At 34.9% G+C, this 72,089-nt stretch overlaps 6 protein-coding genes and 1 long non-coding RNA gene across 8 annotated transcripts in view; 4 read left to right on the forward strand and 3 right to left on the reverse strand.

Annotated features, from left to right (window-relative positions):
- The first annotated feature begins 13,561 nt into the window (after positions 1-13,561).
- On the forward strand, positions 13,562-20,991 carry LOC110868799. 2 transcript variants are annotated; one of them, XR_002552767.2, is made up of 5 exons: positions 13,562-13,858; positions 15,054-15,124; positions 15,482-15,587; positions 15,713-15,844; positions 20,670-20,991. It is a non-coding gene; the product is annotated as an uncharacterized LOC110868799 (long non-coding RNA). The 2 variants fall into 2 exon arrangements; XR_002552766.2 differs by having other exon boundaries at positions 15,482-15,844.
- Positions 20,992-27,145: 6,154 nt separating this feature from the next.
- Positions 27,146-31,700, forward strand: LOC110868798 (probable pectate lyase 4). Its single transcript, XM_022118055.2, has 5 exons — positions 27,146-27,328; positions 28,572-28,923; positions 29,464-29,674; positions 30,678-30,746; positions 31,395-31,700. The coding sequence occupies exons 1-5, from the start codon at positions 27,199-27,201 to the stop codon at positions 31,620-31,622; spliced, it is 990 nt and encodes a 329-aa protein (XP_021973747.1). The 5' UTR covers positions 27,146-27,198; the 3' UTR covers positions 31,623-31,700.
- Positions 31,701-32,977: 1,277 nt separating this feature from the next.
- LOC110867026 (exocyst complex component EXO70H1) lies at positions 32,978-35,119 on the reverse strand. Its single transcript, XM_022116173.2, has one exon. The coding sequence runs from the start codon at positions 35,020-35,022 to the stop codon at positions 33,094-33,096; it is 1,929 nt and encodes a 642-aa protein (XP_021971865.1). The 5' UTR covers positions 35,023-35,119; the 3' UTR covers positions 32,978-33,093.
- A 6,576-nt stretch (positions 35,120-41,695) lies between these two features.
- On the reverse strand, positions 41,696-44,246 carry LOC110868797 (60S ribosomal protein L35-2). Its single transcript, XM_022118054.2, has 4 exons — positions 44,115-44,246; positions 43,876-44,011; positions 42,673-42,829; positions 41,696-41,931 (listed from the first exon to the last, which is right to left on the reverse strand). Exons 1-4 carry the CDS (start codon positions 44,116-44,118, stop codon positions 41,857-41,859), a joined length of 372 nt encoding a protein of 123 aa, XP_021973746.1. The 5' UTR covers positions 44,119-44,246; the 3' UTR covers positions 41,696-41,856.
- A 19,539-nt stretch (positions 44,247-63,785) lies between these two features.
- Positions 63,786-67,004, forward strand: LOC110868796 (caffeoylshikimate esterase). The gene is made up of 7 exons (XM_022118052.2): positions 63,786-64,173; positions 64,291-64,323; positions 64,427-64,553; positions 64,727-64,873; positions 65,675-65,805; positions 66,224-66,361; positions 66,467-67,004. Exons 1-7 carry the CDS (start codon positions 64,171-64,173, stop codon positions 66,857-66,859), a joined length of 972 nt encoding a protein of 323 aa, XP_021973744.1. The 5' UTR covers positions 63,786-64,170; the 3' UTR covers positions 66,860-67,004.
- Positions 67,005-68,519: 1,515 nt separating this feature from the next.
- LOC110868795 (dirigent protein 24) lies at positions 68,520-69,665 on the forward strand. The gene has a single exon (XM_022118050.2). The coding sequence runs from the start codon at positions 68,525-68,527 to the stop codon at positions 69,584-69,586; it is 1,062 nt and encodes a 353-aa protein (XP_021973742.1). The 5' UTR covers positions 68,520-68,524; the 3' UTR covers positions 69,587-69,665.
- A 1,409-nt stretch (positions 69,666-71,074) lies between these two features.
- The window catches only part of LOC110867392, a 1,522-nt gene continuing 507 nt past the window's right edge, over positions 71,075-72,089 (reverse strand). The window contains exon 3 of the mRNA XM_022116442.2: positions 71,075-71,483. Within this exon, the coding sequence (XP_021972134.1) occupies positions 71,314-71,483 (170 nt within the window). The 3' untranslated portion in view covers positions 71,075-71,313. The remainder of the gene's footprint in view (positions 71,484-72,089) is intronic.

The following is a 72,089-nucleotide window of genomic DNA, read 5'->3' on the forward strand; positions in this document are numbered from 1 at the left end:
GTAAGTGTGTCTACCCTTTTGTGGCTTAGTTTATGCATAGTTTAGCTTAAAAGTCAATCCGTCGTAATTAACGATTGACTTTACGATAAATCACAAATGGTCCAGTGGTTTTTCGAATCAAAGATAGTTATATGATGGTAATCATGTGGGCTTTAAACCCCTAAAAGGGCACCCTCTGATTCCCACTCTAACTAGTCCGAATGTCGAGTCAAACGTACTTAGAAAAAGTCAACAGAAATGCTATTTTGCGATTTCTTGCATAATCAGTAATGTAGATGATATGTAACCTGTTTAAACACTCATAAGACATGATAATAAGTATATAAACTAGTCTAAGCTTGTTTGATCCGACCATTTACTGTTTTGACCCGGTTCGGAGCCGAAAGTCGCAAAAGCTTTGACTTTTACTTTGACTTCAGTTCTGACCCGTTAAAGTTTGATTTAGATATGCCTTAGGACTCTCTTAGGACCAGGTTACATGATGGTATAACCCTCTGTGACCGGTTCGTTGTTTGTCCGAGTCTTTTACACATTTCCATTAAATGCTTAAAAGTTGACCGTAACGCCCTTTTTGATTTAAAACGAGAATTTCAGACATGTGAAAGAATCATGACCTTAGTTACTGATTTCTAAGCATGTCCCTAAAATTTCACGTCAATCCGAGGTCCAGAATAGGAGTTATGCTAAATAGCGCAAATTATGGAAACTTTAGTAATTTAATAGCGCAATTAGCATAACGCCTATCTAAACCTAGATTTCGACACCAAACCTTTTACACACTGATGTAAAATAATATTTTGGGATTTTTAAAGATTTTTAATTATTTTTAACCTGCTCATAACCTGTGGTTATGGCAACGGTTCGGTAAATACCGAATATACCCTTTCGGCCATAACTTGAGTTCTACAAGGTCTTTTGACCCGATTCCAGTTGCTACTGATTTTAAATAATAAATAAAGTATTTTAGACTTTATAAACTGTTCGAGAAACTCAGATTTCCTGTAGAACTCAGAAACCTCTTTTATAATCTTTAAAAAGACCAAAATACCCCTACGGGGCATAATATGAACTTAATCTCATTACGGGTATTATGGAAGGTATCCTACTGATACCACAACCTCTTTAAAGCATATTGACTTAGGAAACCAGTGTAGGACTCTTACAGTTACCCGTTGCGCCTTTTGCGCGCACGGATCGGCTTATGTAACTAGTTTACATAAACTAGCCGAAACGGATCAAACCATATTGTTTTGACCTCAAAATACAGAGTGTGATTATTATACCCCTATAAAACAAGTCTTCAAACTTGATGGGTCAAAAATCACATTCATTCCCGGTTTTCGCCTTTCACGCGATTAAACCGTATCTATCCTTTGAAACTGACCGGTCTAAGCTACGGCTAGATTAAAGACCCGTTAGGATTCTAATAGGTTATTTTAAAACCTTCGTTCCAGAATAGGAGACCAGTAAAAGCTATCTGCAATTTATTTCAATTAAGGAATTATACTTGCAAAGGTAAATAATTTTAACTTATTTTCCGTTATACGGGCTTGGGTTACGGTATTTAAAATACTGCTTGGTCGGGCAATTGACCCCAACTCGTTAGCAGTTGGGTATTATCAATGTGACCCGTTTAAAAATTTGTTTTGTTGGCTTTACGCCTTTGGGGGCTTAATGACCATGTCCCGGATATCCTTGACAGCATTTTACGAAATGGCCACGACTCTGACATCCGGGTGTAGGCGTACACCCGGCATTATGTCCATGACTATAAAGGTATAGCCGTTGGTTTTCCCACCACGGTTTTATACTATGTGGTGTGTCTATTAAACTTTAACCCGGCACGACCCGGGCGACCAAACGCATAGTAAACATGTAATTCTTTACAAGATTTAATTATAAATTATCCCAAGTTATAAAGAGTTTGTGCCTTGAGCATTCAAACCAATTTTATTAAACATTTTACAAAAGTGTCAGTTGAATGTATTTACCAGTGTAAACTGACGTATTTTCCAAAAAAGACTAAATGCAGGTACTATGCGTAATTGGCTGAGATTTCTCCTTAGCATCATTAGAAGTCTCGCAAGCTTAAGATGCCTGAAGTCTGTTGAACAATACTTTTGTTATTTTTATTGATCCCCTGTGGATTTTATTTCGACAATGGTGATACTTTGATATTACACTTAACGTTGAAATATATTTATCTTTATGCTTCCGTTGTGCATTCATATAATTGTGTGGTTTGACTATATTGTTGCCAACTACGTCACGGTAATCCCCCACCGGGCCCACCGGTGAGACACGTGGAAATCGGGGTGTGACAGTAGGATAAATTTCAAAACGTGTAAGATAAATTTTGATGTGTGTAGGCAAAACTTTTAGTGTGGAGGATTAAAGTACTTAATATTTATGACTAATTAATTAGTCAAAGATAATAATAAATGAGATAACTGAAAAACTATTTAATATTTTACAAATGTACCATTTTTTTTGAAAGGTAAACTTCATTAACAACAACGACGACCCAAGTCGGGCCGACGAAACAAACTACAGCAAACAAATTACATATTTACAAAAGAGCACCAATCCTTCCATTCTATCCCTTTGTGTTTCGATCTTTTAGAAAACCATAAAAAACTTAACGCCTTAATTCACTTAAAATATCTTCTATTTTAACTGGAACGTTCGAGACTTGAACTTGTTCTTGGCACGCCACAGACTCCAACATGAGACCATAATAATACCTTGCACCGCCTCCTTTTTCTTCTCCGACACATCGAGACCGCTATAAATACTAAGGAGATCTTGAAAAGAAAACGCGGAAATTTGAGGAATCTTACACCAAGAACTAACTCCGTTCCACACCGTTGACGCGACAAAACAGGCTATGAACAGGTGATCCGCGGTCTCAGTTTCCGAACCGCAAAGCGAACACGTCGGGTCATTAACTTCAATATTTCGATGCATCAGAGCCTCGGCCGTAGGAACTTTGTTCATTTCCAGCCTCCATACATGGATGTTGACTTTGGATGGCACCCATCTACTCCATTCCACAAGGAACCGACGTTAGCTCCAGTTTCCTTCTTCAGCAGCCTTTTAACACTCTTTACCGAAAAGCATCCATCAGATTCTGCGATCCACTTCCAAATGTAACTAAGCAAAATATGTTGTCGGTAAATAAGCAAAATAAACTAACTAGGGATAACACTAACCTAGTTAGATAGTGACTTATGTGTGGGTTAAACACTTAAAATAAAATAAAAACGAATATGGAGGGACTAAAGTTGTCAAGTGTGAAACATGACATATTAATAACAAAAATACACCAAACACACACACAAGTGTGTGTCTGGCTCGTACAAAACGCAGGGGAGCGACCAGGAACCCACATCAAACCCTAACTCACATAAATCTCACAAATCGAAGGTTGAAATCAGTTCCAAAACGAAATCCGAGCTAAGATTAGTGATCTCCATTGCAAGGGGGTTATAAGGTATGTGAAATCTGATAGAAAATCTCTACTTGAAATTCTAATGAACTTAGAGAATTCAAAAATTATTGATGCATGATTGTTATATGGATGAAATAGGAACATTGTAGTGTCTAGGAGTAAACCCTAGACAAGTATATGTTGAAATCATGCTTAATTCTAGTAAAATCCATGAACACCATTGAAGGTGATTTGTGGGTTTTTATGGAACTTGATAAACACTAGGATTTTGATGGTTGTTCTAGTGTAATTTGATATTTATGAAGTGATTTCAGAATTATTGAAGTTAACATTTATGTAAGATAGTTTGATTGATGTAAATTTGGGCTATATGACAAGTTATGAACTTGATAATGAACCATGTAAAATTCTGCCTTTAAAGTGTTTGTAAGAATGCCTCAAAGAAGGCTTAAAACTGAAATTCAAGTTAAAACGCATATTTGTAATGATTCGGCAAACTATGTGATATATGTTAAGAAAAGAGTTCTAAACATGCTATGGTTGAACTCTATAAGAAAGGAAGCCGGAGCGTCTAGTGGACAAGCCGGTGGTGACGCGCGTTTGAAGGGTTTGCTTTAAAGGTATGTAACTCGATTCGTTACATTAAGTTAATTTGATATTTGAACATGTATAGTTGTGTTTTAGAATTAAAGTTGTGTTGATTAAGGTGGCGATGTTCACTACTTGAATTAATAGGTCAAGAATCAACTAGGAATCGTTTGGTAGTCATTATAATTGAGGATTCCATAGATGAGCCAAACGGGTCGAATAATTGTGTAATTAGTAGTGACAGTGTTTGATAGTTAGCATTTGGCGTTGATAATCACAAGAGCATGAAACCATAGGATTGGTAATGAAATGTCAGTGATGTTAAGCCCCGGACGTTGGGTAAAAGCGCCTTATGGTCACTATTGCAAGGGTAGCAAAATGGGTGTAAATATAATGGGTCGAACAATTGAATAGTGATTTTTAGTCGATCGGTCCGTAAACCAAATTTTTGGTATGATAATTATAATAGACACGTCGGTAATTAAATTACGGACATATAGGAAAAAGAATCACCTAAAACGGACCTACGGATCAAAAGTTATGGGCATTTGAAGTTGAAATTGCTGAATTTCAGAGCTGGCAGGAAATGCAGGTCAAAAACCTGCACCTGCTGGAAAATGGTCTCCTCCGCGCCACGCGACAGGATCCTTTGGATCTGGCGCGACACGCGGGAGTCTTCGCGACACGCGAAAAGTTTAGGGGGTTCTGGCGCGACACGTGATAGGACCAAAACTAAAATTTTATTTTATTTTTGATGATTTGATACTAGAACTTATTTATATGCATTATATCAATTTCAAAACTAACTTTTTAAATGGTTTTGACTTTAGGTGATGATGGGAACTTTCCGGATGGCGATCAAGCATGTTTTGAAGAACCGAACACGAACTTTTGAAGCTTCCGCGTCAATTTAACTTTGTTTAGACAATGTTTTTATTGTAAACAATTTACTAATCATGTTTTGAATGTTTAAACTAGTTGGTAGTTGACTAGTATGTGATCACTTTAAAACTTTGATTTTGTACTTATCTTGAAGTAAAGTACTTTTTATATAAAATCCTGCATATCTTTGTTACACCAAATATCCTTACCATTTGTAATCTGCATACCTGTGAGCGCACTTAACAGTTGATTAAAACTGTTAACCAATTCATCCGATGCTAAATCCGAAATCCAGCTCCAAATAAATGAAGTTTCGCCATTTATAACTTTGATTCTATTAGCAACGGTGCATCTCTTATCAGTTTCAGCTCTAAAAAGATCCGGAAACGTAGTTTTGAGAGGTTCGTTCATCAGCCAACAATCGAGCCAGAAAGCCACTTCTTCACGATTTCCCAACAGAACCTTTTAAGAAATTTCTTAGAGGCCGACCATCCACCTTAGTGTTTATAAAGATTTTCGCAATATTATTCCAAACTCCGGGAAACGATTTTTTAAAAGGAATACATTCCCACCCCTTCCTATTTGAGTGAAGCGCACCGATGACTTTTTTCCAAAGATTGTTGCCTTCCGACTTGAATCTCCATCCCCATTTAGTCAAAAGAGACGTGTTCACCAATTCAAGCTTATTTAATCTCAAACCTCCCATCTTTTATGTGACGAGTAACCGAATCCCATGCGACCCAGTGCATCTTTCTCTCTTCCGTTGACCCTCCCCAAAAAATCTTTTAATCATCGTTTCCAAATCTGATATGATCTTCTTAGGAGCTTTATAAAGAGAAAAGTAATATCTTGGAAGGCTTTCCAACACAGACTTAACTAAGACCACCCTTCCCCCGATAGAAAGGAGATGCGACTTCCATTTAGACAAACGCGCCCGAAAAATCTCTAAAACCGGTTGCCAATTAGAAATCCGATTCATGTTAGCTCCAACTTTAAGGCCAAGATATTTAAAAGGCAGACAGTCCGGTTTACAACCCACCACATTAGCCAACTCCCCAGTTTCTTCCAATCCCACTCCAATGCCATATAGATTGGACTTTTCAAGATTGATTTTAAGATCTGAACAAAGATAAAAAACACGCAGGATCCTTACAATGTTAAATAATTCAGCTCTAGACCATTCTCCCATCACGATAGCGTCATCCGCATAAAGGAGATGTGACGTGACTGGCCCATTATTAGGAATGGGAATCCCTTTTATAACCTCGGCTCCTTAGCATCGCTGATCATACTAGACAAGGCCTCCATAACAACCAAGAATAAAAACGGCGATAGCGGGTCGCCTTGTCTCATACCCTTCTCACATCTAAATGTGAAAGTAGGCGAGCCGTTAACCAAAATCAAAGAATTCGCCGATTTGAGAACCCCCATAATCCAAGAACACCACTTATTCCAAATGTACCATTTACCATTTATTCCAAATAGATAACCACTCCCCACACTCTCATGTTTTAAAGGATTTTAAGTATGACAGCCTTTATGATTGAAGAAGTCAAACCAGAATTAATTTAAGAAGTGTGGTTTAGTATGGGCAGTATGGGCAGGGCATTGGTTCTTTTTCTTCTAAGCATTCATTTGGTTTATTTGTTTACAATTTTTGTGTCTAGTAGTATTTATAAATGAAAGAAGATATTAAAGAAAATGAGATTGGCGACCCTACTAGTAGTATTAATAAATGAAAGAAGATATTAAAGAAAATGAGTTGGGCCAATCGTCATAAAAGCCGTTACTACTTAATCTAGACTCGATCGATCATGTGATACGTAGCCGTCAACTATTAACGCGTTAGTCGCTTTAGAGGCCAGTTAATGCACCGTTAATCAATCATCTACAACCATCCAAACTTCAACATGTTATCAATTATCTCCAGTTGACTTTATATTAAGCTTGACTATATAGAATATCAATTGAAAGTTATGGTTAGACCATGCGTAGTGGTTGGGGTGTATAATGCCCACTCTTGTGCGTTGTCCGTCACGTGTTGTCCTAGTCAGTAAAGGGGCGTTTTTTTCTAAAATGGGTGTAGTGAGGATGTGGGCATTATGTTAAAAGGGGTGTAAGAAATTAAATAAATAAATAAAAACCATGAAAAAAATTGATTGACTAAAGAAGAAGAGGGTTACATGTGATTGGGCCATCAAAATGGGGCTTTGGCGTTGTTTTTAAAACGCCTAGGGCAAAAAAACCAAAAAAAACACCCAAGGGCTTTGGCGTTTTCGGGCAAAAAAACGCCCCAAATCCACACCACTACATGTGGTCTTAGCATGGTCATGTTAACATATTAAGTGGTAATTAATGTTGTAATATTTAAGGGTAATTACTCTTTTTTTACTATTGTATCCAATTGGCATCACGTTTACATATGGTATAGAATTGGTTTGAGACAATATTTGGTATTTGTTATCTCATTTTTAATGTAAGATTATGTTTGATATTCATTTGTTAAAGGTCAACACCGAATGGCGATGAGAGGTGTGAGCCGTGGCTAGGAAGTCTGATCCGCAACTCATGGTACTTGGTTGCGGTTAGAAGACTTAGGTTGCGGCAGGGAGACGTGAGCTGCGGCTGGTGATGTTAGGGCCGCAATGAAAGATGGTTGAGCTGAAGCTTGTGGATTAAGTTTGTTTAAAGTCATGCGGTTTCGAGACAAATTTAAGTGTTAGTTGGATAGAATTTTATTTATTTTCTTTTTTGTTTTTTTATATTAGTCATACAATTTAATAAAGTAATTTTAAATAACTACAATAAAATAATACATTACAACAAAAAAATATCAATCAATCATCTTCATCTTCAATGGAGTCGAATATAGGAAGTGTCGAAACATGTTGTACCAAATCAGCTCGAAGGTTTGAATTTATTTGTCTTAACTTGATTAGATTTTGGTTTTGCGTTCTCTCTTCGTTACTAATGTCTTTGTTATTTGATTCGGTCTCCTCGCCATAATATTCAACTATTGCATGCCCTTCATCCTCTAAAATCATGTTGTGTATAATGATGCACGCGTACATCACGTTTCTTATTTGATCTTTTTTCATACAATCTACAAGGCATGCTCAAAATGCGCTACCTTTTCTGCAAAACACCAAATGCTCGCTCGATTTCTTTGCGTGCCGCCATTTGAACTTTGATAAACTTTATTCTTTTAGGATCTAGGGATCCCTTTCTTGAAAATGATTTCACAAAAATTGTGAAGACCTCCCTTAGCCACTCATGCCGACATTTTTAAATAGTCGTCCATTATGTCGGAAGCATGGCCATAAGCCAATTGTTTAGGGCGGTCGTGACCTTTTGCCACGTGGTAAATCCGATCTTACCATGCGCATCCGGTCCTTGTTGGAAATAAGGATAATTATCCTCTAAATCCTTTTATATTCTTAAAAATAATTTTTTACTCATACAAAAACGACACGTAAACATGTTTTCATCATACTTTGGTTGGGGTGAGAAATAATCGCTTACCAGCAAATCGTGTGCGGTTTCGCGTTCAAGAACTATGTACTTCCTCTGTTTGGGTTGGGGTTGGGAAGTCCCTTCATCTGAATCTTCAACAATAGCTTTAACGACCGTCACCACTGTTGATAATAATATTTCTGGTCCATCGTCGGGTGAGGAGGACAAAACAAATCTATCATACGAATTGCTTGAACTTGAAAAATACATCATATATATTTTTTGGAGGTTGGTAGTGGTTTTTGAATTTTTTGATAGTAAAAATGGTAAGTATTGTTTGATATATATAGATCGTAAATAAAAGATTTTTTTTTAAATAGTCGTTGGCCAACGGCTATGCCAAACAGCTAGACTAACGGTCATATGCCACCAGCCAATACTAGCCAGCTAAGTCAGCTCTCCCCCCACCCTACGCCCGGCTTCAAAGCCACGCTAGCGGAGCAACGCCGTACCCAACGTTGGCACTGTGTGGGTTAGCCAGCGTTGTCTGGCATCCCCCGCCCCATAAACGCCCCCACTCCCCAAAGCCTTAGTGTTAGGTTTCAGGCGTTGGTTCCAATAAAGAAAATTGGTTCAGACATGTGCAGTGTAATTCAAATTTCAAAACCAAAATCAAAGAGAGACCATTATAGATTATTTGAAATACCTGTTTATGATAAGTGAGGAATATACATTTTGATATTTGGAAAAATAATATATAATTTTGTTAAATGAAAATATAAAATTGACGATGTAAAAATGACATAAAAAGACATTGTTGAACAGTCTAGATGTTTGCTATGCTAGTTTGTGATGTTATCGTCTACTCTCCTTTATTAGATAAGGAGATATTATTATTATTATTATTATTATTATTATTATTATTATTATTATTATTATTATTATTATTATTATTATTATATAATTTAATCTAATATCTTTCTATATCCTAATTTTAAAGATATATGATAATATAATAGATAATTATGATCTAACTAGTAATATTTCTCGCGCGCGTTGCGGCGCGGGTACATCGCACATTTCGAATATCGTAAACATTGAATGAATTAGTCCAAATGTTATGTGTTGCGTTAACCATAGAAAAACGTGTGTTTCGACGTATCCGATTAAAGTTAATGTAACCTACATAAGCATTGCGATTGGATCAAAACGTAAAGTAAAGTAAATCAATTTATACCGTACAATTATAACGTATTATAGGTGACTCGACTCATACATAGAAAACATAGCGGGTATAGAGGAGAAACATATACGTGTAACAAAAAGATATTAATTAGAGCTTTAAAAAAAGGAAAAAACCACAATTAAATTTCACTCGATTTAGAACAAAATTTAGGAAGCAATTAAACAATCATAAAATAAGTATAAAAACATATTAATTTTACGTGACTTGTAATTTAGGAAGCAATTAAACAATCATAAAATAAGTATAAAAACATATTAATTTTACGTGACTTGTTTTCCAAAAAAATTACGCCGAAATATAGAATAACTCGAATTTATACCGACAGGAACGTAAAAATGGGCACGTAAAATGATTTTTTTAACGGAAAGGTATTATATTTAACCTTACTCGATTTTTATTAAAAATGTTTACGTCAAAACGTAGACAACTCAAATTTATACCAAGATGTACGTTAAAATAGGTTCTTGAACGTAAAGGAACGATACGTAATATAGTTTAAACAAAGTAATTTAACCTAAAAATTTATAATGAAATTCAAAAAGAAAAAAAAAGAAAATTATTTACAAACAACATGGATCGAACATAGATCCCCAACCAACTATTATAGAAATTCATTTGAGTTTGTAACAGAAATGTAAACTTAGTGGTGGTCTATGGCCTTTGCCACCGACTTTATGTTTTAAGATTCATCGTCCACGCGATGCGGCGGGACTCGGTCGGTATCGGTTCGGTTTCTTACGAAACGGTAAGGTACTGATACGATACGACCAATCGTTGTAGAAACCAAAGAATAAACCCACTAAATAAAAGTGATAATATTATCAAAAGTTTAAGGGCACATGTTCGGAAGAAAAAACTTTAAAAATGAATTAAACATTAAAAGGATCGAAAGATAACCAACAAAATAAAAGGAAATAAAAGTAGTAATTTACCTAAAAGGATATCAGGATGTGTTTTAATCATTGTTTTTTTTTTTTTTTTTTGTTATTTAACTATAAAAGAATGTAATTTAGTTAAATAATTAATTGAATCGACAATAACCAAAATAATCAAATAAAGAAAGATATAGGAAAGGTGAAAAGATAAAAAACACATAAGAAGCAATTGAGGAAATAAATTAAAAATTACAATATAGAGTTGAGAAAAGGACTCGAACCTACGGAAGAATAAAAAACAAAGCGTTTACTACAAATTAGAGACCACCGCATCACTTGGAGTAGTTTTACCAAACGTGGATCATTTAATGTATATATCTTAGTAAACCAGTTGTCGTGCAAGTTGTAATCCAATCCATCAAAGAATTACAAAAATAAAACACTTTTGAGTCAAGCAAATAAACAAACAGTTGGCGTACATACACTAACCCAATCCACTAAAGGCAAAATCCAGATATTTTAACTCTCATGCATTAGAAAACATTCAAGTAGAACCCACCTCCAACAAAGTAAGAAAGCACTATAAAGAATCAAGAGCATATCAATGGCAAAACCAACAAAACGAAAAAAGAAAAGCGGAAAAAAACACATTTTGTTCCATCCTTTTCATTAGAAAAATGAGTAATTGTGAACAGTTGCATAAAATGGGCATATACTATTCTTCGTTTAGCTAGTATGTTATAGTAGTTGGCATACGATTTAACCATTGTGTAAAAAAATATTTTTCCTTAACAATATTCTTTACCCACTTCTCTAATAAAAAGGATGGATATGTAACTTCTTTACATTCAAGGGCGTAGCTTTGTAGGGGCGGGAGGGGGCGGCCGACTCCCCGAACTTTTCGCTCAGTATGTAGTTTTCGTATAGAAATCTTTTCGTATATACGTTTTTGACCCCCTGGTTTTATAGAAATTTTTGGTATATACGTTTTCGACCCCTCGATCGGAAATTTCAAGTTTCGCCACTGTTTACATTACCCATAGAACAATAACAGCAACAAATAATGCTTCTCCATTCTTCAGTTGCTAATTGTGATTAGTTGATTATAATTAAACACCTCACTCCATATAACAACAATTCAAAGATATCTAAAAACTAATAAGCCTTGAAATGAATTAATAAAATGGGTTTATTTTGAGAAAGAAAACAGAAAACACAGCAAAAGTTGTTTCACATTCTAAGCTAACCTATAAAATTGTTTATATATAGAGGGAATGGGATAGAATGGTGGGCCATGAGTTGCACATGAGAAGTGAAAAGGAGGGTAAGACTGAATTTGATTGGAGAAGTGTAGTGTACAGATTCCTAATACCACCGACATGTGTAGAAAAAAAAATGGTCTGCGGAGGAATCACCGACTTTCTAATTTAAGATAGTACTAGGTTTTGACTCGCCGCGCGTTGCGGCAGCGTCGAAAGTTAAAGTAACTCGTATTTATATTGTATATTTGACCCGACTTTTTACTTAAAAAAATTACATCGTCATCGAATAAAAACGACTTGATTTCAAATACAGTTTACGAACGTATACAAAATAAGCAGAACATAAATAAAAAAAGTATAATAATTTGTCCACGTTGCGGTGTAAAGTCGTAAAAGTCATTTAAACCAAAGGAGGTGTCAAGTTATTAAATATAAAAGGTTAAGAAGATCAAGGTTGTCAATTACTGAAAGTTAAAAGTGAATGTGCAACTTACTTAAAGAAAAGTGTTAATAGTGTTATGTCAAAAAATTAAGGGTGTAAAGTGGAAAAACTTGAAAGTGTAAGGGCCTTTTTTATTGGTTCAAAACTTTAAAGAAAAAAATGAAAAAATAAAAAACTTGAGGGTTAAAAAAGAAATAAGGGATTTATAGCATAAATGAATTTAATGAAAAATAACAAATAAAAAAGACAAAAATGAGCACATGTTCCACCGTATTGATAAGACATATTACTATTTAGAATGTTGCAAATTTAAGTATACACTAAAGAGAAAGGTCTCCACCACCGACCTTTCTCTTTAATATATATATAATATAATATAATATTTTTTATGGAATTCATTTTTATATATTTAATATATTATAGGATCTTCCAATGCTATTTTAACATCTATTATGTATATTAAAACAAGGGTTGAGATCCTGTACAAACAGTGCTAATTATAAGAACCGTAAGAACAGATCTGAACCATTGATAATTTAAATCAAGGGTTGATATTGATTATAAATAAAACCCTTATAATTAAAAATTACTACTAACAAATTAGGGGTAATTTTGTAAAATTGCTAGTCATTTGACTATTTTCCATTAAATACAAATTCCACCAAGGTTTTTTAAACTAAAATAACTTTTATATATTTCATTATTTTTTTAAAAAAATATACCATAAAATCAAGTATTTTTTTATCTTTAATATGAGTACCATATTGCTATACCTTTTTTGTATTTATAAAAGTGATTTTTAAAAAAGTTAACAAAAGATGTTTTATAATTGTGCTGATAACGTGCTGATTATGTGTTAATTACAAAATAATACAAACAAACATCAAAAGTAGATATAATCAGCACATCTGGTGTGCTAATAATGGAGAACAATTGAGGATGTTGTGCTAATGTCGTTTATGTTGAAAATGGAGAACGATTGAGGACGATGTGCTAATAATGAAGAACGATTAAGGATGTTATGCTAATTATATAGTGTTGTGCTGATTATATTTTTTGTAATTATTTTTAATTAGCTATTATTAAATATGGTCAAAAGGTCTAAATTACCCCTAAATTAATTTTTTATTGATGGACACTTGTCAATTATGTGTTGGTTCTTACGGTTCTTACAAACTTAAGTGTTTGTATTTGATCCCATTCCATTAAAACAATACATTTTGGTGCCACTTGACATAATTTTAATCCACTAATTGCCACGTGGCATCTAATGGTTTTTTTTTTTTTCATTTGAGCGGCAATACGTGATGGGACGCGGGATCCATGATTCTTCGGGTCGGATTTTGGATCATATATAATTGTTCTCAAAACCTAAATGTCCCATTCTTCTCCTTCACGCCGCTTTGTGATACTCATAGCTCAATCTCTGCATCTTCTTTGAATTCATCCTCATTGCTAGATCTTCTTCTTCAATCCCCTGTCGCATAAACCCTTCTCCCAATGATTCCTACAGATCCATACACCGACCAAGCATAAATTCTATTAATCTTCAAATAGAATCGGCGGCGTTAGGGTTTTGTTGAAGAAAATACAAATTGTATTTATTTTGTTGATTCAAGCATAAATACGGATTCCTCAGGAGCTGGTTGGATTACTCCCGTGAGTTCATCTCTCTTGCTTCTTATTTGATTGCAAAAACTAGGGTTAGGGTTTTGATTTTTGTTGATTTAAGCACTTACCATTTTTTTTTTGTTCAATTTGTGTGGTTTCAGTAGACAAGAAAACCTGAAACAAGCGGGGAATTAGGGGTTTCAGAGATAACTATAAGGAAATTTGGTTTCTGTTTGACAATTGTTTGGCCATTTCAACAATTTAAGTAGCTTAAATCTGTACTTATTTTATTATGCATATGCAAACAGTTTATAGTGGATTACTGTTGTCTTTGTGATCATATAGAAACTAAACAAGCCAATATTTTTTTTCTGGAACAGAGGAATTAATATAAAGAACATAATTGTTTTTAATATGATTAGGAGTAATGATGTATTTTGGCAGTGACTGGTGAGATGGAAGTAGTTTGATATATACTTTATTAGGTTATTAAAGCAAACAATATGTTTTGAGTTTCTTGATATTGTCATCAGTTTTGCATTATGAAGCCTAACATAAAAAAAGGGACACCTTTCCTTTTTTTTCAGTGATGAGGACTTAGAACATAATCACTTGCTTCTCTTCCGAGAATTGAGTATTATTGTAGTTAAGTTAAGTAATGTGTATGCTAAAGTTTTTGTAGTTATGATGAAGTTGGTGTGCCCTAGCTGTCATAGGCCCATTTAAGTTTTTTGACTTAGCCTTACAACCCTAGATGATGAAGGCATATGTATTTTTTCTATCTAGCCCAAAATCAATGTAGATAGTAGCTTACATTTGAACAATTTAAGTTCTGATGTGTAACAATTTTTTGGCCATTTCACATTTGTTTTGCCAAACATTGATTTAAGAATGATGTGTTTGTGGTTTTATGTTTCATGAATACTCAACTTGCATCATACTCCAGGAATATGATTTCTGGTTGATGACGGTTTAGGCATATTTGCATTTAGTTTAGATGCCACATAACTTGAATCTAAAGTTGTGAATTTTCAATTGCAATTCTTTAATAAAACTTGCTATATATTCCTCTATGATTAAGTTTTCGTGTTAATGAATTATGAATGATATATCCATTCCCATTATTATCAACAAACAAATAGGTTGATATTTGTTCATTTACATATACGGGATGTCATCTTTTTTAATGTTCTTGAAGGAACTTATTTCATTTTTGTTTTTGTTTCATTTTTGTTTTGGTTAGGTTGTAATATCAGGAAACCATTTTTGGGAAATTGGAAGGCCCGTTGAAGAGTCGGAATCTATAATTACAAGGTAACACACTTGCGTCTTAGTTAACGCAGTACCATTTCATTACAAGTTAACTTTGAAAACGAAGTAAGAGCAAAAACGGTACTGATTATAAACGCACAGTTACTCTACTCACACTTACTCACCAAGATAGGAAAGAGTGGTTTTTATGAATTTAAGTAAATGAATTAGCCTGTCAAGTAGATTAAAGTAAATGAATTTATTGTATTTAGGTATATCTATTTGATCAAAACGGCTTCGAGTCGTTAGGATGACCTAATCACCTTTTCGTTTCCAAAATTTTAAAGAATAACAATTACCATGTCAAATAAATTACATAACTTCTTTTAATCATTAGGTATATCTAATGTGTCAAAACAGGTTCGGGTCGCATTTGAGGTATGGGAGTGGAGCTGGATAAGAACAATTGTATATGAGGGGAATTAGCCCGAATTTGATGCACTTGTGTCAGTATTGGCACAAAACAGTTACGTATAACAAAGATGTGTGGCAGTGGAAGGATGACCGGATTGAAATAAATAAAACATAACTCTATTATGTTTTGCAGTTTCTTTTAAATTACGATAAGCTGGAACTTGTGTAATTTTGCAGGATATATTTAAAGAGTTCTACTTGAGCAAATACAGCGGTAGGCGATTAATGTGGCAGAATTCATTAGGTCACTGCATCTTGAAAGCAGAATTTGCAAAGGGAAAGAAAGAACTGGATGTTTCCTTATTTCAGGTTGGTTTCCTCCACTGATCTTTACATTGTCGGTGAGGGTTGAAGGTGGCAAAAGGGTGGTCAGGCAGGTTGGGTATCGGGTCAACCCGACAATTTTAAGTTATATATTACGTACCTGCGGGTAGAGAGATGGATTTCCTTACTTGAACGTTTATTTATTTCAAAGGATTATTTCCAACAATTTTAAGTTATATATTTGTGTGTTAAGCCACCCGCGAAACTCGCGGGGTCTTAGGCTAGTATATGATAATAGATATCATATATATTCATTTACATGGAGTTTATCTATATCTATATTAGGCCATCTCTTATAGATAATTATTATTTTAGTTTAATCTCTTCTAGTTAATTATAGATAATCATCCTATTAATTATTATTGAGTTTAGAACTTATAGATAATTATTGTTTAGTTTAATCTTCTTCTTATTTAAATATTATTTATTTGAATTAATTAGAGTTAATTACTGTTTTCGTCCCTGTGATTTGTCAAAAATCGCTATTCAGTCAATTAGCTTAAAAATTGCGATTCCAGTCCCCATGGTTTCACTTTCTTAACTATTTCAGTCCACGTCGTAACCATTTTAGTCCCTGTAACTAACAGAATAATGGATTGAAATTGTTACGAAATTGAAATCATAGGGACAAAAATGGTTACGAAAGTGAAACCAAAGGGACTGAAATTACAATTTTTAAACTAATGGACTGAAATAGTGATTTTTGACAAACCACATGGACGAAAACAGTAATTAACTCAATTAATTATTACTTTTATATTTATCTATTTACTTCAAATTCAAACTTAGTTATCTAATTTGATCTTAACTATATATTTGATCGTTTTGTTTAGTTTGATATCAAATAGATTTTACAAAACTTGAAATAAAATTAACTAATATTATTTATCATTTATATATCTACGGAGTTCTAAATAAGGGGTTACATTTATGGAGACTTCGTTAACAAATTTTGCAACAACAGAATAATCTATTTTTATCACGAAAACCAAACTTTGTATTAATATATTAAATATTTTTATTTTCACTATACAAAATTACATTTACTCGACCCATGTAATACATGAGGTGTTTTAAGATATAACTTTTTATTATTTGATATATAAATTTAGATTTATTTAATTCGTACAATACACGTGGTTTTTTTAAGGATATATATATATTTTTTATTATTTAGTACAGAAAATTACATTTATTCAAACGGTGTAATATGTATATTTTTTAAGATGTAATTTTTTTATTATTTGATATATAAAATCACATTTATTCAACCCATGTAATAAATGGGGTTTTTTAAGATGTATTATTTTATTATTTAGTAAAAAAATATTACATTTATTCAACCTATGTAATACACGTGGTTTTAAAGATATAACTTTTTTATTTGGTATATAAAATTACATTTATTGAACCCGCACAATATGGTTCTTATAGATATAACTTTTCATTATTAATATATAAAATTATATTTATTCAACCCGTGCAATAAAGAAGGTTTTTAAAGATATATTTTTTTATTATTTAGTATATAAAATTTATTTATTAAACTCGTGTAATACATAGGGCTATAACCTAGTTTTTATATATTTAATATATTGTGGTAACACGTAGTGAAAAAGAATATTTACTATGTAAAAGATGTATACGAAAAATTTTGGAGTTCACTTGATATTTATAACTTACCGATAATTTTTTTTAACAAACGAAAACAAAGATAAATGTTATAGTAATTAAATACTATATCATATCATTTTATTAAAGACTGTATTGACGATTGTATGTCTTAACCGATTATATTATATCTATTCAACTCGTGTAATATACGGGGCTTATTTAATTCGTGCAATACACGAGTTTTTTAAAAGTACAACTTTTTCATTACGTAGTATATAAAATTATATTTATTAAACCCGTGTAATACACTGGATTCTAACCTTGTATATAAATAAAAATAAAGGGTGGAGCATCAGTTATGCTAAAATAATATATAATGATTAATGAGCAGTGAACATAAAATGATATGTGGTGGCAATATATTCAAATTACTTAAAAATATATACCAGGACGTGATTGTGTTATTGAAATAGCATGTAAAGTTTATACCATTTTATGTTTTTATTTGCTGTAAAAATATTTAGCACACTCTTTCCTATATTTCTCTAGTGCCAGAATTAAAATTTAAGTTAGAGTAAAATGCACGGATAGTCTCTGTGGTTTTACGAAATAACAGCTATAGTCCTCAACTTTTGGAAATTACACCGGTGCTCCCTGTGGTTTGACAGTTTATTACTCGGATAGTCCCTGGAGTGGATGACGGTTAGTTTTCTCCGTTAAATGGATGTGAAATGACAAAATTACCCTTCATCTCCCCCATCTCCCACTCTAACCCACCACTCCACCTTCAACCCACCATCACCACCACCTCCTCCAATGACTAAATTGGCAGTACTTCACCAACGGGGGAGTAAAATCATGAAGTAGAGGTATTGTTTCTGGTATCCCAGTTCCCATAAACGGGAAAGAACTCTCACCTGCATCTCTTTTAACCAAGCTAAACGACATCGGTGGCCGCCCCGGTATCGGCCGAATCAACATGGTGGAAAACCGTCTAGTCGGAATGAAAAGCCGCGGGGTGTACGAGACCTCTGGCGGGACCATCTTAGCCGCCGCGTGCCGTGAGCTCGAGTCACTAACTCTCGATAGAGAAGCCATCCGTTCAAAGACATCATGGCTCTCAAGTATGCCGAACTCTCTCCTTAAAATCGGTATTGTATCTGGTATCCCAGTTTCCATAAACAGAGACCCCTAATTGCTTTAACCATGGTAGATTTAAGTATGAAACGAAGCTTCTTGAAAATAATATACATCTTCATGGGGCTACCATATTCATGAATCCTAATTGCTTTAACCATGGTGAATATTGCTTCAACTTATCAATCGGTCTGTTGTTATGGATTAGTGATTTTATGTGGTTAATGGTGGGGGGAAACAAGAGAAAGGTGGGGGTGGGTGGGGTTGTTTTGTTTTTATAAAGTGGAGAAGAAGAAGGGTAAATTTGTCATTTCACATCTATTTAACGGAGGAAACTAACCATCATCCACTCCAGGGACTATCCGAGTAACAAACTGTCAAACCACAGGGAGCACCGGTGTAATTTCCAAAAGTTGGGGACTATAGGTGTTATTATGCAAAACCACAGGGACTATCCGTGCATTTTACTCTTTAAGTTATTTGAATCGTAACAAGTGATTTGATCATGGACATCAAAACTAGTTATTACAATTTACAATGACTTAACATGTTTGGATGCACCGTTGTATATGTTTAAAGTGTTATTGTTTTTCTTTTTTAGCGATAAATTTGGATCACTGATGGACCATTAAAGTATTATCGGGTCACGAGCGTAACCATCCGATCATATCTATTTCAACTATGCAATAATGTCTATACACCATTTTAGCAGGAAACCCAATTAATCTTAGAAAACCTCTCATGTGGGAATTCAACACAGGACCTAATGGTCCCTAACCCTAATCGAATCAAACCAAAAGGAATTTTAGTACTTCAAAAGTAAATTACAAATCGCGTTTGAATTCGATTTGGTTTTCGGTTTTAACAAAATAAAATGAATTCATATTATTGGGTTTATTCGACTAAATACAAAGTTTGGTTTACCTTGTATATTCGGTTTAGTGGGCTACATATAAACCAGATTCTTTTTCTTTAGTTCGGGCTTAATCGTTTTGTGTTCAATTTTTTATTTTAATTGTTTTCGGTTCTGTAACAATGTCCCAGGAATTTTCAAAATATCTTAGGTTGAGACATAACTTCATGTAACAAGTTGTTTAAAAAAAGTTTTGGTCATAATTTTGTTCAAATTTAACATGACTTTATTATTCAAAAATTATTGAAAGAATTTTGTAAGACAAAACAGAAAGTAGGTTGTTTTTTTTATATGTAAAAACTTATTAAGTAACTTATGAGATAAATGAAGAAGTATATTGGTTTTCTATAGTATTTACCCAATATAATACTATTAGAGCACATGGGGCACTGTCAATGAGCTTGTGGTGGAGTGGTAAGGGAGAGACTTGGGTTTTCAAAGACCCAAGTTCAATACATGCTTCTCCCCATTAGTTTTTAGCGGCACTTGGTAATGATGGGAGACTAGGTGAGTAGGCGGCGATCGCTAGTTCGATCATTAAACATAATGAGTTTTACCTCACTGCATGCATTGTTGTGCCTTTGGGCGAGTGTTCACGGGCTTCTGCCCTAGGTGAGGGTTTTCCCCAGTTCGATGACCAATGTATCCCGATGTGGTGAATTTTGCTAGTAGCCCGTTTGAAGGATTCATTGACCGTTCAAAAAAAAAAAAAAAAAAAACACATGAGGCACCCATCATAACCATCACTAAAAATTTTTGCCACACCCAATCAATATTTAACAACTAATTTTTTCACATTCTATTACGTTTCATTCATTACACTTACAACACTTATCACATTCCATCACTAATTTAAATTTTTAAATAAAATATAAAACACCAACATTTTTAAATTAAAATAAAATATGAAAGTCAACTAAATAAAAATTGTAATAAACTTTAAAAAAAGTATAATAAAAATAAAACCTAAACGTTGCAAAAAAAAAAAAACAACCGAATCTACAAAAAACAAAAAAAAACCAACCTAAAAGTTATCGGGCCAAATTTCTCGTTAGCGTTCTATAGAATCGACCGGTACGGTTTAGGGGCCTTTTCATGCAGTTGACTCAAAACTTTCAAATCCTTATTCTTCTCTATCTCATACAGGTGTTTTGCATCTGCCATCATCTTGCGTTGTTTTCTATTTTCCTCCGACTCCAACATTTTTGCCGACTAATGGTTTGAAATTGGAGCAAACATCAAAACTGTTGTTCTGTTAGTTCATTGGATGTCTGGATCAACTGGTAGGAAGGGTTTAAGATTTTTATTTTTTGTTTTGTTTTTGTGATTTTGTTTATTGTTATAATATTCTTTTTTTTTAATTGTTGTGTTCGTTTAAAATTGTCTGGATCAACTGGTGAGAAGGGTTTAACATTTTTATATTTTGTTTTTGTGATTTTATTTATTGTTATTATATTCCTTTTTTTAATTGTTGTGTTCGTTTCTAGTTATATATCGTTTTAGGGTTATTAAGTGTATGGATGGGCGTTCACTTGAGAGAAATGCGTCCTACACTTTCATTTTTACTATTTGTCATATTAAAAGTTGACTATGATATGTAAGGGTGAACAGGGTGGGTGCGGGGAAGGGGGCGGTGGCCCCTTTTACCGCGTGGTAACATCGCTGCCGACCCTCCCCACCCCGAGGGTTGAATCGAAAATCGGTGAGTGTTTGCCGATTGAGGAAGAAGAGAGATAGAGTTAGATAATGGTGGGGCCACTTTTTTCAACCAATCATAGTTTTTTTTTGTTTTTATATTTAAAAAGAAAAATAGTTTACCTCTCCCTCAAGAGAGGTGATCACCCCTTATGTTCAATGTTTAACGTTTCATTGGTCTTAGAACCATACATGAATAGATGATAACAACATGGCTTGTTTGTATTTTGTATCACACTAACTCCATCCAACTTATAGTTAAATCCTTGTCACATGAGTTGGATGGAGTTAGTATGGTGAACCAAAACTGTAATAAAATAGAGACCTTGGTATTAAAATTATTTGATTTTGTAAATAGTAGCAATATCTATTAAACTATAAGGATTAAAACAACTTAGTCACAGACTAATCATAATGTTTCCTTAAACAATTAGTTATTAAATTATAAATTACTAAACAAACTAATCATGATGTTTCCTTAAACAATCCAAAAGATGCATGATATATTCTCCATTTTGATTAATATTAAATAAATAATATATAATAAATGGTATTTATGTCATAGAAAGTAAGTGGGGGCAAAATTCAACCGTATATTCATGCAAGAATAATTGATGGAGCTATTTATTTTGGAGAAATCACTTCAACTTTTCTTTAACAACAAGTAATGAAGTGCCAACTACTGTAATATTGGACGCTGTGGTCAAGGTCGACTATTCGACCGTCGCTAGCCCTTTAGCTCTCCCAGATGTGTGAAAACCCGACCTTCACCCGCCCGAAGGCACGACAGTGGAATAATTGGTAAAACCTCGCATTCCATCCAAGACAAACCGGCGCCACCCGTATTCGCCCTTCACCTGGATGCGTAGAAAATAATGGGGAGAGTGCGAGTCGAATTTAGGTCGCAAGAAACAACAAGTCTTTCCACAACCACTCCACCACTACCTCATTGGCCAACTTTTCTTAACCTGCATTGGTAATTTGTAAATGTATCCACAAAATAAGTAGTTTTTTTATAGGTAAACTTTATTCACAACGCCAAACCCACCAAACAAGGGCGGCTACAACACAAAACTACAAAAACTCAAATTTACACCAATTTTTCCAGCACAAATTCCTATCTTTAGAACGATTCCTAAACCACAAAAAATCGAGGGACTTAATATCTTGGAAAATCTCTTCGGGCTTTACCTTAATGGTAGAAAATCTCTATTGTTTCTCGCTTTCTAGATACAACACGACGCCACATGCATCATACCACAAAGAGCCTCTTTAGTTTTTCTACCCAAATTACAAAACTCATGGGCCTCAACAATGCCTTTGACCGAGAAAAAATAAATGGGCTAACCTTACACCACATCAAAATATAATTCCAAACTTCAGAAGCGACCCGTCAAGCACATAAGAGATGACAAGAAGACTCGATCACATCATCACACATAGAGCAAGAGACATCCCTACTAAACGCATTTCTGGCTTGAAGGGCCGAAAGAGTCGGGATCCGATCCAAAACCGCCTCCACATTCTAGCTAGGATGTTTTTTAAACAAAAGCCTTAAACACAAATTTGAGTATTAAAAAATAAAAAGATAAAATCAGTCGATTTTAATTAATACAAAAAGCACATGAACACATTACGTCTATATTTTTTTTTTTTTGAATGGCTAACGTTACTCTTCCAAACTCCTTTACGTCTATATACATATGTATCTTTAAATCCAAAATTTTTTCCAATATGTAAGTGTGTTAATGATATATTTATATTGTTGGCATGTCTAACAAAATTAAAGCTATGCATCTTTAAATGGGAGGGTTTAAGGGGTGACGAATTTGCGGGGTTAAGGGCAGTGCCCCTTGCGACTGTCTAAACCTAAACAACGTGTCAATCATTGTATAGTTAGTGTCAATCATTGTATAGTTAATGCAATATTGTAGTTGTAACTGTTTTTTTTAACACCAACATAATCAATACTAAGCACTCTTGAGTAGGGCCGGTGATGGGTAGGGACAGATAGGGCGATGGACCCAGGCCTAAATATCCTGAGGGCTCAAAGTTTAAAAAAAAAATTCTATGTGTTATTATTATGTATTTGTTGTGGGCCTTTGAAAAATTAACCTAGTTATTGTTATAGGGCTGTAACCTGTTGGGCCCTTGATTTGTAAACAAAAGTGACGAACAGGATATCAAAACACAATAGATAATACACAACGTCACATACAAGCCATGATCTACGATACCGGCGCTCCAATCTTCAACTCAAAGCTCTCACTCGTCTAGCGACCAAATCGACGATCAGGGCATTGAATCAATTCTTTTCGTCTTCTGTCTTCATATACGTTCCACTGTTCAAGGGCTTTGAATCAATTTTTTTCAAGGAATCAAGGTATGTCCTGTGTTTGGTAGACGTGTAGTTTGTTTATGCGATTGTGTGGTTCCATTAAGTGTTAATTTAGTCAATTTTATGTATTAAGTTCAGTTGCTAAAATAATTGGTTTTGTAATTTAATTTTAGTTATGTGTAATGTTGATTTGTAAATTACTAAATCGTAAGTATGAAATTCATGGTTGGCCATGTGTGATTCTGATTTGAAGTTTATTCTTTTAAATTGTTCATATATACTCAATTTTGTAAGTGGTTTTCGCCTTTCTTTCGGGTTGTAATCTATGTGGGTTAGGGTCGTTAGGTATTGTTAGATGTTGATTCTTGAACATTTAAACTTTGAAGTTATGTTTGTTTCAATTGTTTTAAACTTTCATTTTTTTTCTTCAGAAATATGCCTCCTAAATACAAACATCTATCTGGTTGTCAAAAACGTAAAAGGAAGAAAATAGAGGAAGAAAAAAGAAAGGAAGAAAACGTTAGGAGAGCCGCACAATTCGCTTAAGTAGGTAAATTTAGATTATTTTGGTATGATACTTTTGTTTTGATGATTGTTATAACAATTCTTGCCATATTATGGTTTTTTATGTATGATTATTGGGTTTATATTATATGGGCCCGATTTATTTTTACTCGCACCAGGCCCAAAATGTTTCGAGATTTCTCAGAGACGGCACTGCTCTCGAGGCACCCACTGGACAAACGAAGTACTCCGAGATTAACTCGAATCCACCACCAATTCCGGGGAAAACCTAGTAACTCACTCGCCCGTAAGCACGACGATGAAATTACCAGTAAAACCCGTTTGGCGCAAGGATCCAACCCAGGTTTCCCTGGGTCTCCTATCATTGACTACTAGTGCCTCACTCTGCACCAAGTGAGAGTTGAACCTGCATCTCTCAAGAGAAATGCAAGTCTTCGACCACTTAGTTTTAAAATTCAAGTTTACAATTACAATAACACTTTAAATGCCCATGGCATTATAGCCTAGTAGCATCTAACCCAAAAACTTTCAAATCGGATAAAACTAACTAAATAACCGATGAACACCTCTAACTGTTCCAAATTGTTTTATTTATTCATATTTTTTAATTACATTGTTCAAATTTAAAATGTGAAGAAACTTTAATGTTTAAAAACTTGTTCAGAGACTTTTATGAGACAAAACAGTAAGTATGTTAGTTTTTCACATGTAAAAAAATGTTAGAGTAAATTACAAGTTTTGTCCTTTACTTTTACATCAAATTGCAGGCGCTGTCTTTTAGCGTAAAAGTTGTCAAGTTTTGTACTTAATGTTCTTAAATCTTGCACGTTATGTCCTCTAGGCTAAACCCAGTTAGATTTTTTGGTTAAATTTGATCATGTGCCTTACACATGAGGGTATTCTTGTCATTTTATCTCTTCAGGGGCTATTCCGTAAAATAACTTACATGTAGGGACTGGTTTAAAAAAAATAAAAAGATTGCTAAATACAAAAAATCTTGCCTCTTTCTCTAATTGCAAAAACTGTACAATCACTATTAACATCAACATTACAATCATGAAAACCACTCTACATATTCATAAAAAAAAATCACCAGAAATAATGATCATCAATAGCCATCCTTGAAGGGTATGCATCTTCTTCTTCCAGCTCTACTTCTGCACCAAATTATATCAGCAAGAATCTTCAAATCAACGCCGACTAAACCATAAAATCGTCGCTCTGCTCCTCCGTCTTCACTGAAGATTTCCTCAATTCGATGGTAAATCACTCTAATCTCTTTGATCTATCAAGTTTTGATCCTATCTGTTCTCTCTCTCCCTCTCTCTCTCTCTCTATCAAGTTGAGCGGTTGTGGATGGTGACGGTGGCGGGTTGTGATGGTGGATGTGGTGGTGGTGGTTGGTGATTTAGGTTGTTTGCAGGTTGTTTGGGATTAGGGTTTCGGTGAAGGTGGTTATGATGGAGACGGTGGGGGGTTGTGATGGTGGATGGGGTGATGGGTTTTAATGGTGGTGGTTGGGCTTAGGGTTCCGGTGGGGGTTGTGATGGTGGATGGGGTGGTTAGGGTTAGGGTTCCAGTGGGGGTGGTGACGGTGGAGACGGTGGTTCTGAAAAATATTCAGGATTTGTGTGCGCCGCTGCTTCAGGATATGTCGTTTCAACGTTTTTCTCAAGTTCTATTTACAAATTTGCTGCATTTTGTTTTACTTTTTTTTTAGTTCTAATTGCTGTTTTTTGATAAATATTTTCGATAATTTTTGTTTTATATTTATTTTGATGAATTTTGAAATTAGGGTTTGTGAAACAATGGATTTGGGGGCAAAATCAGTGGATGAAGTGTTGGAAGAGATAATGAGTATTCATAAATCGCCTTTTCTATGTTGTTTGATTTGATTTCTTAGTGTAACCTTTCCAGTAAATCAATAGAATCACATCTTCTTTCTTCCTAATTTGATTATCACTGTTACTTCAATTTGAGATCACTTCATTGTGGTGATGATGTGTTGATGGAGTTGGTGGGAGACAGAGAATTGATGGTGGTGGTGATAAGTTTTTAAAAAATTGTGTTTTGGTTTTTAAAAAAATATTAAATAAATGGCTAAAAAGACTAAAATACCCTTGTGTAATCTGATTTAACCAAAAAATCTAACTGGGTTTGGCCTAAAGGACATAACGTGCAAGATTTAAGAACATTAAGTACAAAACTTGTCAACTTTTGCGTTAAAGTACAACGTCTGCAATTTGATGTAAACGTAAAGGACAAAACTTGTAAAGAACCTTTACAAGAAAAAATAACAAAGGGGCTGTTTGGCAATATCTGAATGGTTAAGTGCTGAACCAGTAAGAGGTCTGAACCATTAAGTGCTGAACCAGTCAGATGTCTGAACCATTAAGAGCCTATATAATGTTTAACCGTTCTGAGGCAAATGTCTGACCAATTCAGATTAGAGGTCTTAACCATTCAGACTATGTATAAATCTTAACCATTCAGAGGTAAATGTCTGAACCATTCAGACATCTGCTCGTAAAACAAACAGTCTAAACCATTAAGTACTGAACCAGTAAGAGGTCTGAACTATTAAGAGTAGGTAAACAAACAGCCCAAAGTACATTTGTTTTTTATAGTATTTTCCCTATTAGAGTATATTTTATCTGGGTAAGGATAGTGTAAAAAAGGCCTAAAGTGTGAGAAGTGTGAGAAGTGTATTATAACACTATATATAATACTATATAACACCCTATAAAGACAGTATAACAATATGTAACACCATATAATACCATATAACACTTTGTAACACTATATATCATTATATAACAAATATAACACTATACATCTATCATAGGCATCCTATCAGACAACCTATAGTGTTATATTTGTTATATAATGATATATAGTGTTACAAAGTGTTATATGGTATTATATGGTGTTACATATTGTTATACTGTCTTTATAGGGTGTTATATAGTATTATATATAGTGTTATAATACACTTCTCACACTTTGAGCACTTTTTACAGGACCCTCTACCTATTTTATCTAGTGTTTAAATATTTTTCAAAATAATTTAATATAATATTTCTCTACCAACTTTCTCGCCAGCGACGATCCTCCACCATGGCGACAACCTTACCATACGCAGACGTCGATTCAACCTTGCGAGCTCTCGCCGGTCGAGCCGAGGGTTTCGGCCGGTTCGCCGTTGGTGGCGTTAACGGTCCGGTGCATCACGTGACTTCATTGGCCGGTTTATCTCTCTCATTTCATCGAATTCTTTTAATATCCTCAATGTTCATTAAATTATTATTATATAAATTTAGGTTTTTCACATGAGTAAATAACTTCACTGTATATGTTTTATGCTTCCGTATATTATCGGTATGTCAAAATCGTTAGTTTTCAACTTCAGTTAGGGTTTTAAGAGCAATTTAAGGTGGAATTGAATGTATAATTGTGTATATTTTTAATTTGATAGGTGCTCAGGTTAATTATGTGGTCCATTTGTGTGTTAAAGTGTTTTTAATGCACATTATTTTCTTCATTTTTTGTAAGACATTGTTCAAAGGGTGGGTTTGAATAGTTGGATGATTTAATTTTTTTTTAACGGCCAACAGAATCAATCCCGAGCACTCTCGGGGCACCCACTGGACAAATGTAGTACTCCGAGAGTAACCCGAGTCCACCACCAATTCCGGGGAAAACCCGGTAACCCACCCGCCCGTAGGCACGACAGTGAAATTACCGATAAAACCCGTTTGGCTCAAGGATCCAACCCAGGTTTCCCTGGGTCTCCTATCATTGCCCACCAGTGCCTCACTCTGCACCAAGTGGGAGTCGAACTTGCATCTCTCAAGAGAAATGCAAGTCCTCCACCACTTGATCTAGAGATCATTGGCAATTAGATGATTTAAATGGCTATATTAATAAGACAAGAAGAGGATATTGTAGACTTTAGTTATTTTCATTAATAATATGATTAACAATGATTGAAATATTGAATAAGCAGTGTTTATAAAAGGCATGTTGGTAAAGAGATGGCAAAAAAATGTGGTATGTACGCTAGCCCACCTGTCACATCATACGCGCCGTATGACATGGAAAAAAAAAAGGTCATACGGCTGTATGGGTTGTTAGTGGTCACATCAGTCATTTTTTTGCCAGTCAAAACGTCATACTGGCCGTATGACCTGGCTCTCATACGACCAATATGATCTTATTTGCCGTATCATACGGCCCGTATGACTATATAACTGGCTGCATGAGAGCCAGATTATACGGCCAGTATGATGTTTTGACTGATAAATAAATGACTGATGTGACCACTGACAAACCCATACAACCCTATGACCTTTTTTGGTCATGTCATACGGCATGTGTGATGTGATTATCAATTCTATGTGGTATTGATGAGTGTAATTTCAGATTTTCTATCCATTATTAGAGTTGTGAAGATGTTCAAATAACTTTAAGTTGTAGCAATGTCTTTGCAGATGAAGGGCCAGGATCGCTTCGTGAAGCATGTCGTAAGAAAGAACCATTGTGGATAGTGTTTGAAATATCCGGCACTATTCATCTGTCGTCCTACTTGAACGTTTCATCGCATAAAACCATCGATGGCCGTGGCCAGCGTATAAAACTTACCGGAAAAGGTTTAAGGTTAAAGGAATGTGAAAATATTATTATATGCAATCTTGAGTTTGAAGGCGGTAGAGGACATGATGTTGATGGTATTCAGATTAAACCGAATTCAAAACACATTTGGATAGATCGTTGCAGCCTGCGTGACTACGATGATGGACTTATAGACATAACTAGACAAAGCACAGATATTACAATTTCTAGGTTAAGCTGAGTTTTTTTTTTTTTTTTTTTTTTTTTTTTTTTTTTTGAGTAAAATGTCATTTCCGTCCCTGAGGTTTGGCCAGTTTTGCGACTTTCGTCCAAAGGTTTGTTTTTCCGCATCTGCATCCAAAAGGTTCGAAATCTTGCCATTTTCATCCGACTCGTTAACTCTATCCATTTTTCTTCGTTAAATGAGGGGTATTTCCGTCTTTTTAGACATTTTACTCTGTTGACTTTCTCCGCACCCAAACCCTTTAATCATCACAAGAAAATGTCTAAAAAGACGAAAATACCCATGACTTAACGTTATAAATGGATGGAGTTAACGAATTGGATAAAAATGGCAAGATTTCAAACCTTTTGGATCCAGATGCGGAAAAACAAACCTTTGGACGAAAGTCGCAAAACTGGCCAAACCTCAGGGACGAAAATGGCATTTTACTCTTTTTTTTTTTTTTTTTTTGTAAACTTTCTGATGAAATATTGTTGGATAACTTGACAACACACTGGCATTATAATTTCTATAATTTTCGCTTGCAGGTGTTACTTTTCATTGCATGATAAGACAATGCTTATTGGAGCTGATCCAACTCATATTGGTGATAGATGTATCAGAGTGACCGTTCATCATTGTTTTTTTGACGGGACCCGGCAAAGACACCCTCGTCTTCGATTCGGGAAAGTTCATCTTTATAACAATTACACCAGAAACTGGGAAGTATACGCTATATGTGCTAGCGTTGAAGCGCAGGTAAATGTTACTCTGGTTGTATTATGCCAGTAATAACTATTTGAATAAATTACACGGATATGGTCCTTGTGGTTGACCAAAATTTCGATTTGGTCCCTAGCTTTCCAAAACTACACGAATGGTCCCTATGGTTTGCACTTTGTAACGCATTTAGTCCCCAACTTTTGCCTAAAGTACATGGATGGTCCTTGTGGTTTGCACTTTTTAATGCATTTAGTCCATAACCTTTAGATTTGTTAGCTGGGGACTAAATGTGTTACTAAGTGCAAACCACAGGGACCATCCGTGTACTTTTGAAAAGCTGGGGACCAAATCCAAAATTTTGGTTAACAACAGGGACCATCCGTGTAATTTGCTAAGTATTTTTTTCGAGTTAGATGATCTATGTTAGGATTGACAAACTCGAACTCGGTATATTCATGAATGTTGAACTAGCATTGATACACTGGAGTTACGAAACCATTGTATGAAAAGAAAACTAGACAAGAATCAAGAACCGTCGCCCATAACTGTAATAACTGTTTTCTTACAAAGTCGGGTCAGCAAAGTCAAGAGAGTAGTTTACAGCTCTTGTTAGGCTCTGTATCCAACTAGCAATTGTTGAATACAAGTACGATGTCACATATTAAAGTTTTAGTTTGAGTTAATTGCCCGGATGGTCCCTGTGGTTTCACATTTTTTCATGTTTAGTCCCCACATTTCGGAAATAGCAGGTATGCTCCCTATGGTTTGTCATTTTGTTACTCGGATAGTCCCCTGACATTTACTCAGGGGACTATCCGAGTAACAAAATGCAAACCATAGGGAGCATACCTGCTATTTCCAAACTAACTGACATCTACTCAGGGGACTATCCGAGTAACAAAATAACAAACCATAGGGAGCATACCTGCTATTTTCAAAAGGTGGGGACTAAACGTGAAAAAACGTGAAACCACAGGGACCATCCGGGCAATTAACTCTTTTAGTTTCATTATGTAACTCGTTATTTTCTTTTCTTCAGATATACTCTCAATGCAACATCTACGAAGCGGGACAGAAGAAAAAGGCTTTTGAGTTTTATACTGAAAAGGTAACTTTATTCAATATTTTTATATTAGAGTAAAATGCCATTTTCGTCCCTGTGGTTTGGCCAGTTTTACAACTTTTGTCCAAAGGTTTGTTTTTCCGAATCCGGATCCAAAAGGTTGAAATCTTGTCATTTTCATCTGGCTCGTTAACTCCATCCAATTTCTCTGTTAAGTCGGGGGCATTTCCATCTTTTTTGTTAACTTAAAGGGCAATTCAATCTTTTTCACTTTATGTAAAAAGACCGAATACCCCTGAAAAAGACCGAATTGCCCTTTAAGTTAACAAAAAAGACGAAAATACCCCTGACTTAACGGAGAAAAATGGATGGAGTTAACAAGCCGGATGAAAATGGGAAGATTTCAATCCTTTTGGATCCAGATGCTGAAAACAAACCTTTGGACGACAGTCGGAAAACTGGCCAAACCTCAGGGACGAAAATGACATTTTACTCTTTATATTACTATCGAAACAATATTATTTCTGTAAAATCATATTTATTCTTTAGGAGATTAATAATGTTAGGCAAAGTGTTTTGGGTCAACCCTGTTTGACCACTACCCGATCCGTCCACATTGCACCTCTTGTTTATCCATTTACATTTGTTCATATATATTATATAACAACCGCGACTTCGGTTGTGCGTTTTTAGGCAGCAGATAAGGAAGAAGCTAGATCAGGCTTGATAACATCTGAAGGGGACTTGCTCTTAAACGGAGCTCAACAGTGTCCGTCGAAAGAAGCCAATGGAGAACACATGTTTCATCCCAGTGAGTTTTACCAAAACTGGACAACCGAACCTGCTTCGGATTCGTTAAAACACATTCTCCAAATCTGCACTGGTTGGCGATCTGTTCCAAGACCAGCTGAACAATGTTAATTGTTGATGATAAACATGAACAAGTTATAAAGTTTCAGCAAAGTTAATAAACAATTTACTTAATAGTATTTATCTTTATGTGAAACTAGTGAATGTAATAAATATGGCCCCTACACTTAAAAAGGCCTAAAAAAGACTTTACGGACCTAAAACTTTATAAACGTGTTGTTTATATTTTAATGCATTGAGCCGGTCCTGACCCTAGTGAGATGACAACATAGGTTCATGGGCTATTGAGCTATTCAACAAGTTAGTTAAAGATCAATTAAGCCAATGATGGCCAGTCCAACTGGTCGGAGGTGGGAAGGTTTACCCATTTTGTGGGGTTCCTGCTCGGGTCCCGTGTTTGACTCTTTTGGGCCTTTGGGTAACTCCTGGCAAGCGGTTGCCTCTTTCGGGCCCGCTACGGATCGAACGGGGCTTGTGTGTGTTGATTGGTGTCTTCGGAACCAGTCGCTCTAGCCGACCAAAAAGAAAGTTAAAGATCAGTTAAGTGTTTATTCTGCATTTCTATGTAACTAGAGGTTTCCTTATGCTTTGTAGTTTGTAAGTAACATTTACCAGATACAAAGAGCTGTAGGTTTTTACTACTTTGTTCACCACACATGGTGGTGTAATAGGGGTGTGGAAAAAGTACATTTTGGATTTAATACTTCAATTAATATACCCAGCATAATTTAGTATACTGTCTAAACAGAGATGTAGTACCCAACCCATACATCACAATCTGGAAAATACAAACTTCAAATTTTAGCCACAAATTTGGTACCATGATTATGACTGCTAAAAGGTCTGTTATACCCATTGGCTAGAATTTATCAACACTAGCTGATCAAAATTCTAACATACGAAGGACCAAGAATTTGTGTACCTTAACCTACGCGGTTCTGACTCGCATCGCAACAGTGGAACCCATGATAATTTGGTATAGTTTCAAACTCACAAATTTGTAATTCGTTAATGTATGTCAAAACAATATTCTTGAATAGAAGAGGAAGTTTACGTAAAACAACCTAAGGATTTCATTATGCATGGACAAAATCATAAGGTTTGTAAAGTAATCAAATCTCTGTATGAGTTAAAACAAACACCTAAATAGTGGCATCATATTATTTTCTGCGGCACCTGGTGATGATGGGAGACTAGGCGAGTAGGCGGAGATCGCTAGTTCGATCCTTGAACTGAGCGGGTTTTACCTCACCGCACTGTCATGCCTTCGGGCGAGTGTTCACGGGCTTCGGCCCTAGGTGAGGGTTTTCCCCGGTTCGGAGACGAGTGTATCCCGATGTGGTGAATTTCGCCAGAAACCCATTTGTAGAATTTGTTGGCCGTTTAAAAAAAATAGTGGCATCACAAGTTTGATTATATCATTTATATGTTACTCTTAATATTTCCACCTTATTTGTATACATTTGTAATATTTTAAAATTTCTAAAAATGCAAGTAAATGTTAAATCATATTAGGGTGTTGCTAGAGGTACCCTCTTACATGGGGTACGTTTAGCCACCAACGCGTTACTGTATTTTCTTGCATCACCGAAAGAGACAGGAATCTCGTTATATTGACAATCCGAGAAGCATGAGGCGTCTGCGAGCATCTTAAAATCGTAGATGTTCCCAGGAACAGCCCGGACAAGTATTCTTCCATGTTATCCGGCGAAAGCCTAGTTAACATTCTCATACACCTCTCGTCTCCACTTAAAGTCATCAAATGTTTCGCGTAAAATGCACCATAAGCCGGAACCAACTTGTTTGCTATAGACGCCTTCATCTTCTCGCGCATCTTCTCGTCCACCACAATCCACGACGTTTGCTTCCCGTACACCTCTTCAAAAGTCGAGCATAACCTCCTAAAGCAATCCCTCACCTTCTCCGGCGATTCCATTGCATTCTCCGGCAAACATAAAAACACCTTATTCCATGACACTAACTGGTAACTTGACACATACTCCTTCAACTTCTCTTCATGTTTCGCTATCCATTCGTCTCCTAGAATAAACTTCAGATTCGTTACTCGCACCTTTTCGATAATGAAATGAAGGTTGTTCGCGAGGAAGAGATACGATAACGCCGTGTAGTTATGGAACTTAGATTTCATGTCCAGCTTGCAGAGGAGCATAAGGATGATGCATTCAAACGTGGCGGAAACCGCCACGTGAGATGTTTCGTCTGTGTTCAGGCTGTCTAAGTATGAAGTAACAAACAATGAGTGTTGCTTGCACTGCAAGTCATCGGTTAGTGCAGTAGTCCCGTTACTGTAATCAGCCAGAGATGATAAGTATGTCATGACTGAATTATTCAAAGGATGAATTCCACCACCAGAGACTGTTAGTTTAGATGAATTCTTTTGAATTGACGAATGAAAATTGTCGATGAACGTTCTGATGGAGTTGCTAAGCATGTGAAGAGACGAAAGAGCTTGAATCTTCACTGACGAAACGGATTTGTTCGAGAAGATTGATTCGATTTCTGGCCAGAGATCTGAGATCGAATTGTACAAGTCGATCAACACGAAAACTGTGTCGGATTTCAGTTTGTTGCATCGCGTAGCGAGGAGTTCAGGAAACATGAACAGATTTAACGCTCCTTCTTTCGATGATTTCTCGAAACACAAATCTCTGATTGCTGTGTGTGAAGCGAAAACATGATCGCAGAGAAACTTCTCGCTGTTGAAGAGTGTTTTCACTGCGATTTGAACGGCATTCAACCAGATTTTGACATGATTATCGAAATGTGAAGCGTTTGTCATCGATTTAATGTGAGATTGAGTGTACGGCTGGATTCCGAGATGAAATAGAGCTTCGTTGATTGTTGATTTTCGTACGATTTTGTACATGCTGATACATTCTTTGCTGTAACCGCAACTGATCATCGCATCAGCGATTAACCGGAGATTTGAAATTGCAATCGCGGACGGTTGTTTACCAAGTGAGACATGCATTTTTTGTTGTTCTTCTGTACCAATAATGGATGGTGACAAGATTGCAACCGATTTAGGCTCCAAGTGTTGATGATTATCTGTTAAAATAAAATGAAACTCTTTCTGGAGCCGTTTCATTGCGATTTGCATCAATCGCTGAGCAACGTTGAGGTTATCTGATTTCGAATTGTGTGATGCGAGGAAAAGCATCGCCTTGTGCAGTCGTTTGACGCAGTCGATGAAAACTTTGGCCTCTTTGTTGTTTTCATGGAAGATGGAGACGAATTTGGAGTGAGAATGGCGGTCGATATTCCATTTGTGGATGATTGTTTCTGCGGTTTTGATGTTTTCTTCCATCATGCACTTGGATGATGAAGGAGGAGACGCGAAGGAAGTCGCGGTGGTGGTGGTGAAGGTGAAGAGGTTGATTAGGTTAATTGGTTTTAGAATGAGTTTGTTTGAAGTTTGGGAGATTGCCATTGATGCAAAGATAATAGATGAACCCTTAAGTTGTGTAGTTTTGAGTAAAGAGATGTGGGTTTGAGCTAGAATTTAAATAAGGAGGGAAAAAGGCATGGATGTGGACCTAAAGGGAAAAAGTGATTAAAGTGTATTTCTAAATAATTAGGCTACCCGGGGCGTCCCGTGGTGAATATTTGTTTACGCGTGGAATGGAGTGAAACACCGCCGCCGGTGGAAATCTTCACGCGTTGAATACAAAACGCGTCCTCACCATCATGCGTTGGAATTCAGTTGTTTTGTTGTTTTGTGAATGATTTTGATGATGAAGATGAGTGTGTGGTGAGTGATGGACATTTCCATGAAAATCCATCACAAGTGATGGAATAATGCTTGATGACATGACGAAACTTGATAAGATGTTGTGATTGATGGAATTCCATCACTAGTGAAGCGCCCCTACCCCTTATATGTGATATAAGATTGAACGAATCAGATCATGACATGTGTCACGTTTATAGAAATTTATAAGACATTAAAGTGTATTTTTTAAGTAATTACATGTGATATGATATGAACTAACTAGATCACCACATGTGTCTCACTTATAGAAATTTAAATAGAAATAATCATCCATGGTTAATGTAACCAGCCAGCTAACTTTCATCTACATGTGACTTTTTCAGTATCACTTGCGAAAATGGGCATGGTTTGTCAAACTCGTAGGCATAAACTCAACTATATGATTCGTTATATATTTTTAAAGCAGATACACTTTTATAATCCAAACAGAATTTCTGTAGGTAGTTATGTCGTTGTAGGGATTATAACAGGACTAGTATTGTTATCTTACCCGATTAAAAAACCATATCTTATGCCCATATCATAGCGCCGGTTGTGCATCGCTCATTACTCATAGGGATTGCATGTATACCTATGGGCTACAGGTATTGGGTATACATATCTTATGTGCTTAAAAAATCCATTAGGGTACCATCACTCGAAACCCAATCTTAAACTCACAAAAAAAAAAAAAAAAAAAAAAAAAACGAATTGGAATATAAAAGGCTCGAACATACTTCTAACAATTCCATAATTATAATATTTTATAGCTCCTAACAAAGTTAAAATACTATTTATTAATTTTATAAGATTATATAATATAGAATAAACTGTAATTTTACCCTCTGAGGTTTAAGCTAATTGGCACTCTGACCCCCTCCATGGAAATAATTGCAATTTTACCCCCCCCCCCCAACGTTGTTGTTATGTCGCACAATTACCCCCTTGCGTCAAATAAGTTAACAGATCTGTTAACTGCAATGTGAAATGACTATCTTACCCTTCAATATTACCCCCCAACGTTCTTGTTATGTCGCATAATTACCCCCCACTGGTAAATTACTAAATTGTCCTTTCTTATTACCCCTTATACTTTGTTGTAAGAAACAGTATTATCCCCTGCAGTAACCAAAACCCTTCCCGCCAAAAAAGTTTGACCAGCCAAAGTCAACTACACACGGTAATTACAAGAAATCGGTGTAATGTATTTGAAACTGCCTTAACAATCTGATTTAAACTTAATAAACACTTGTATTCAAACCTGTTCTATGTTACTCAAACCTGTTCAAACATTTGTATACTCAAAATCAGTTTAAACACTTCCAGGTTTGCCCAAAACACATATACTCAAAATCAGTTTAAACATTTGTATTCAAAGTCAACAATGTAACCCTTCACTAGAAACCCTTTACAAAATCAGTTTAGAATAAATACAAATGCTCATTGCCTATATGTATTCAGAACATTACAATGTGTCCAAGCATTCAGAACATGTATGCACACTCAAAATCAGTTTAAACATTACAATCTGTCCAAGCATTCAGACATGTATGCACACTCAAAATCAGTTTAAACATTTGGCAGTTGTTTGGCTGCAGTTGTATGCAAATGTATGCAAAACACATTCCTGGTCATGCGTAAGCATTCAGAACAGGCTCAAATGTATTCAGAACATACCTGGCTGCAGCTGTTTGCAAGATCAATTTTGTAGTATACAGGTTATGAAACAGGTTGTAGTATACAGGTTACGAAACAGGTTATGAAACAAGAACCTGTTAAAAGGGTATAAAGGTTATGAAACATGAACCTGTTGTTGGCTTAACATAACCATGATTAACAAAACCTACATATTACACAAAATGCATGTTTATCATAACCAAGTTGCAAGATCTAATTTAAGTTAAGTTAACCTACATATTACACAAAACCTAAATAACTACTAGAGTAAATATCCGCTCAACTCTCCGGTGGATAATAGAAGTTGTGGACAGACCTACCAAACATGGAGACCACCAGGTGGACCACCACTGATGAGCTTGATAGGCTCATCGTCAGGTCAACTGTAAAAAAAACACCAAACATCACAAAATTAACATGGAAATCAGACTCAATCAGACTAATTGTTAATACCCTGTTTAACATGAGACTCAATCAGACACAAATCCGACCCTAACCCTGTTTATAACATGATAATAACTAACACTGACACAAATCCGACCCTGATTAACTAACATTGGGCGATTGTACCTGTTGTGTGGCGGATCACGTATCGGATCAACCAACAAAGTAGCGACATTGTAGCTGAAGATCGCAGGAGAAAGGGGTTGGCCGGAGAAGGTGTCGCTCTGAAGCTCTGAAGGTGTCGCCAGAGAAAGGGGTTGGCAAGAGTGGAGGACCGGTGTGGGAAGGTGGGGGGGGGGGTAATAGTGCTTTGATCGATTACTTATAGGGTGGTGTATTGTATAAGTTACACAAAGGTTTGTTGGAAATTACCTTTATACCCTTTGACCTTTACACAGTTATGTTGATTGTTAACCTTATTTGGCGCCAGGGGGTAATTGTGCGACATAACAACAACGTTGGGGGGTAAAATTGCAATTATTTCCATGAAGGGGTCAGAGTGCCAATTGGCTTAAACCCCAGGGGGTAAAATTGTAGTTTACTCTATAATATATTATATATTCAGTTTTGATGCGGGTAATTGAGTTTAGGTAATTAAGCTGATAGGGGAAGGTTCATTGGGGAACACTAAAAAAGTGGGGAACAGCGGGGAACCGACTCAAACGAACTCCTATTGGACTCATTCCAGCGGCGTTGGAACCGACTCGTCGAACCCTAACTAGGATCTCTTAACCCTAAATCCTAACTCCTAAACTCTAAACCCTAAAGCTAAAAAAATAAGGTTAAAACCTAAGCTAAACCGTAAAATCTAAACTATAAACCCTAAAGGCTAAACCGTAAAGCTAAACCCTAAACCCTAAAGCTAAACCTTAAAGGCCAAACCCTAATATATTTAGGGTTTAGGGGTTATATTTAGGGTTTAGGGTTAAGACATCCTAGTTAGGGTTCGACGAGCAAGTTCCAACGCCGCTGGAATGAGTCCAATTAAAGTTCGTTTGAGTAGGTTCCCACTGTTCCCCACTTTTTTAGTGTTCACCAATGAACCTCACATTACCTAACACCATACATATTCCAAACCCACAAACAATTTTGTAATTAACCTCATATCTAGTCTCATGCTCAAATTCCAGTCTCCTTACTCGTATTTTCAACGGGTTTAACTTTTGCTCTGGTCTACTTTAGAAATCAAGACTTCTATGTCAAGATAGTGTATTTATCACCCCCTTTAATAGGGGTGTGAAAAAGTACATTTTGGAATCAATCCTTCAATTAATATACCCACCACAATCTGGTATATTGTCTAAACAGAAATGTGGTACCCAACCCACACATCACAATTAGGAAAATACAAACCTCAAATTTTAGCCACAAATTTGGTACTATGATTATGGCTGCTAAAAGGTCTGTTTTACCTAATGGCCAGGATTTATCAACGCTAACGGGTCAAAATTCTAGCCTACGAAAGACCAGCAATTTGTGTACCTATTCCATGAAAACACACGAAGTTGAGACTTTCGAGTGGGTTGAAAAGGTCATTGTTGTAACTACGATCACCAACGCTCGGGTCATAAAAGTGTAAATGATGGTGTACCCATTTTTCTTCATTGTTGTGTGATTTATATCAACTTGCGGCGAATATTTACTCAAAGAAACGAAGTTATTGAAGTGTTTTACAGTTTTACTATACTAAAGTAACTCAAAACTTTTGTACAAAGGAAAAATCATCTAGTTTCATAATATGTTCTAAGGGGATGATTCAAATGAAAACCACTTTTATTGTGAAAACTCAAAAACTAACTAAAAAAAGCTTAAAAAGCACACCAAAATTTTTTTTTTCAATTTTTTTTATAAAAATGGCAGGGTTTTTTATATAAAAAAAAAAACTTTTTTTCAAAAAAAAAAAAATTGTAGTACACATACACATGTGCAGTATTACACATGTGTACTACAAATTTTATATATATATATATATATATATATATATATATATATATATATATATATTAAAAATGGCGAAAATTGGTATGCAAAAAAAAAAATTGGTATGTTTTTTTGGCTTTTTTAATTAGTTTTCGAGTTTTCACAATAACTAGTAGTTTTCATTTGAACTTTCCCCTAATCTAGTAAATATATTATCATGTTACAGATGATGATAATAAAAAGGATTAAAAATACGACCATGACTTCAAGAATCTTTGATTCATCATCAATTCATTCACTACACAAATGCCTGGTTAAAATTAAGTTGCAATATTTGATTCATTAATGAGTTCCTCTTTAAGTTACAACTAGTATTAAGTCTTCCGCGTTGCAGCGGGGTCATAAACCTTGTCAAGTAACACTAATGCTACACAACTACCAGCGACCAGTAAAACCGGAAAAGCTTATAAAAACAAAATAAACAAAAAGGAAGAAATAATACCGAACGAAAAGCATATGTAAATCGTTGAACCATGCATGCCTGTTGCGGAATTTTAATGCGAAGAAATTAGACTGAAACGTAAAAATAGAAAAGTAAGTCGATCTAATATCATGCGCGTTGCGACAAACCTATCAAACAGAGAAAAATAGACGCGTTGTGACGGTCCTGTCAAACGGGAAAAATTAAACGAAAAAATGTTGAAACTCACACGTACATTGTGGCGTGTTCACTCGCAAAATTAGAACCAAACGTAAAACGAAAAATTTACAAAAGATGAAAATAATTGGGATCAAAGTTTAAAATAAAAATATGTTAAGGTTAAATTGCAAAAAAAATAAAATAAAATTTTTAGGCTAAAAGAAAAACAAACAAAGAGGTTAAAGTATAAAAAATGAAAACCTTTGGATTAGAATGAAAAATCAAAAAAAAAAATTGATGAAACACCAACATTTTCCTAATTTATACAAGGGTAATATCTTTACCATGGAGTATAATGGTATTTTTCTTAGAAATGCCTTTACATATTCATTGGGTGTAGTAAGGACCATTGTTTATGTTGATATTAGGGCTGTAAACGAACCGAACGTTCAACGAACAGTTCGTGAACCGTTCGGCGGGAAGTTCGTTTATGTTCGTTCGTTTAATAAACGAACGAACATGAACAAATAGTTTCGTTCGATTAGTTAAATGAACGAACATGAACAGAGGTCTCGTTCGTTCGATTGTGTTCGTGAACGTTCGGTAAGGTGTTCGTGAACGTGTTCGTGAACATTCGTTGATTTGCCTTCGTTTATGTTCGTATGTTTGTGTGTTAGTTGAAGATCTTTGTACTTCTTATATTTTATTTGTACTTTTTATATTGTTAAACTTTTATTTATTTTATTTCCCTAACATTTCCTTTTCATTTCTCATTATTTACATCCACGAATACGATCGACCTCCGTTCCACAATAAGGGATTCAAGTTCGAGTGCTACTCTCTGGGCCATCTATCTTTATCCTTCGCCGCGTTCGCCAAATTTATTTGTGTTCGTTTTTGTTCGTGAACCGTTCGCGAACAAGCTCATTTCCTTAATGAACGAACACGAACATAAAATCTTGTTCGGTAAGTGTTCATGAACCGTTCGTGAACACATTTATTTCCTTAACGAACGAACACGAACAAGGCCTTGTTCATGTTCGTTCGGTTCGTTTACAGCCCTAGTTGATATTGAAGTTATGGACTTCAAGGAGTTGGTCAATTTATTGAAAAACCAAACCATGACAAAATACAAAAGGTTATTAGATTATACATGTTTTAGTTTAACTAAAAAGTGTAATAACGCATGTCACGTAGGTAGTGGGTTTTAACTAACCTATTATTTAGTAAGCGTGGGAGATCTTGAATTTTTAAATTAAGGAGAGGGGACTACGATTGGCTTGTTAATGAAGAAAGTGAAAAAATAGTTGATAAGAGTCAATTTGCCCCTATTATGCTAGAGGGTATGGTGATGGTCCTCCAAGGAAGATGATCCGCCACGTAGACGCCACATCATAGTCCTCCCAAGGATGGTCCTAGAGGGTATGGGAGGATGGTCCTAGATGATCCTACCCCACAAAACTATGTACAAGTAGTAATGCCTAATGTACAAATCACTAAGCCTAAGAGTTGCAACTTGATCAAAGGGGGGCCACCATATTGGATCGTCCTGAACGTCCATTCCTCGGCGTTGAAGACGGGGACGGAGGACCGGGGGGCCGCGCGGGGGGGGGGGGGTAGCCGGCGCCGAACCAAGACGGGGATGACCATACCCCATAGTCTTAACCAAAGTTGAAAAATGTAATTGTCTTCCAGAAAAACCAGTCAAACATAAAAAAGCAAAAGTTGAATGGGCAAAAGTCTTGTAAATCAGTGCAACCAAACTAACAAATACATATTTCTGATAAAAATTAAAGTCCAAAACTGAAAACTCTCCTTAAAAAGCTTTCATCTTATGCCTTGATAGCATACTTTCTCAATGGAAAGTACTTCTCTTTCTTCTTCTCTCTTTCTGTCTTCAACGAAGCCTACATTAAAAAATAAACTTATATTATATGATTGAAAAATCCACAACTTGAATAAATACAACATACACACAGCAAATCATGTAAATCCAATGGATACCTATTCTTTGGGGCGTAAACCATACACTATTACAACTAGAAGTCTAGAAATGTGTTTTTTAAACAGTCCGGTTTTTAACCGGTGTTGGTTTTTTATGTACAAAAAAAACAGTTTGATACGAGAACCCGAACTGCTACTGACCAGTTCGGTTTTTAACCAGTTTGGGCAAAAAAAACCCGGTTTTTTATAACTAATTCGGCTTTTAAGCCGGTTATAAATGTAGCAAACGGGTATAAAACCGTCGAGTCGGGTTAAGCCCGAACCGGTTTTTTAAGAACCGGTTTCGCTTTTTTCCGTTTCGATTCAAAAACCGGTTTTTTGTGCAAGTCAAATTACAACTCTGCAGTCTAATTTAAGTGCAATAAAACCAAGTCGTTTGTGAGCTACTTGAGCTAACGCACTAAAATATCATGAATCAAACTCACCCTAAAGCTAAAAAAGAACTCGAGTGCGCTTGACTCGTTCACACCCACCCTTCGTTACGATGTATAATACCAATATGACACCACATATATTGTAAAGTAAAATATAAACATGGTGAGACAATCTATCACAGCAATGAACATGATGCAACTATTAATCTATCAATTTTATAATGTACTTGCAAAATCTTTTACAATAACACGAGATAAACGGAGCCGTACCTGATGCTTGGTTAGACGTCTACGAATGGCTCGGGTTTTCTTTGGACGTAAATCAAGAGGCAAGTACTTCTTGTTCTTGTAAGCTTCCCTAAGAGCAGCCTTCTGGGTCTGTGAAATCACGGTCAACACTTGAGCGATTCCGGTTCTCACCACCTTGCTGCAAACATTAAAATTACAAATAATTTAAAAAATTAACTTTGAAACCATAAGAACAAGAACTCAATCTGCAAACTTCTATCAAGTAACCAATAAAAAAAGCAACAGCATTGTGTATTATATTTTGAGTTTCAAAACTAAAAATAATACCAAAAAATAAACAGAAAAAACAAATAACAAAAAACGAATATACTCAAACCGTAAGAACATGAACTCAACCTGAAAATTTCTATGCAGTAATGAAAAATAAAAGCAACAGCAATGTGTATCATATAATAAACTTTACAACTAATTCAAACCAAACAATAAACACAAAATACAAATATTAAAAAAAATAATAACTTCAAATCCGTAAAAAAACTCAAAATGCAAACTTCTAACAAGTAACGGAAAATACAAGAAACAGCATGGCGTATCAATGAATAGCTTTTACAACTGAAAATTAAACAAACAATAAGCAAAAAATACAAAGAATTAAAAAATAACTTTGAACACGTGAGAGCAAAAACTAAAAAAAACATCATTGCTTATCATTTATGAATTTTACAAATTAAAATCAAAACAAATGATGAATTGATAACACAACACAAATTTTCAAAAACATAACTTCAAAACCATATAAGCAATAGCTCAATCTGCAAACTTCAATCAAGTTCAAAAACAAGGAACAGCATTCGGTATCATCTACTTGGTTTTACAACTAAATAATCAAACAAAATGTAAGCAAAAAGTACAAAAAACAAATAAAAAAAACTTCAAAACTCAAAAACATGAACACAGTCTGCAAACTTCTATCCAATAACGTTAACAAAATCAACAGCACAGTGCATCCTTTAATAGGTTCTACAGCTAAAATCAAACCAAAGAATAAGCAGATAATACAAATAATTCAAAAAAATAACTTCAAAACTGTAAGAACAAACACTCAATCTGCTAATTTCTATCAAGTATATCTTCTAATAAGCAAAAGCATTGTATATCTTCTAATAAGTTTAATAACTAAATACGCGATTAAACATATACATATACGTAGAAAGAGATCGTTACATCTTGGAAAGCTTGTTCGGAGCACCACCGGTAACTTTGGCAACACGAAGAAGAGCAAGTTCAGCCTTCAGATCTTTCAATTGAGCGAACAAATCAGCCTTCGATTTGTTTCTGAGCTCATGAACCTTGATTCGAGCTGTAAATTACGGTAAAATACGATGAACAAATGGCTAAATGTAAACGAAATGATCGAAGAACAATAGAGAAGATGATTGAAACATGAAAAAGTGAAAGCTTACCCATTGAATCAAACTGGATGAAATTCGGCGTGAAAGTTTGAAACCCTAGCTGCGATTGATCAACGAAGGATTAGGGTTTATATACGTAAAGGTTATTTGCTTGGATTGTGGGCCTGTTTGAGCCCAAATAAATTTTATGTTTTTGGTATGAGATAGCCCAAAGGCCCATTTTGGACTTCCGATTAATTGATCCTAAACCGCTAGGGTGTACACTGTTCGGTTCGGTTCTGTTATTAGCATTATCCGTAACTGTAACTGTAACTGAAGTCAATGGTTAATATGTTCTGTTTATTTGGTTAATTTTCTGGTTTTTAGTTTGGTTCGGTTAATTTTGGTTAATAACCAAACCAAACATTAAAAATACATGAATTTGATATATAAATAAATAAAATGGAGGTATAAACACATGAAATGGAAGTATAAAACGAGACATGAAGGTATAAAAGCTATAAATATATGAATATTGAAATGATTTGGTTCAGTTCGGTTAACTTTGGTTAACCGATGGTACAAAAAATATCCGATAACCGATTTTTGGCTAATTTGGTTTTGGTTAATTTCGGTTCGATTTTGTCGGTTTTCGGTTCAACTTCGGTTAACGGTTCGGTTGTTGCTCCCTTAGGTATAAGTGCACAAATCGGGTTTTTCATAATACCCAGTTCTTGGCATATAACCGATTCCGGGTATGACCGGATATTGAAAAACTGGGTATTGTGAGAAACCGGGTGGGGTTCGGTTACGGGTATTGAGAAGAAAAACCATATCCTAATGTACTCAGGTTTGGAACCGGGTATGGGTCCGGGTATTAATACCCGGGTTTTTAAAAATAAGTTTTCTTTTATAATATTACACAAATTAAATTATCTATACATTAAAAAGCCAATGCATTGAACAATAGTTTTAACATATTATATTATATTATATTATAATATTATAATTATAATATTATAATATTATAATCTATACTATATAATAAAAGAAACCACTTTAGGAACACTTTTCATCATATTAGGCCATCTCTTATAGATAATTATTATTTTAATTTAATTTCCTTTAATTAATTATAGATAACCCTTCTATTAAATATTATTTAATTTAATAAATATAATCTAACGTTGATAAGATATTTGTGACAACAAAACTATTTTTTATATTATTTTTTTTAATTTTAATAAGACGTTGATAAGATATTTGTGACAACAAAACTATTTTTTATATTATTTTTTAACAATTAATAATTGCTTTAGCAAAACTTATTTATCTACTGTAATAAAAGAAACCAACTTTTGAATATATGTCATTCATTGGAGGCATGCTCAAATTTATACTTATCTTATATTAACTAAATAAATAATAAATTAATATTAAATCTTATCCTACTTTAATAAAATATTATTATCAAATCTAAATTATTAATTTAATATATTTTTAAAACAAATACCACTCTTTCCTACTTATCTTATATTAAATATATAAATAATATATTAATATTAAATGTTATCCTAATTTATTAAAAAAATATAACTTTTTTATTATTTGGTATACAAAATTATATTTATTCAACTCGTGTAAAATGTGGTTTTTTGAAAATTATAATTTTTTTTATTATTTACTATACAAAGTTACATTTATATAACCCGTGTAATACACGAAGTTTTTAAAGATATAACTTTTTATCATCTGCTATGTAAAATTAGATTTATTCAACACGTGTAATACACAGGGTTTTTAAGGATATAATTTCTTTTTATTATTTGGTAGATTTTTCAACCCGACTATACACGGGTTTTTTAAAGATACGACGTTTTTAGTATTTAATATACAAAATTACGTTTACTTAAAATGTGTAATACACATGGTTTTTAAAGTTATATCTCTTTTTTAGATCTATTCAACACGTGTAACATACAAGGTTTTTAAGGATGCAAATTTTTTTTATTATTTTGTAAATTTATTCAACCCGATTATACTCGGGTTTTTTTAAAGATACGACGTTTTTAGTATTTAGATACAAAATTACATTTATTTAAAATGTGTAATACACATGGTTTTTAAAGGTATAATTTTTTTAATTATTTGATATATAAAATTACATTTATTTAACCCGTACAATATACGAGGTTCATAAAAATATAACTTTTTATTATTTAATATATAAAATTACCTTTATTCAACCAGTGTAATACACGGGGTTCTAACCTAGTATTATATTATATTATAATATTATTATAATAAAAAGCCAATGCATTGAACAGTAGTTTAACAGATTATAATATAATGAAATGTTATATAAAGTTTCTTTTAGGTTTATTATTTTAATACTATAAGAATTGTTATTTTCTTTACTTTTTAAGTTTGATAAGTTTTGTTTCAACCGGTACTTGTATAAAAAATACGAGTTCGTTATCGGTACATGAATGTAAAAACCAGCACCAGTCTGGTACATAAAACGCAAAAAGTTGGTACCGGATTGAGTTTTATAGTCTTTTAGTTCGAGAAATTTGGTACTGCTACCCAGTACCATTTGTCCATCCCTGATCACAGGTACCGTACGAACAACAACGGTATCGTACAACCTTTTTTTTAGTTTTAGGGGTAGGGGTGAGCTCGGTGCCAACTGATACCCCAGTTACGGTATCGGTATATGAAAGTAAAAACCTGTAGCGAACCGGTACCAGGAAGGCCAAACGTCAATACCGAACTCGTACTTAGGATCTTTCGGTTCAGAGAATTCGGTACCGGTACCCATTACTATTTGCTCATCTCTGACTACGAGTTTCTACCGAACAACATCATTACCATACAACTTTTTAGTTGATTTTCTTTCGATTATTTTTTAGTGTTTTTTTCTACATTTTCTTTTTATTCTTGTCAGCAGTTCCATGTGCAACACGTTCTTAGTGATTTCAAACACATATAAATACAGACTAAATAACAAAATAAGTTCCCCGCAACGCGGCGATAGGTTTTATAACTAGTTTTTTTTAATAAAATGTAGGTATGATTTAGTCTTTAAACTACTACTCCATTTTACAAATAGTTTGCGTTTGACACTCCAACTTTGTGTCAGTTTCCTTTTCAGGTCCAACTTTGTTATAGTTTCCTTCTTAACCTAAAACTTTATCGAATTTTATCTTTAACCTTTCTTAGCCCTTAAGTTTAGGAATTGAAATTTTTAACCACTTAACTTTTATGAACTTTGTAAATGCTACTTTGACTCCTCCACACTTTCACGATGTTGCAATTTTAGCCTATTAACTTTGGTACCTTCAAAGTTTCATAAAATGACAAATTTAGTCCCTAAACTACTACTCCATTTTACAAATAGTTTGCTTTTGACACCCCAACTTTGTGGTAGTTTCTTTTTCAGCCTCAATTTTGTTATAGTTTCCTTCTTACCCCAAAAATTTATCAAATTTTATCTTTACCCTTTCTTAGCCCTTAAGTTTAGGAAATGCAATTTTTAACCACTTTACTTTTTATGAACTTTGTAAATGTCACTTTTACCCCCTCGAGGGTTTTGGCTTGACGATATAAATTCGAGTTAGTTGGGTCGCGTATAATACGTTATGATTGCACGATATAAATTCGATTTACGTTACGTTTTGATCCAATCGCAATGCAACTATAGGATACATTGAGTTCAATCGGATACATCAAAACGTGGGTTTTCATATGGTTAACACATCACATAACGCTTGGACTAATCCATACTTTTACGATGTCGCAATTTTAACTCCTTGACTTTGGTACCTCCGGCTTTGCCTCCCCCTCCCCCATACTTTTACTAGTATAACTTAAAAGACAAAGTCGGTGGAAACCCCATCGGCTTTGCCTCCCCTTCCTCCATACTTTTACGATGTCGCAATTTTAACTCATTGACTTTGGTCCCTCCAAAGTTTCATAAAATGACAAATTTAAAAGACAAAGTCTGTGGAAACTCCACCGGCTTTGCCTCCCCCTCCCCCATACTTTTACGATGTTGCAATTTTAACTCCTTGACTTTGGTACCTTCAAAGTTTCATAAAATGACAAATTTTGTCCATAAACTACTACACCATTTTACTAATATTTTGTTTTTGACACCCCAACTTTGTCGTAGTTTCCTCTTCAGCCCCAACTTTGTTATAGTTTCCTTCTTACCCCAAAATTTTATCAAATTTTATCTTTACCCTTTCTTAACCCTTAAGTTTAGGAAATGCAATTTTTAACCACTTAACTTTTTATGAACTTTGTAAATGCCACTTTGACCCCCTCGAGATTTTTTGGCTTGACGATATAAATTCGATTTACGTTACGTTTTGATCCAATCGCAATGCAACTATAGGATACATTGCGTTCAATCGGATACGTCAAAACGTGTGTTTTCATATGGTTAACACATCACATAACGCTTGGACTAATTCGTTTGATATTTGCAAAGTACTTGCGCCACAACGCGCGCGGGTCTTTTTACTAGTTCATTTAAAAACTAAATTTGGTTTGTAATTTATTAAAAGCAATTAAAATAAGTTACAATAACATAAATTTGCTCAAGTACAATTTTTGTTTTATATTATGTTTTTTTAATAAATTTATCATCTTGAGACCCTACCTTAGTTTTGCTATTTGTGAGACTTACTGAGTATGGTGATGATGATAAACTTAAATATAATGGTTGTAAAGTAAATATAAAAATATACATTAAAAATTCGGGTATTAAAAAAATTGGTATCAAGTATAAGGTATAACTGGTTCCGAGTATTTTCGGATATAAACCGGGTACAAGTATTGAGCTCAAAATGTATACCCTATCCATACCCTACAGGTAGGGCACGGTTCAGTTACATGTATAAAATACCTTGGTACAAAAATAAACGGTTCCGGTTTTTTCTAAGGTCCGGTTCCAGATATAGGTTTGTGCACCTCTAGGCTAAACCAGTCTAAAAATTATATTATTATCGTTAAGCAACATAAACTGAACAAAACCTAAACTTGTGTGTCCTAACACGTGTGTTAAACCTTAAACACAAAACTCAGGCTAACATGGTACGACAATAATGCAAACACTATCTTAAAATGAACCAAACAAACGTAACATGATTCATTTACTACACTTTGTCAATGGGCACTATTATAACTCTTGTCACGTGTAGGTCTAGCCTAAGCACTATGCTATTGTCAAGTTCATTCAAATATTTTTCAAAAAATGTTGTTCATAACTGATAAACTACTATAACAATTTGAAGTAGATACAACCAAATCTAAATGTATTAACACATAAGATGGAGAAGCGAAGAATAACCAAAATAACGAAACGAAATTATGGTTGGGGTCTTGTGATTGTTATGATTCCTGCTAACATTTCGGGTCTATTTATGTTTGTCACTTAAGATATAATTGGCTCTGTGGCGATACTGTTAGAGATAATCAAACTTTTCTAAAATCACACCAATATTTTTGTGTTTTGTGGATTAACTTACTAAACAAAAACACATCAAGTCGTTTCGGACTCATTGAGTTGGGTTTTATAACCAAACATATGAAATGACATGTCAATAAGCTACATTACTCGACTTTAAATAGCATTACGCGTGGTTTTTACAAAAATTCCTATATTTTCTAAGATAAATACAACATAACCTGCACTCAATGATTTAAACTCCGAACATTTTAGTTGTGGATTACACTACTTAACCATCAGGATGTCCCATTGGGAACGTTAAGCGTGTTTGATATGCAATTGAAAATATCTCGTGTTTGTAAAGCGTGATCCTTCAAGATGAAAACTGACATAACCAAACTTGAGGCAATGGAGAATGTTGATTCGTCCTTTGAAAGGATACAAGACGTTAAGAACGTGGAACTCTAAAAGTTAGTCATTAGAGTCCCATAACATGAGACATCAAAGTCCAACAAAAGAATGTCTAACCATAAAAGGAATCAAGTCCAATGATACGTAATTTGGTACCTTGTTTGGTGAACGACCTAACTCACATTTGTTTAGGTGATCCGAAGTTTTTCGGTCATTACCATATTAATTAAACTGGTCAAGCCTAGAATCATATACAAACACCATTTTTTCATAAAAATCGTAAGAACCGATTAGAGTTTCACACATGACATAAAATTAATAACTCTCAATAAGGTTAATTTAGTCATTGGAAACATTTAATATTTATGTACATTTAACATGGCAATTCAAAAACTGTCAATTAAAATATCTCTATTTTCATGCACTTTAGATTTTTTCACATATGTAAAGTTTCGAGTAAACAGATGTGTTGATTAGACACACATGGTTGTGTTAATTAGAAAAAGATATGTTTTTTTTTTTTTTTTTTTTTTTGTGAATTGATGTACTAATTATATCTGTATGTTTACAATTTATGCTAACAAACATAATCAACAATTTTAGTTGATTGTGTTGATGTGCTTATTAGAACAAACAAAACTAACAAAAACATGTTCGAAATTATCACAGGCAATATTGAAATCAGTACACGCGGTTTCGAAACGAACATAAGCGAAACCCTAGTACTGATATAACTAACACGATCAAAACAGACATAAACATTTTTAGGAGCTATTTTTTAGTGTTTTTTAAAAATGTCACTTTTAAGATTATATATATATATATATATATATATATATATATATATATATATATATAACGATATTATACTCATATTAAAGATAAAAAAACGCTTAATTTTATGGTGTATTTAAAAAACAGAGTATATAAAAGTTAGTTTTTTAAATGATGGTGGAACTAGCGGGAAAAAGTCAACATAACTACATTTTAGTTTTAATCCTTTTATTTATATACTATCAATAGCAACATATTGATGCATTGTCGGGTTGTACCGAACGTATGTGTGTTTGTATATGTTTGTGTGACCTGTAATTGGTGCTTATTTGGTTGTATAAGCTACTACTTTCTCTCACCCACCACCGCCCCTCTTCTTCTTCCCAGCCTGCCGCCCTAGCTCCACCTATCCTCCGCCGTCGACCATCATCTTGAGTCGCTGTTTGTGCTGACCTTTCTTAATTTTCAAAGACGAGATACTATTGCCTTCTTCGTTGTGATGTTTAACGTCTTCTTTTATTAAATTGTGAAGGCTTAGTACGAGCAACGAGTTAAACTAAGATGTCTGAGCCTACAAATTAGATTTTACAAATACGTTATACGCGTTAACGTTTCGCCAAATTGTTGTGACCCTTTTTCTTTATATATGCTTTTTGGTTTTTTTATCAGGTTGACAACTTTGTTGGTGATGATGATTAAGTTATTACGGTTTTTGTTACTTGCTTAACGTCAAAAAAGCCTAAGGCTAAAATGATTTACACGAGCCTCTTTGTATGGTATGGCAAATTAGTTTTTGCTATTTCCTATCGTTGTTTTTAAATTGAAAATAAATTCTAATTTATACCTAAATTTCAGTGTTGTACAATGTTGTACGAACCGCTAGGCGCTAGTCGGCTGATGAGGTACTGACTAGCGATTAATCATATTGAGATTTTTATATGTATTTTTTAGTTATATATACACACACATTTTATATGTAATTTTTTTAAGTAAACATGTTTTACCTACTCGTTGACACAACTTTTAAGTAATTAGAGGGAAACTATGAGGTTTGGTCGAGATTTGGTCGGAATCTAGCCAGAATTTAGCCTAAATAGGACCATTGTTGACCGTCTAGTGATTAATCAGGCATCACTCCATAAACCTCCGATTAGTGAGTAATCGACAACTAATCGGAGCCTAGGCAGGATTTTTACAACCGTGCTAAATTTATAGGTTGATAATGTCGACTTCGAACTACGAAATAAACGTTTTCGAACAAGTTAGACGCTTTCTTGAAGAGGTCATTGAGTCGGAACGTTATATTACTGAAAAATTAAACGAACTAACCAAACAATGGGACAAAGATTCGTGAAAAATAAGCTGAGCTCCAAATTCAGATAAACGTACTTTAGCCTAACATTGTAGATAAAAATTAATATAATTAGATATATTAGTAAGTGTAATAATTGATTGTAAATTTTGTAATATTTGTATAATCTAATGTTTTCAATTGTACTTTATACATTTTGCTGATAAATTAACGTGTGTTAGCTAATAAACCTTGCCGCAACACGGCATGGCTTACATCTACTTTAATATAATTAACATAATTACTAAAATACCCTTAAAACTATTAATTGACATAACTAATACTAAGGACTTATATGTAATCAATATATCCACTAATTAAAAAATTTACATAGCTCAAATCTGTTTTCACAATTTTTACAAATAACATGATTTATACTAGATTATAACTCAACCTGGTCGATCACCTAAGGGTGGAGGGTATGATTCAAACACTTTAGGGTGTTTGAGTTTTCTCTATCCAATGATATCACGTCATGTCAACCCCCCCCCCCCTCACTCTCAATTTTCTACTCAAATACTAGGAATAATTCAAACACCACTCAATTAAAAAAAATTTGATTGGTTGTATCTCTCCTCTCTCCTCTCATCGGTGACTATACACCAAAATCACCCCCTCCCCACTCACCGATGGATCGGCAATCATTCACCGTGCGGAAAAACCACTCCCCGCGTTAACTCCCCGACATCATACCGTCCGGCCTAATCATCTTTCGGTGGCAAGTCATAATTTCATAATTATTCCATATATAAATTAGCAACTTTTTTGTGCATTATGACTTGTACATCATGCTTTGGAACTTTTTCAAACAAAAAAACTTCATTTCTCACTTTAAACCTTAAAGTTTATTTCTTTTACATTTTAACCCATTTCAAATTCTTATTTTTAACTCAAACTGTTTCATCTTTTGAAATTTAACACAACACTTTATTATTTACAACTTTGGTCCCTCATACTTTTTGTTTTTTCGCAAGTTTTTTCGTTTTACGTTTCGTTCTAGATTTTGGGAGTTAACATGTCGTAGCGTGCAGGTGAGGTTCAATGTTTTTTGCTCTATTTTTTCATATTTGACAAACCTGTCGCAACGCGTCCATTTTTTCCCTTTTGAAAAGTTCGTCGCAACGGGCGGGTCCTAGATCGACCAAGTTATTATTTTCTACCTTTTACGTTTCTGATTAACACACTGTAACGGGTGTGCGTGGTTCAACGATTTTAGTCTGCTTTGGTACGGTTTTACGAACGTATTTAACCTATTAAATTTTTTACTAATATTTTGTTTTGGTTTACCCCTATACTTCCTTTACTTAAAAACTATTTTTACATGCATATTTTATGTTTGGGTATGTATAAATATGATTTGTTCGATGTAAACTTTTTTAATAGATGAGTCAGGTCAAATATAATACTTTTTCGTTTAAAGAAACCATTTTTACGTGCATATTTTTATGTATGTTTTGGTATAAATTCAAGTTGTTCTACGTTTCGACGTAAACTTATTTGGGAAATGATATAATATGTTTTCGTGTTTATTTTATGTATGTTTCGTAAAGTTTGTTTTGAACCGAGTAGAGTCAAATTATGGTTTTTTTTTTCTCCCCTTTTTTCGAAAGCTCTAATTAATCCCTTTTGATTACATGTGCATATTTTCCTTCATACCCGTTATGTTTTCTATGTATGAGTTGGGTCACATATAATACGTTATGATTGTTCGATATGAATTTGATTTACTTTACGGTTGATCCAATCACAATTCTTATACAGGTTACATGGAGTTCAACTGGATATGTCGAAATGTGTGTTTTCATATGGTTAATGCATCATATAACGTTTGGACTAATCCATTCAATGTTTACGATGTACCCGCGCCGCAACGCGAGCGGGTCTTAACCCTAGTTCTAGAAAAAGGAGTACAAATGTCAGTCTTTTCCATTTTGGCATTATCCCAAACAAACTTTGTGACTATTTTATTTTTGGTAGGAGTGTCAATTTTTTGGTTTGGCAGGTTGTTGGGTGATATGTGCATCCCAAACGCAACCTATGTTATTATTTGTGGTAAAGACCCCCACTCTAACTCATACATACATAAATTCGGGTCAACACAAACATGACCCATTTAATCCATTTTTTTTTATAAATGAGTCACGCACGTTGACGAGTTATTGTTGGGTTGTAAATGAGTAAATGTGAATAGTTTTCCGAAAAATATTGAAAATCTTGAAAATGGATTGGAAATTGCAAGTGTATTTTGATATCTTCAGAAAAATGGAAAACGAAAAAAGAAATTATATTTTTTTAATAATTTGGTCAACCCAAACCCGAGCTATTTAAAATCCAAATCGTGTTAACCCACTCAAAACCTGTTTTTTAGCGTTTGGTTCAGATTAAGTTTTGGGTCGTGCCAGGAATTTTATGAATTGACTTTGAGTGGGTTGGGTTTAATCAATAACTTTGCAAACATTTATAAAATTGGTTTGATTGTCAATTTGTTAAAAACTTTTTTTTGTTTATGATCTTGGAGAGACGTGGATGAAAAGTGGGACGATTAACATAAGACTTTGAGATTGTCAGAGTTTATGAATCAAAGGTTTTATTATGAAATCTTAGCACAAATACAATGATTGAATCAAATCTGTCATCACAGATTAATAACCAAACAAAAGTAAATAAGATCTCCACAAGGATGATCGGAACAAGTAGAAGGTGCACCCTAGACTCACGTATGAACGTGTGAGGATAGGGAACCAAAGCAGGTGAATAAAGAGATGAGCACAACAAATGAAGAGCTCGTGTCTGAAGCTTCTGGAGCCACCGAAAGAAATAGGACACAAACCCTAGACAGCTCATGACGGTTGTCATGAGCCCACACACGCAAGCCCAGCAACAACGGACGGGAGCAGCAGCCCAAATGCAAGAGAGCAGCAGCCCAACAGCAGCAGCCCAAAACCAAACCTCACAAACAAAATAAAGGAACAAGGTTAAAACAATATAAAGTGTAAAATATAAACTAGGCACATTTATACTGGATAATATACCAGTATTTTAACATCCCCCCTCAGTTTAAATGTGCAAAGACATTAGAAAGACCTAGAGACTTACACATCTCAGAGTGAGCTTTAGGAAGGAGGCCTTTGGTAAAAATATCAGCTAGCTGATGCTCGGTCTTGATCCCATGAGTTTTGATCAGCCCTGAAGCAATTTTCTCCCGTAAAAAGAACAAGTCAACTTCGAAATGCTTGGTTCTATCGTGAAAGACGGGATTGGCAGCAATAGATAGTGCTGCAGTGTTATCACAGTTCAATACAACAGGAATATTGACATTCACATGAAGTTCCCTTAAGATATTCAGCAGCCACAACACTTCACACGTTGCACTGCACATGGACCTGTATTCGGCCTCGGCAGAGGACCGAGAGACAACACTTTGTTTTTTTCTTTTCCATGAGACTAAGGATCCACCAAGGAATATACAAAAACCAGTGACAGACCTACGACTGTCCACACATTTAGCCCAATCCGAATCTGCAAAGGCAGTTAATTGAAACATATTGCTCTTCTTAAACAGGATTCCAGTGCCTGGGGCACCTTTAAGGTATCTTAACACTTTGAAAGCAATTTGTGTGTGAGCTTCAGTGGGTTTATACATGAACTGAGACAAATAATGAACAGAATAAGCAATATCAGGTCTAGTATGTGATAGGTAAATGAGTTTCCCGATCAGTTTTTGGTATTGCGTAATGTCGACAGCTTGTGTCTCTTTCATAGTCAGGTTTGTTAAGACATGATTTTGTTCTATGGGACAACTGGAAGGTTTGCTTCCACTCATGCCATATTCATTTAATAAGTCCATACAGTACTTTCGTTGGGATAGACAAATACCTTCTTTAACATTAATCACTTCAATACCAAGAAAGAACTTTAGTAACCCAAGATCCTTAATTAAAAATTCAGTTTTTAAGAGATTCTTGATCCTCTTTATCTCATCTTCATTGTTCCCGGTTAACACAATGTCATCGATATAGACCAAAAGAACAATGAAGGTAGAGTTTTCAAATTTAATGAACATTGAGTGATCACATTTGGATTGGACAAAACCAATTTTGACTAACACTTGAACAAGTTTCTCATTCCACATTCGTGGAGCTTGTTTTAGGCCATATAGGGACTTGTTTAATTTGCAGACTTTATGCTGATTTTCAATATTCAAACCATCAGGTAATGTCATATAGACTTCCTCTTTAAGATTACCATAGAGGAAAGCATTGTTAACATCAAGTTGGTATAACGGCCAATCATTTTGAACTGCCAGGCTAATAACACACCTAACAGTGACCATCTTAACAACAGGTGAAAATGTTTCATCAAAGTCAATTCCTTCGCGTTGCTTAAACCCTTTTGCAACAAGTCTAGCTTTGAACCTATCGACTTCACCCGTAGACTTGTATTTGACTTTGAAGACCCACTTGCACCCAATGGGTTTTTTATTTTCAGGTAGGTTAACAATATCTCAAGTGTTGTTTTTATAGAGAGCAGACAATTCATCATTCATAGCATCAATCCACCTTTTATCTTTAATAGCATCTTTATAGGTGGAAGGTTCAAGAATTTTATTAATATTAGCAGCAAAACAGACATTATCACTAGGCAAGTTGGAATAATCCACATGTTTATTGTAGCTATATTTAGCATTGCCAACAATATAATCATCAAATCTTTTTGGGGCAGTAGAGGATCTAGAGGACCTTCTAGCAGGAATGGTACCCTCAGGAAGGTTTGACTCGTCATTAATACTACTAGACTCAGCCCTCACAGGACCAGTTGTATTACCTAAAGACTCACTACTCTCAGTTATGTCATCAGTCCCTGATGACTCCTGAGCATTACTATCAACAGGTGATTCAACCTCATCACTGTGTTGCTGTGTCAAGATAGTTGAGTCAGTAGTACCCTTCTCTTCATCATTGGGATTTAAATCACTTGAAAATTCAAAATTATCAAAAAAATTTAGCTGTGATAAGTTATTTGGACTTTCTAGAGCAGAGTGTGATTCATTTTTAAAGGGAAATGTAGTTTCATGAAAGCTAACATCCCTTGAGAAAATGAATTTTCCCTGATCTAGACTCCACACTTTATATCCCTTTTTAAAATTAGAGTACCCCATAAAAACACATTTTTCAGCCATTTCTTCAAGTTTATCAGGGTTATCCAGAATAGTAAAGTAGCAAAGGCAACCAAAGATTTTCAAGTGATCAAGAGAGGGTTTAAAGCCAAACAATTTTTCATAGGGAGAACATCCATTTAATACAGAGGAGGGAAGCCTGTTAATTAAGTAAGAAGCTGTAAGAACACATTCAGACCAGAATCTAAGGGGAATATTAGATTGAAATAGCAAAGCTCTAGCAATATTTAACAGGTGTCTATGTTTCCTCTCTACAATGCCATTTTGTTGTGGCGTATAGGTGCATGATGTTTGATGAATGATGCCCTTTTGTTTAACAAGTGAAGACATTTGAGAGTTGATGAATTCGGATCCATTATCACTCCTGAATATTTTTATGTTGACTTCAAATTGTGTTTTAACAAGGTTGTAAAAACTTTGTATATTTTCAAAAACCTCAGACTTAGATTTCATCAGGTAAACCCAAACAGATCTAGTAAAGTCATCCACAATAGTAAGGAAATATTTGTATCCTTCCACGCTAGTGACCTTGTAGGGACCCCAGACATCTAGGTGAATGAGGTCCCCAACCTTAGTTGTCTTATGGTCACTGAGAGGGAAGGGAGACCTATGCTGTTTAGCCTTGTGACATATGTCACAAGGGTTAGAGGCAGATTCAGTTTTAAGTTGGAGAACATTTAACACTTGTTCAGCTGGATGACCCAGCCTGGAGTGCCAGAGCTTTACTTTTTCAGCCATACTTAGACAAGAAAAGCTAGTACTTAGAGAGTTACCACAAAAATATAAACCCTCAGTTTGTCTACCAGTCACCAGGGTTTTCTTTAAGCAAGAATCCTGAATGTAGCAGTAATTTTCATCAAACACAACTTTCAGCTTAGTGTCTTTAGCAAGTTTATATACAAAGATAAGGTTCACACAATATTCAGGAACAACAAACACATCTTTTAGAATCACAGACTCTGAGAGTTTAAAACAACCAATTTGAGTGACTTTAGCATTAGTACCATTTGGGTGTTTAACAGTTATATTATATTCAGAAACATCAACAAGATTGAACATATTTTCGCTAGACATGACCATGTGCTGGTTTGCACCAGAATCAATAATCCAGTTTAGAGTCTGTGATGGAAACAGTTTTGAGTTAAAACAGAAAATATTTTTGTACTCAGAAAAGGAATTGAAACATTTACCTCCTACATTGGACTTGTTTGTGTCCTCTGTTTTATTCTCGTTTAGCATACCTAGCAACTTAGAAAATTGATCAGCAGTTAAGGAGTTCAAGGAGCTAGTATTTTTATCATTCATATTATTATTCATGGAGGAACCAGTGCCACTGCTAGCAGCATTATTAGACCTAGTCCACTGATGACTACCCTGGGTAGGTTTTGGTCTATAATTTGAGGGATAACCATGCAATTCGTAACATTTATCTACTGTATGACCAATCTTGTTGCAATGAGAGCATTTTAGATTAGGGTTAGGACCTCTGTTAATTTTTTTCTTATTTTCATTTGAAAAACTAGACTTTGCAGCAAAACCAACATTGGGCATTTTGGAAGAGTTGTTTGACCCTCTATGAGATTCTTCTCTAGAGATGATAGAAAAAGCAGTCTTGGTAGTTGGTAAAGGGTCTCTTGTTAACAGATTGGTTCTAACAGGTTGATAAATGTCATCTAGACCCATTAAGAATTGCATAAGTTTGATTAGCTTATTGAATTCATTAAATTTTGTAGACGCATCGCAAGTGCATGAGGGTAGTTGAAGCATGGCATCAAATTGTTTCCACATAGTGTTGATTTTATGATAGTATTCAGAAACACTAGCCCCATTTTGACTAACCGAATTGATCTTTTGATATACCCCAAACACAACAGAACCATCAACTTTATCATAAGTATCTTTTAAATCATCCCAGACCTCAGAAGCAAATTTAGAGTACACTTGACCAACATATAATTCATCAGAGACATAATTTAGAATCCATGTTAACACAATAGAGTTGCAACGATCCCATTGACTAGCAAGAACATCATCAGTTTTTGACCTAGCACATGTTCCATCAATAAAGCCTATTTTATTTTTTGCCATTAGGGCAAGTTTCATAGCATTTGACCAAACCACATAGTTTTCAGTTCCTTTTAATTTTATATTCACGATAGTAAGACCACTTGAATCACTAGCATGGAGGTACAAGGGATCACTGGCATCTAGTTTACTAACCAATGTCACAGCGGTATCAGATTTATCAGGCATAATGAAAAAAATGAAACAGATATTAAACAGATAAGCACACAGCAGAATGAAACAAACAGGTAAGCAACAAAGCCAAACAGACACGGCGAAGCCTGGACAGAGGTCAGATCAGAGGTTCATCACTCAAGGTGCCTCCGCAGACAATGACTATGGAGCCAAAAAACTCAATCAGACCAGACACAATGCAACAGAGTGAACCCTCTCTGTGTCCCAATAATCAAAACCGGTTTAGCCTAAATCCGGTATCAAGAATGCCTAGACTCCAAGACACAGTGATGCAATATAAAAATTAAAGAGATAAGGGAGGAACAATCTCACAGCGGGTGCAAAGTCCTTAGAGGATCAAGGCTTGTAACCTTCACTTAGGGTTACAAGCGTTTGATCTGAGAAACCAAACCGGGTCCTGTTAGTTTGCCCAAAGAGGGACTAACGAGGGCCTTCTTCTAAGAGCAGAGCAGAAACCCAAAATAGGGTTCTTTTTCCTCACGAGCAGCGTCGATACCAATAACCAAGCACCAGAACCAGAGCCTAAAAACCTATAAATTAGGGTTTCAAACACAGCAGCCAGAAGAGAATGAAAACACCGTGATTTGAAGACGGCAGACACACAAACTACCAGATCTTCAAGTACCGGAAACCCTAGGTTGATTCACAGAGAATCAGACCTTCAAGAGAAGCAGCGGAAGAACACCAGAGCACCGATTCAACCTCGGAGCTCTGATACCATGTCAGAGTTTATGAATCAAAGGTTTTATTATGAAATCTTAGCACAAATACAGTGATTGAATCAAATCTGTCATCACAGATTAATAACCAAACAAAAGTAAATAAGATCTCCACAAGGATGATCGGAACAAGTAGAAGGTGCACCCTAGACTCACGTATGAACGTGTGAGGATAGGGAACCAAAGCAGGTGAATAAAGAGATGAGCACAGCAAATGAAGAGCTCGTGTCTGAAGCTTCTGGAGCCACCGAAAGAAATAGGACACAAACCCTAGACAGCTCATGACGGTTGTCATGAGCCCACACACGCAAGCCCAGCAACAACGGACGGGAGCAGCAGCCCAAATGCAAGAGAGCAGCAGCCCAACAGCAGCAGCCTAAAACCAAACCTCACAAACAAAATAAAGGAACAAGGTTAAAACAATATAAAGTGTAAAATATAAACTAGGCACATTTATACTGGATAATATACCAGTATTTTAACAGAGATAATCTCAAAGTGTTCCTTTAATGAACTCTGCTTATTAAAGAAAACATCAAGTAGAAAACATGAATGATGATGAATTAGCCACTTGAACATACAAATGCAAGAATTTTAGACCAATCGTTATGGAGCTTGGAATTCCCAACGTCCAAGCCACATAGACCATGGAGTGTGCGGACAAGGGCTCGAAGCCGCAAGACAACGTCATATCTAGCCACCTCAACCCCAATACCACATTTCATATAAAACTCAAATAAATCCTCACAACACCCCTTAAAAGAAGTACTTAAATCTATGCGTGGAGTATAGTTTTTACTCTTAAGTATTGTTTTTTTTAACGGTAAATGTTACATAACACTAGTCTTAAATTACACCAAATTTTACTCTTTAAGTATTGTTCAATATATCTTCTTGTTTATAAATATAAAACTATTGTTTAATATATATTAATAGAAAATTTTGTTGAGTAAATATGATATTACTTAAGTCTAAATTGTGTTAGCAAACGAAATTTTACTCCACTTGTATACTTAGGGTTGTAAATGAGTTGGGAAGGCCGAGCTCAAACTTAACTCGTTTGTTATTTATTAATTAATTAAATTTTTGTGTATTTATAATTATTTTTTTAATATATTTATAAGTATAATATATGTATGTGTATATATGTATCATATTATATATCATTTATTTATTTTTATCATAACTCTATGTATACAAATAGTGATTGTATAAATATAAAATTTAATATATCAAATAAAAATAATATAAATAACAAGCTTGTTCAGGCTCACAAGCCAGCTCTAGTTCGATAAGTGAAGCTCGGTCCAGGGCTCGTTTATTAAACAAACTTACTTTCAGACCAAAGCTCAAGCTCATTTAACTTTGGCTCGATTCCAGCTTTCAATGAGTTAGTATCAAGTAACACATGAACGGTTTAACTCGTTTACCGCCCTGTTTGTAATTGAGAAAATATTTTTTTGCATGCAACTAATTTAGTTTTTAATCATTTATTCTAGCTTTATTCAATCTATAAGGGGCTGTTTGGTAGCCTCTTAATGACCATTCAGATGCTACCTCTTAATGGTTTAAAACCTCTGAATGAATAAGAGGTAACCTCAAGTCTGAATGGTTAAAAGGTAACCTCTGAATGGTAAATCATCACATGTCACATTCTTCTATCTTCTGATTAGTAAAATTCTTAATGGTTCCATTAAGAGGTAGCCTATTAGTGACCATTCAGAAGCTACCAAACAGCCCCTAACTCTCTTTTCCTTTCACAAATTCAAATAGATAATGTAATGCCCATAAATTTAAAATCATTATTCTAGAAATAAAAAGAATAATAGTAATTTATAAATTAACCACTAGAAAACCCTAATTAAGACACCCAAGCATGTCAATCAAGCAAGTAGGTAGGCATGTCAATCAAGCAGGTAGGTAGGCATGTCAAGCAGGTAGGTAGGCATGTCAAGCAGGTAGGTAGGCATGTCAATCAAGCAGGTAGGTAGGCATGTCAAGCAGGTAGGTAGGCATGTCAAGCAGGTAGGTAGGCATGTCCCAAAAATTAGTATAAATAGAGGACATTGGGATTTGATCTGGGAAGTTGAAACGACGCTCATAAGTTCTGTGTACGTCGAGTTATAGTTAAATCAGTCCACAACACACACTAATTCACGAAGTGCTGCCGCAATCAGGGTAATAACTCGATCGCTATTACGATTCATTGTCCGATCGATCAATATATCCAATGGATGTTTAAGTGCTGCCCACATTAGGGTTATACTTTGTCGTTCGTCGTTAATTCGATGGATGAGTTTAAGTATCGTACTTTGTCGTTCGTCGTTAATTCGATGGACGAGTTTAAGTATCGTACTTTGTCGTTCGTCGTTAATTCGATGGATGTTTAAGTATCGCACTTTGTCGTTCGTTGTGAGAATTTGATCTCGTGAGTTATCGTAAATGCTGTATTAAGTTACTAACCTAGTTTGTGTGCATGTTATTTAAATTAGGTTAAAAGATTAATCAGTAGTCTAAACTCTGCCCATATAAATCTAAAAGATTAGCACAAGGTAGCTTCACTTTGGAGTTATTAAGGTACGGATCCTTACCCCACTCTTTATTGCTTCATATTCAAATTGTTATAAAACCACTAAATTACTATATCTGTTAAAAACTCCTCACGTCTTTGATTATCGATTCATTTGACAGTCCGTTCGATTCCTATCCTAATCATTTGATTTAGCTTTCATGTCATGCGATAGTATTATGTTATACTCATTATCGCATGTTCCAATATATGTTCCGTTTTGTTATGAAAATAAGTTTTATAAGTTATGTAAATAAGACCATTTGTACTCTGATACCCTGAGTATCGCTTCTCGTGGAGTGTCCCACGAGCATGTTGTTGCGGCATCGACATCATGTGCTCCATCCGTGACGGAGAGATCAGTTCACGACGTCTCTTAAGTACAAGTGTGGTACATAAGGCTATTAGGAGGCGTATGGATCGGTCCTAGGATTTAAGTATAAGGAGGTGGATAACGGGTATGCCAATTCGCCATCTCATGTGATAATTATGCAGGAGTAGCTACCTGTGTATTGTCACGTTTTAAGTTTGCTCATGGGTACATCCGTAAGATATGATTATGAAATTATGTTCTTGCATCGTATCATTTTCGCATAAGGTTCCATCCGGATAAGATTTCATATAAAGCATTATCTGTTATTTGAGCCTAAAATTCCGTACTGAGCATTCGGCTCATTCCGTAAACTTTTTGTATATACAGGTCCACAGGTTACTTTGGGAGGGGAAAAGAGAGAAGAATAAAGCCTAGGAATAAATCTGAAGATGTTAGTTAATTAAGATGAATATCTCCGCTTGTATATTAATCTTAATTTTAATGGTCGTGTGGTTGTATCCTTATCAAATAAATAAATGGAATTATGACTTTTGTTTATGTTACCATTATTATGACACGTCAGCCCTTCCGGGTTGGGGTGTTACAGATAATATTTTATGAACTAATAGGGTGGTGGTCAATTGGCAAAGACAAAACATTTAAGCACCTTGGGAGAAGGAAGTCTTGAGTTCAAGTCTCACCGACAACAGGAGTAAAGAAATTTGCCGTTAAAAAAAATTATGAAATTTTGAATAATCCGTTACTATACATAAACTAATAACCTTCCTTGTGTGTACTATTATTATCTTAATTAACAAGTTAAATCAATGAAAATTTTTAAAGCTATTAAACGGTTTGACCCGCATTATAAACTAATATATTATGGAGCACATATGCAACCTCCATATTTTAGTAGTTAAGAAACGGTCAATCAACCCAATCCTAAAACACCACCCTACTTCTCATCTCCATATAAGTAGGGTCAACCTTCTTCTTGTGTAAGCACTTCATCTTCAGATTCTATAATTTCTCTCTCTCTCTCTTCTAATATTTTTGGATCAATCAAAACAACATTGTATTTTCTCAAACACACTTTGTTTCATGGTATGTTTCTAACCTTCTATCATCTGTGTTTTTTTCAATTTCACATGATATATGTCTCATTAAGTGGTTGATCTGACAAATTCTTTTTTGTTTTTTTTTGTTTTACACAATCTTTAGACGACTGATTCTTCAAATGTCAAATACGAGGAGGTACATATAACATGTTAATATTGTTTTTTCATCATAATACTTGGTTTTTCAATTCCGTAAGATATCATGCATGAATGTATCAAATTTCTGCCAATATTTTCAGGAATTTATTACGAATTTAAAGGGAAAAAAGCTCTTTACGTGTCGATGGATTCCAGTTGATTCTGAACCAAAAGCTTTAGTATTTCTTAACCATGGATATGCTATGGAGTGTAGTGTCTCCATGAAAGGTGAGATCAATTCTAAAGTATTATAAATATATAAGTTAGAAACCTGGATACTAAAAAGGATGCAATGAAAAACAAACCATGACGTAGTACTTCTATCACGATAAGAAAAAAATCAATGAGGCTTGTAAAAATATTTTATGTATACAAATATTATGAATGATTTGAATTAGCAGGAGCTGCAATGAGGCTTGTAAAGGCTGGATTTGGAGTTTATGGAATAGATAATCAAGGGCATGGAAAATCTGATGGAATTAAGGGTTTCATCTCTCGTTTTGATGATCTTGTTGAAGACTGTTCTCAACATTTCACAAACATTTGTGGTAAGTTTTATTTAGTTGTTTTACTTTTATAAAATTTGGGTTGAGGTTTGTTTTTATTTTTGGCGATGTTTATAAAACTAGATCGATAAAATGGTCTAGGGATAAAATACCGGTACCGAAAATCGTCAAATATGGGTATCGGTACTATACCGAAATGTTCAGTATTGCACTGTACGGTACCGGTACCGTGACAGTACCAACATTTGTGTGTAAAATTCTGTAAAATACCGGTATTGTACCGAACTGAAAATACCGGTACCAAAAACACCAAAAAGTGAGTACCGAATCGATACCGAAAAATTTCGGCACCAGTAACAATTCCCAAATGCTCATCCCTAAAATGATCACTCTTGGTTCATTAATTGGATTGGTCGAATTGGTTGAACCAAACTCGAAGATATCAGGTTATATTTATAGATTACATAAGATTTAAATAATATATTGCTATGTTGTTTATATTTAAATAGAATAAAATTATGTTATTTTTAAAGAAAAATATAAAATAACAAAGAGATTTATTCGGAAGATTGAGTATTTAATTTAATTTGACCACAGATATATAGAGATCAACATGCTTCTTGATTAGCGTAACACTTTCATATGTGTATTGAAAGCTTATAAGTTCAACCAAAAACTAGTTAACTATGTGATTCAAACAGTGTCGATTTAATCCATACTAGTCGAACTAGTTAGAGGTCCGATTTCCGGTCCAATCCATTGTTCAGTCTTGTCATAAACAAAATATTTAGTTTTCATCTTGATCAGCTGAATTCAAACTTTTTTTCTTTTATGTGTTTGCAGAAAGGAAAGAGAATAAAAATAAATTGAGAATACTGCTTGGAGAATCTATGGGAGGAGCAATGGTGCTTCGGTTGCATTTAAAGAAACCAGATTTTTGGGATGGTGGAGTCTTGGTCGCACCCATGTGTAAGGTGTGTACACTCTCTATCCTCTAGTTATTGTTAGCAATTTTAGATTTTAATCTTTTTATTTTCTTTTTACTAGTAATGTCTTAGCAATTTTAACAACATTATTTCCTTTTAGTAAAGGGTTTAAGCAACTAACATGTTTTTAATGTAATAAAAAATAGAAAGTTTGACAATTATATATGAATACATTAATATAATAGTAGTTTACGATTGTCAAAAGAATGAAAGAATAAAAGAAAAAGAAAGATTAAAATGGTAAAGTTTACAAAGTTAAAATTCGTTGTACTCTTTAACCCCTAAGATATCATCTCCTTGTCAGATTCAGTCCATACACCATGTGCTAGTCGTTTATTAGTTAAGTCTTATGTCTTAATGTTTCTTACTCTTATTGTCCCGTAACATTTTATGTTTAACTTTACAGATTGCAGACAATATGAAACCATCACCAATTATGTTTAATGTTCTAACACAACTTAGAAAATTCATACCAACATGGAAAATTGTCCCGGGTGACGATATTGTTGAGCTTGCCTTCAGAGATCCTAAAATTAGACAGGAAGTAATTAAAGAATCTGTGTTGAATTTATCTTTTTTTTTTTTTGATTTATTTGTCATGATTAATGATTTTAAGCATGTATATACTGGTTTTCCTGGTGATATATAGATTCGCGATAATCCGTTATGCTACAAAGGTCGCGTACGCCTGCAAACTGCTATGGAGTTGTATACTGTGACTGTTGACCTTGAAAAAAAGTTAAAAGATGTGACAATGGCGTTCTTGATTGTGCATGGAGAAGATGACAAGGTAACCGATCCTTTGACGAGTAAATTGTTATACGAGAATGCTTCTAGTACCGACAAGACCTTCAAGTTGTACCCGAAAATGTGGCATGCACTCACTTATGGGGAATTTACTGAAAACACCGATATTGTTTTTGCTGATGCTATTAGTTGGATCAATGAGAGAATTGCCAGAGGAAACTCGAGACTAGAGAGGGAGCAAAAGTCGAAAAACGATGAGCCTCATGACAATGATAAAAAGAAAGATCATAACTAGATTAGGTTTCAATTCTACTTATAGGGTATCCCTACATTTCTTTCCATAATAATTATAATTCCTATAGTTTTTAGGGTTGTAAAGAGTATGCAAATTAATTGTTTTGATCTAGACATGTTTATATGGATCGAGATGGTTGCGTCAATAAGCGAGAATCGTATTAATGATTAACCAATACAAAATTTGGTGATAAGTATGAAGACTATCTTAAAGTGAGATGGAAAAGCTCTGCCTAAACTTCCAAAATGTAAGGGGAATCATGGACCTAAGTTCACCTAATGGAACATATAGAAGTTCAAAATTCCAATTACAGAAGATGGTGGGTAAATTAGCTAACTTCAATACGCGGGGTTCCTTGCGATATAACCCTTTGTCAATTCTTGCTTTCAACATGGATGATGGTTTTATTCTCCATTCATATAGATAAAGGAATTACAATTGATGTATTTAGAAGAGACGATTTTGAGTTTCTTTTTTTAACTGGTTTAGGGTCCTAGCTGCACAATATAATTTTAGAAGAGACGATGTACCTTAAATCCACCATTACGTTGCACACCACAATGGTCAATTTTCCTTACACGAGTGAGCTATGTCCTTATGTTATTATACATCTACAAATTTAAGAATTAAATGTGTTTTAGTTTTAAGCGAGTTCGATAACCTAAAAAAGTCTTGTTTTTTAGCGGGTCAACAACAATTGGACTCTATTTCAATTTTTTAATTAACCTATTTAATTTAAACTTCTACAAAAAGTAAACCCAAAAGAAATCTCTTACAATCCTATATCATTATAAGTTATAACTTACTCTTTTGAATACTAGTAAATACACAAAGATATAGAAACACATAGAAGTTTCAGCTCTCCGATTATAGTACCTAAAAACAAAACAAATATTTACTTATTTAAAACCTATGTCTCACTATTGGCATTTTATTTGTTTTTTTTTTCACCTAAGCTATATAAGCTGGTGGTTACATTAAAATAAACCTTCTTTTTTTTAAGAAAATTTGGGATTTTATGTAGTGTAATTTGCCATTGTTAACTTGGTTAACATTACGAAATATGTTGTAATTAATATAATTCTGAAGAGTAAATTGCCAAAATCGTCCCTAAGGTTTGAACATGTTTGTCATTTTCATCAAAAACAACATTTTTGTACCATATAGTCCTTCACTTTTGGGATTTTTTTGCCATTTTCATCAAACATCTGACTTTTTTTGTCAAAATCGTCCCTCATATTTGTGATTTTTTGTCATTTTCATCCAAATGTTTGATAGAAAAAATAAAACAAATTAGACGTTTGGATGAAAATGGCCAAAAATAACAAAAAGTGAAAAACTATATTGTACAAAAAAGTTGTTTTAGATGGAAATGACAAACATGCCCAAAACTCAGAGATAGTTTTGGCAATTTACTCAATTCTGAATGATCAAATGTGTAATCACCAATTATAAAAAAAAAAAAAAGTAAATTAAACAACTTAACTACTTTGACTCCTTTATCTATTTAAAAACACAAAGATACTCCCTTGGTTATTGAAGTGACCAAATATGCTTATAAACCAAACCACTAAACACAACAACTCCATACCCATCTCACCAAGTATATATACAATATATACCCATAGCCAATATTGCATGAAACACAAATATTACTGTATACAAATGGCCAATCTTAACCTATACTTATCTACACTTAGCTTTTTTTTACTAGCCATCTCTCTTAGATGTGCTAGCGGAACCCGCATCCTCGTTGATACAACTTCATTTCCAGCTAGTGAAAACGGCCCGTTTGGTCCAGTAAACGAGGTTGATTCCCCTAATGTGGCACCTCAAAAGGACCCCACCCCTAACCTACCAGCCGACGACATCCCCACTACCAACACGCCCGCACCAATTGTTAATCCTAGTCCTGGCTCGTTACCAAGTGTAACGAGTTCTGTTGCGGCTGCTGGTGTTAAAGCAGCCGCAACAGGGACTGCCAATGTGGCACCGGTGGCAACTTCCACCGGTGCTGAACATCCAACTTTAAGTTTCTTTATGCATGATGTTCTAGGAGGGTCTCATGCTACTAGTAGAGTGGTCGCGGGGATTGTTGCGACCTCCGATGCAAACGTAGTGCCGTTTTCGAGCCCAAACAGTCAAGTTTTCCCGATCACCGGTGGAATCCCGCTTAGCAACATCAACGGTATAGTCAACAATAACAACCTCCCATTCCTAGCCGGGTTTAACGCGAATAACCCGAACAACCCTGAGTCCAGCACTGTCCTCCAAAACACGGGCAACAACAATGTCGTCAACGGAGGACACAACTTACCATTTGTCACCGCGGGTCAGCTTCCAGCCGGCATAACCTTGGAACAACTCATGTTCGGGTCAATCACCGTCATCGACAACGAGTTGACCGAAGGAAACGAGCTAGGGACAGGGGTGATAGGCAGAGGACAAGGTTTTTACCTCTCAAGTTCATTAGATGGCAGCAGCCACACATTTGCACTAACAACTTTGTTCCATGGTGGCGATCACGAGGTGGACGACACGATTAGCTTCTTCGGGGTCCACCGAACAGCTTCGGAAGTGTCTCATATTGCGGTTATAGGTGGGACTGGAAAGTATGAAGAGGCCAAAGGGTATGCCACTATTGAGAGTTTACCTCAGGTGGATGAACACACTACTGATGGTGTTGAGACCATTGTTCATGTTAATGTGTACCTTACTACATCATAAATGTTCTCATTATGTATTTATTTTGTTTCAAAAGTTAATATTAAATGTGAAGAACCATCATTACAAGGGTAAACGTTCATACATACTTCATCAAAACGATGTATTTCCTATTCAAAACGACATATTTCCTATTCAAAACGACGTATTTTCTATAATCCAAACTATGACCCACTGACCGATAATAAATTGTATGATAGTGACACTATATGCTTTCACTTACGTCGTCAAGGCCTTTTATTGATGTTGCGAAACAATTTACAACATTTTAAATGATACAAAATCAGTCAGTTGTTCATTAGGGGCAGGTAAAGTTACTCTTCCGTTAGAGTTAAATGTCAGTTTAGTCCATGTGGTTTGGGCCATTTTGCCAGTTTAGTCCAAAGGTTTGAAACGTTGCCATTTTAGTCCAAATAGTTTCAAATGTTGCCATTTTAGTTCACTGGGTTAACTCCATCTATTTTTTCTATTAACTAGAAGGGCAATTCGTTCATTTTATATGGCTGAATTGCCCTTCTAGTTAACAAAATTACATATAAAATGACCGAATTGCCCTTCTAGTTAACAGAAAAAATGGATGGAGTTAACTGGACTAAAATGACGACGTTTGAAACTATTTGGACTAAAATGGCAACGTTTCAAACCTTTAGACTAAACTGGCAAAATGGCCCAAACCACAGGGACTAAAATGTCATTTAACTCTTAATATTAAATCAAGTTATATTAGATTGATAAGTTATGCAAGTAATTAAGGTGACAGCAACAGAATATGAACCAAGGTGTTACATAACTGATTAATGACCAACGATTTCAGCCGATTGTTTCCAGACCCTTGGAAAACCGAAATACTAGAAAAATACAACAGTCGAATCGAAACAACACGTAACTTGCATAACAGGAAAACGAAAAGCGAATTTGATAAGGTTTTTGCGAGATGTTACGCTACAAGTATTTTAGGCCGTTGCTTCAGATTTCCCGTTCGAAAAGGCATATGCAATTGACAACTGATGGACCCAACAGTTTAGCTACATTTGTATTTACATTACAAAAAGAGTGAATTTCAAGAATTGTCCTTTATCTTTATAGCCATTTTCAGGCGTTTTCCTTTATGTTCAAAATTGACGAGTTTTGTCCTTTATGTTTTCATATCATACAGGTTTTGTCCTTTAGGCCTAACCCAGTTAGTTTTTTCAGTTAAATTTGGTCACGTGCTTTGCATATGAGGGCATTTTTGTCAATTCAAAGGTAAGTTCAACCGCAGATTTACAGCTCAAAGCTTCTGCAACCTTTGAATTGACAAAAATGCCCTCATATGCAAAGCACGTGACCAAATTTAACTGAAAAAACTAACTGAGTTAGGCCTAAAGGACAAAACGTGTATGATATGAAAATATAAAGGACAAAACTCGTCAATTTTGAAATAAAGGACAACGCCTGAAAATGGGTATAAAGATAAAGGACAATTCTTGAAATTCACTCTTACAAAAATACAAAACAAATTATAAATCAAACAAAACCGGTTCACAAAGATTCCAGGACCAAAGTTCATAATTCAGGTATGCAGATTTGGAATAATGGAATATACACATAAGTTATTCTTATCATACCACGGGTGGGGCCCATGGCGCGTTGAATATTCGTCAAACGACTAGTTGGCTAGAGATATATATGTAAGCAACTAGCGAGTTATATACTTATATATACTAAAGACTGTTGTATATGTATGGTTGTTACTTGTCATTGCTGTCTGAACTATCTACTTGATTGTCATATATTATCTTCTGTATCGGTTGATTTGTCTCGGTTTCAGATATCCAATCTGGCGTGTTTGTAGGCTGCGACTGAGACTGCGTGTAGGACTCGAAAAACTCCTTGTTCTCTTTCTCTAACTCATTCCACACTGCGTAATGGCACACGTTAGTATTTATTACAAGAGTAAAATGCCATTTTCATCCGTGAGGTTTGACTTTGACCACATTTGCGACTTTTGTCCAAATGTATTTTTTTCGCAGCTGGATCCAAAAGGTTTGAAAGCTTGTCATTTTCATCCAACTCGTTAACTTCATCCATTTTTTTAAAGTGAAGTCAGAGGTATTTCCAAACAGTGGCAAAGCTTGAGATTTCCGACCGGGAGGGGGGGGGGGGTCGAAAACGTATATACCCAAAAATTTCTATACAAAAACCACATATATTACACTACTGAGCGAAAAGTTCTAGGGGTCGAGTGCCCCCCCCCCCCCCCCCCCCCCGCGGGCCCCTTAATAGTTGCGCCCCTTCCAAATAAAGAAGGTTTATTTTATTTTAAATGTCTAAAATGAGGAAAATACCCCTGAATTAACGTTAAAAAAATGGATGAAGTTAACGAGTTAGATGAAAATGACATGAAAAATCCAGATGCGAAAAATCAAACCTTTGGACGAAATTCGCAAAAGTGGCCAAACCTAATGGACGAACGAAAATGGCATTTTACTCTTATTACAAACAAGGAAACACTATTGCAATTATA

This window comes from Helianthus annuus, chromosome 7 (assembly GCF_002127325.2).
Source record: "Helianthus annuus cultivar XRQ/B chromosome 7, HanXRQr2.0-SUNRISE, whole genome shotgun sequence".
Classification (NCBI taxonomy): Eukaryota; Viridiplantae; Streptophyta; class Magnoliopsida; order Asterales; family Asteraceae; genus Helianthus; species Helianthus annuus.

What these genes read in the sequence shown, in the direction of transcription:
- LOC110868798 (XM_022118055.2), top strand. Translation starts at nt 27,199, where the DNA reads ATGGCGACAACCTTACCATACGCAGACGTCGATTCAACCTTGCGAGCT. An exon ending in TCACGTGACTTCATTGGCCG is followed by an intron (nt 27,329 to 28,571) that starts GTTTATCTCTCT and finishes ATGTCTTTGCAG; the next exon opens with ATGAAGGGCCAGGATCGCTT. An exon ending in ACAGATATTACAATTTCTAG is followed by an intron (nt 28,924 to 29,463) that starts GTTAAGCTGAGT and finishes TTTCGCTTGCAG; the next exon opens with GTGTTACTTTTCATTGCATG.
- LOC110867026 (XM_022116173.2), bottom strand. Translation starts at nt 35,022, where the DNA reads ATGGCAATCTCCCAAACTTCAAACAAACTCATTCTAAAACCAATTAAC.
- LOC110868797 (XM_022118054.2), bottom strand. An exon ending in CCGAACAAGCTTTCCAAGAT is followed by an intron (nt 42,830 to 43,875) that starts GTAACGATCTCT and finishes TAATGTTTGCAG; the next exon opens with CAAGGTGGTGAGAACCGGAA. An exon ending in GACGTCTAACCAAGCATCAG is followed by an intron (nt 41,932 to 42,672) that starts GTACGGCTCCGT and finishes TTTTTAATGTAG; the next exon opens with GCTTCGTTGAAGACAGAAAG.
- LOC110868796 (XM_022118052.2), top strand. An exon ending in CAAATGTCAAATACGAGGAG is followed by an intron (nt 64,324 to 64,426) that starts GTACATATAACA and finishes CAATATTTTCAG; the next exon opens with GAATTTATTACGAATTTAAA. An exon ending in ACATTTCACAAACATTTGTG is followed by an intron (nt 64,874 to 65,674) that starts GTAAGTTTTATT and finishes ATGTGTTTGCAG; the next exon opens with AAAGGAAAGAGAATAAAAAT.
- LOC110868795 (XM_022118050.2), top strand. Translation starts at nt 68,525, where the DNA reads ATGGCCAATCTTAACCTATACTTATCTACACTTAGCTTTTTTTTACTA.